Source organism: Ascaphus truei, unplaced genomic scaffold (assembly GCF_040206685.1).
Source record: "Ascaphus truei isolate aAscTru1 unplaced genomic scaffold, aAscTru1.hap1 HAP1_SCAFFOLD_1350, whole genome shotgun sequence".
Classification (NCBI taxonomy): Eukaryota; Metazoa; Chordata; class Amphibia; order Anura; family Ascaphidae; genus Ascaphus; species Ascaphus truei.
Window position 1 is genome coordinate 28,381 of NW_027454229.1, and position 63,848 is coordinate 92,228.

The 63,848-nt window shown below is 49.7% G+C and overlaps 1 protein-coding gene across 1 annotated transcript; it reads left to right on the forward strand.

The window, feature by feature from the left end:
• The first annotated feature begins 25,588 nt into the window (after positions 1-25,588).
• Positions 25,589-55,699, forward strand: DCST1 (DC-STAMP domain containing 1). The gene is made up of 16 exons (XM_075581477.1): positions 25,589-25,680; positions 27,610-27,735; positions 27,881-27,955; positions 32,095-32,223; positions 32,684-32,823; positions 33,994-34,186; positions 35,157-35,300; positions 35,550-35,671; positions 36,084-36,241; positions 37,093-37,192; positions 39,525-39,620; positions 39,737-39,863; positions 41,078-41,194; positions 43,167-43,309; positions 43,722-43,835; positions 54,976-55,699. Exons 1-16 carry the CDS (start codon positions 25,647-25,649, stop codon positions 55,222-55,224), a joined length of 2,067 nt encoding a protein of 688 aa, XP_075437592.1. The 5' UTR covers positions 25,589-25,646; the 3' UTR covers positions 55,225-55,699.
• The last annotated feature ends 8,149 nt before the right edge of the window (positions 55,700-63,848 follow it).

A 63,848-nucleotide genomic window follows, 5' to 3' on the forward strand; every position in this document is an offset into this window, starting at 1 on the left:
TTCCAAAGTACCGTAATGAAATCGCCAGTGTCAGGCAGTCCCGTAGGAAGCACCATTTTCTTTCCCCTGGAAATGCCGCAAGTCCGCCGCACGGCACCGCCTCGTTCTCATCCCCTAAAAAAAGCGAGGGGCCGAAATATGTACGTGGGTCCGATAGTCCGCGTATTTCTCTGATAATTCTCCTCCAAAAGTCCTATTACTGTGTCTGAATGGAACGGTAACAGCAGATTATAACGGTAACCCCAAGATAACGTGGGGTTATTCTGACATAACGTGCGGTAATGCCGGTTCTTATTAGCACTAGTACGGGCGCCCCATATAACTAGCTTGGTGGATACAGTGGTAACTCAGGGAAAATAGATTCCTGTCCTGTATTGGGTAACGTCTATTTGCCCTGATTTATCAGAGTTTAGTGAATCTAGGCCTACATCTGCGTTACCCCAAAGGCGGACGTCTGAAAAGGTTCCCCAGGAGCTGCTCCCCTCGGCACAGAAACATCATGCTAAGGGTTAACATCTGGGGTAGCTTGCTGCTGTTTCAGCCTCGCCCTCCGCAGTGTTAATGACTATGGACAAAGGAATTTCAAAGCTGGGCTGATTCATTCAGAACCCATTCAGTCTACATCTGTGTACAAAGGCGGACAGCCGAAGGGTGTCAGCCGGTTGCTGCTTAGTTACTGGGTTTGGTAAAGTCTCCTAACACAGCACATTGCAGGCCTATCCCACCTCTCCTAACACAGCACATTGCAGCCTAGCCCACCTAATCTAACACAGCACATTGCAGGCCTATCCCACCTCTCCTAACACAGCACATTGCAGGCCTATCCTACCTCTCCTAACACAGCACACTGCAGGCCTATCCTACCTCTCCTAAGGCTGCGTCCAGGGTGAATGGAGCCGGGCGGAGGCACGCTGAGGCTGAGGGAAAGCGGGTGCTTTCCCTGGCCTTAGACCGCACGCCGTCCGGGGGCGTGCCCGGGGGGGGGGGGGGCTGTGACAATACGGAGCTGGTTCGCCCTCATTGGGCGAACCGCTCACGTGACCGGCCCTGCGCTCCCTTGAGCGCTTGAATTTAAAATTTTGCTAAGACTTACGCTTCCGCGAGCCCCTGCTAAAGCCGCTCTCATTGCGGCTGCAGGGGCTCACATAAGCGCTGACCATGTCCGAGGCCTAACACAGCACATTACAGGCCTATCCTACCTCTCCTAACACAGCAAATTGCAGGCCTATCTTACCTCTCCTAACAGCACATTGCAGGCCTATCCTACCTCTCCTTACACAGCACATTGCAGGCCTGTCTTATCTCATCTAACACAGCACATTGCAGGCCTATCCTACCTCTCCTAACAGCACATTGCAGGCCTGTCCTACCTCTTCTAACACAGCACATTGCAGGCCTGTCTTACCTCTCCTAACAGCACATTGCAGGCCTATCCTACCACTCCTAATACAGCACATTGCAGGCCTATCCTACCACTCCTAATACAGCACATTGCAGGCCTATCCTACCTTTCCTAACAGAGCACATTGCCTATCCTACCTCTCCTAACACAGCACAATGCAGCCTGTCCTACCTATCCTAACACAGCACATTGCAGGCCTGTCTTACCTCTCCTAACACAGAACATTGCAGGCCTATCCTACCTCTCCTAACAGCACATTGCAGGCCTCTCCTAACTCTTCTAACACAACACATTGCAGGCATGTCTTACCTCTCCTAACATAGCACATTGCAGGCCTATCCTACCTTTCCTAACACAGCACATTGTGTATCCTACCTCTCCTAACACAGCACACTGCAGCCTATCCTACCTCTTCTAACACAGCACATTGCAGGCTTGTCTAACCTCTCCTAACAGCACATTGCAGGCCTATCCAACCACTCCTAACAGAGCACATTGCAGGCCTATCCTACCTTTCCTAACACAGCACATTGCCTGTCCTACCTCTCCTAACACAGCACACTGCAGGCCTATCCTACCTCTCCTAACACAGCACATTGCAGCCTGTCCTACCTCTAACACAGCACATTGTAGGCATATCTTACCTCTCCTAACACAGCAAATTGCAGGCCTATCTTACCTCTCCTAACAGCACATTGCAGGCCTATCCTACCTATCCTAACACAGCACATTGCAGCCTGTCCTACCCTCTTCTAACACAGCCATTGCAGTCCTATCCTACCTCTCCTAACACAGCACATTGCAGGCCTATCCTAACACAGCACATTGCAGGCATATCCTACCTCTAACACAGCACATTGCAGGCCTATCCTACCTCTCCTAACACAGCATGTTGCAGGTCTAACCTACCTCTCCTAAAAAAGGACATTGCAGGCCTATCCTACCTCTCCTAACACAGCACATTGCAGGCCTATCCTACTTCTCCTAACACAGCACATTGCAGGCCTATCCTACCTCTAATAACACAGCACATTGCAGGCCTATCCTATCTCATCTAACACAGCACATTGCAGGCCTGTCTTACCTCTCCTAACAGCACATTGCAGGCCTGTCTTACCTCTCCTAACAGCACATTGCAGGCCCATCCTACCTCTCCTAACACAGGACATTGCAGGCATATCCTCCTCTCCTAACACAGCACATTGCAGACCTATCCTACCTTTCCTAACACAGCACATTGCAGGCCTGCCCTACCTCTCCTAACACATCACACTGCAGGCCTGTCCTACCTATCCTAACAGCACATTGCAGGTCTATCCTACCTCTCCTAACACAGCACATTGCAGGCCTATCCTACCTCTCCTTACACAGCACATTGCAGCCTGTCCTACCTCTCCTAACACAGCACATTGCAGGCCTATCCTACCTCTTCTAACACAGCACATTGCAGGTGTGTCCTACCTCTCCTAACACAGCACATTGCAGGCCTATCCTACCTCTTCTAACACAGCACATTGCAGGTGTGCCCTACCTCTCCTAACACAGCACATTGCAGACCAATCCTACCTCTTCTAACAAAACAAACACACACAAGCGCACCACAGATTAGTAAAAGGTGTATCACAAAAAATTTATAAAATGTAATAAAGGTCACTGCACATTGCAGGCCTATCCTAACACAGCACATTGCAGGCCTATCCTACCTCCTAAAACAGCACATTGCAGGCCTATCCTACCTCTCCTAACACAGCACATTGCAGGCCTATCCTAGCTCTAATAACACAGCACATTGCAGGCCTATCCTATCTCATCTAACACAGCACATTGCAGGCCTGTCCTACCTCTCCTAACAGCACATTGCAGGCCTATCCTACCTCTCCTAACACAGGACATTGCAGGCCTATCATACCTTTCCTAACACAGCACATTGCAGGCCTGTCCTACCTCTCCTAACACAGCACATTGCAGTCTGTCCTACCTCTCCTAACACATCACACTGCAGGCCTATCTTACCTCTCCTAACACAGCACATTGCAGGCCTATCCTACCTGTTCTAACAAAACAAAAACACACAAGCGCACCACAGATTAGTAAAAGGTATATCAGAAAAATGTAATAAAATGTAATAAAGGTCACTGTGACCAAAAGACAAAAATCAATAAATAAAATGTACAAAACAAAAACACATAAAAATACACATATGAAGCATGTACTATGTATGGTAAATCACACCCTATAAATGCTAAACCAAAACATAACTTCAGTGAAGTAAACAACTAGATGAGTTAAAAATACATCCACAGAGGATGTATAATTACTCCTAGAAAGAACAAACCCAATTGAGGGGAACGAAACTAACCGCAAGAAGTGGCAGCAGGGGCTCAGTGTGGACGCAATACTGTCCGGACACACGAACACACGGCAGGATAACCTCTTCTAACACAGCACATTGCAGGCCTGTCCTACCCTCTTCTAACACAGCACATTGCAGGCCTATCCTACCTCTAACACAGCACATTGCAGGCCTATCTTACCTCTCCTAACACAGCATATTGCAGGTCTATCCTACCTCTCCTAACACAGCACATTGCAGGCCTGTCCTACCTCTCCTAATACAGCACATTGCAGGCCTATCCTACCTCTCCTAACACAGCACATTGCAGGCCTATCCTACCTCTTCTAACACAGCACATTGAAGGCCTATCCTATCTTATCCAACACAGCACATTGCTGGCCTATCCTACCTCTCCTAGCACAGCACATTGAAGCCTATCCTACCTCTCCTAACACAGCACATTGCTGGCCTATCCTCCTCTCCTAACACAGTACATTGCAGGCCTATCCTACCTCTTCTAACACAGCACATTGCAGGCCTATCCTACCTCTCATAGAACAGCACATTGCAGGCCTATCCTACCTCTAATAACACAGCACATTGCAGGCCTATCCTATCTCATCCAACACAGCACATTGCAGGCCTATCCTACCTCTCCTAGCACAGCACATTGAAGGCCTATCCTACCTCTCCTAACACAGCACATTGCTGGCCTATCCTCCTCTCCTAACACAGTACATTGCAGGCCTATCCTACCTCTTCTAACAAAGGACATTGCAGGCCTATCCTCCTCTCCTAACACAGTACATTGCAGGCCTATCCTACCTCTTCTAACACGGCACATTGCAGGCCTATCCTAACACAGCACATTGCAGGCCTATCCTACCTCTTCTAACACAGGACATTGCAGGCCTATCCTCCTCTCCTAACACAGTACATTGCAGGCCAATCCTACCTCTTCTAACATGGCACATTGCAGGCCTATCCTAACACAGCACATTGCAGGCCTATCCTACCTCTCCTAACACAGCACATTGCAGGCCTATCCTACCTCTCCAAACACAGCACATTGCAGCCTGTCCTACCTCTCCTAACTCAGCACATTGCAGGCCTATCCTACCTCTTCTAGCACAGCACATTGCAGACCTATCCTACCTCTCCTAACACAGCACACTGCAGGCCTATCCTACCTCTCCTAACACAGCACATTGCAGACCTATCCTACCTCTTCTAACAAAGCAAACCCACAGAAGCGCACCACAGATTAATAAAAGGTGTATCACAAAAATGTAATAAAGGTCACTATGACCAAAAGACAATAATCAATAAATAAAATGTACAAAACAAAAACACATAAAAATACACATATGAAGCATGTACTATGTATGGTAAATCACACCCTATAAATGCTAAACCAAAACATAACTTCAGTGAAGTAAACAACTAGATGAGTTAAAAATACATCCACTGAGGATGTATAATAACTCCTAGAAAGAACAAACCCAATTGAGGGGAACGAAACTAACCGCAAGAAGTGGCAGCAGGGGCTCAGTGTGGACGCAATACTGTCCGGACACACGAACACACGGCAGGATAACCTCTTCTAACACAGCACATTGCAGGCCTGTCCTACCCTCTTCTAACACAGCACATTGCAGGCCTATCCTACCTCTTCTAACACAGCACATTGCAGGCCTGTCCTACCTCTCCTAACACAGCACATTGCAGGCCTATCTTACCTCTCCTAACACAGGACATGGCAGGCCTGTCCTACCTCTCATAACACAGCACATTGCGGCCTGTCCTACCTCTCCGAATACAGCACATTGCAGCCTATCCTACCTCTCCTAACAAAGCACATTGCAGGCCTATCCTACCTCTCCGAACACAGCACATTGCAGGCCTGTCCTACCTCTCCTAACACAGCACATTGCAGGCCTGTCCTACCTCTCCTAGCACAGCACATTGCAGACCTATCCTACCTCTCCTAACACAGCACATTGCAGGCCTATCCTACCTCTTCTAACACAGCACATTGCAGGCCTATTCTACCTCTCATAGAACAGCACATTGCAGGCCTATCCTACCTCTAATAACACAGCACATTGCAGGCCTATCCTATCTCATCCAACACAGCACATTGCAGGCCTATCCTACCTCTCCTAGCACAGCACATTGAAGGCCTATCCTCCTCTCCTAACACAGTACATTGCAGGCCTATCCTACCTCTTCTAACACAGCACATTGCAGGCCTATCCTACCTCTCCTAACACAGGACATTGCAGGCCTATCCTCCTCTCCTAACACAGTACATTGCAGGCCTATCCTACCTCTTCTAACACGGCACATTGCAGGCCTATCCTAACACAGCACATTGCAGGCCTGTCCTACCTCTCCTAACACAGCACATTGCAGGCCTATCCTAGCTCTCCTAACACAGCACATTGCAGCCTGTCCTACCTCTCCTAACACAGCACATTGCAGGCCTGTCCTACCCTCTTCTAACACAGCACATTGTAGGCCTATCTTACCTCTCCTAACACAGCACATTGCAGCCTGTCCTACCTCTCCTAACACAGCACATTGCAGGCCTGTCCTACCTTCTCCTAACACAGCACATTGCAGGCCTATCCTACCTCTAACACAGCACATTGCAGGCCTATCTTACCTCTCCTAACACAGCATATTGCATGTCTATCCTCCTCTCCTAACACAGCACATTGCAGGCCTATCCTACCTCTTCTAACACAGCACATTGCTGGCCTATCCTACCTCTCCTAACACAGCACATTGCAGGCCTATCCTACCTCTTCTAACACAGCACATTGCAGGCCTATCCTACCTCTCATAGAACAGCACATTGCAGGCCTATCCTACCTCTAATAACACAGCACATTGCAGGCCTATCCTATCTCATCCAACACAGCACATTGCAGGCCTATCCTACCTCTCCTAGCACAGCACATTGAAGGCCTATCCTACCTCTCCTAACACAGCACATTGCTGGCCTATCCTCCTCTCCTAACACAGTACATTGCAGGCCTGTCCTACCTCTTCTAACACAGTACATTGCAGGCCTATCCTACCTCTTCTAACACGGCACATTGCAGGCCTATCATAACACAGCACATTGCAGGCCTATCCTACCTCTTCTAACACAGGACATTGCAGGCCTATCCTCCTCTCCTAACACAGTACATTGCAGGCCTATCCTACCTCTTCTAACACGGCACATTGCAGGCCTATCCTAACACAGCACATTGCAGGCCTATCCTACCTCTCCTAACACAGCACATTGCAGGCCTATCCTACCTCTCATAACACAGCACATTGCAGCCTGTCCTACCTCTCCTAACACAGCACATTGCAGGCCTATCCTACCTCTTCTAGCACAGCACATTGCAGACCTATCCTACCTCTCCTAACACAGCACACTATCCTACCTCTTCTAACACAGCACATTGCAGACCAATCCTACCTCTTCTAACAAAGCAAACCCACAGAAGCGCACCACAGATTAGTAAAAGGTGTATCACAAAAATGTAATAAAGGTCACTGTGACCAAAAGAAATAATCAATAAATAAAATGTACAAAACAAAAACACATAAAAATACACATATGAAGCATGTACTATGTATGGTAAATCACACCCTATAAATGCTAAACCAAAACATAACTTCAGTGAAGTAAACAACTAGATGAGTTAAAAATACATCCACTGAGGATGTATAATAACTCCTAGAAAGAACAAACCCAATTGAGGGGAACGAAACTAACCGCAAGAAGTGGCAGCAGGGGCTCAGTGTGGACGCAATACTGTCCGGACACACGAACACACGGCAGGATAACCTCTTCTAACACAGCACATTGCAGGCCTGTCCTACCCTCTTCTAACACAGCACATTGCAGGCCTATCCTACCTCTTCTGACACAGCACATTGCAGGCCTGTCCTACCTCTTCTAACACAGCACATTGCAGGCCTATCCTACCTCTCATAGAACAGCACATTGCAGGCCTATCCTACCTCTAATAACACAGCACATTGCAGGCCTATCCTATCTCATCCAACACAGCACATTGCATGCCTATCCTACCTCTCCTAGCACAGCACATTGAAGGCCTATCCTACCTCTCCTAACACAGCACATTGCTGGCCTATCCTCCTCTCCTAACACAGTACATTGCAGGCCTATCCTACCTCTTCTAACACGGCACATTGCAGGCCTATCCTAACACAGCACATTGCAGGCCTATCCTACCTCTCCTAACACAGCACATTGCAGGCCTATCCTACCTCTCCTAACTCAGCACATTGCAGCCTGTCCTACCTCTCCTAACACAGCACATTGCAGGCCTATCCTACCTCTTCTAGCACAGCACATTGCAGACCTATCCTACCTCTCCTAACAGCACATTGCAGGCCTATCCTACCTCTCCTAACACAGCACATTGCAGACCTATCCTACCTCTTCTAACAAAGCAAACCCACAGAAGCACACCACAGATTAGTAAAAGGTATATCAGAAAAATGTAATAAAATTTAATAAAGGTCACTGTGACCAAAAGACAAAAATCAATAAATAAAATGTACAAAACAAAAACACATAAAAATACACATATGAAGCATGTACTATGTATGGTAAATCACACCCTATAAATGCTAAACCAAAACATAACTTCAGTGAAGTAAACAACTAGATGAGTTAAAAATACATCCACTGAGGATGTATAATAACTCCTAGAAAGAACAAACCCAATTGAGGGGAACGAAACTAACCGCAAGAAGTGGCAGCAGGGGCTCAGTGTGGACGCAATACTGTCCGGACACACGAACACACGGCAGGATAACCTCTTCTAACACAGCACATTGCAGGCCTGTCCTACCCTCTTCTAACACAGCACATTGCAGGCCTATCCTACCTCTAACACAGCACATTGCAGGCCTATCTTACCTCTCCTAACACAGCATATTGCAGGTCTATCCTACCTCTCCTAACACAGCACATTGCAGGCCTGTCCTACCTCTCCTAATACAGCACATTGCAGGCCTATCCTACCTCTCCTAACACAGCACATTGCAGGCCTATCCTACCTCTTCTAACACAGCACATTGAAGGCCTATCCTATCTCATCCAACACAGCACATTGCTGGCCTATCCTACCTCTCCTAGCACAGCACATTGAAGCCTATCCTACCTCTCCTAACACAGCACATTGCTGGCCTATCCTCCTCTCCTAACACAGTACATTGCAGGCCTATCCTACCTCTTCTAACACAGCACATTGCAGGCCTATCCTACCTCTCATAGAACAGCACATTGCAGGCCTATCCTACCTCTAATAACACAGCACATTGCAGGCCTATCCTATCTCATCCAACACAGCACATTGCAGGCCTATCCTACCTCTCCTAGCACAGCACATTGAAGGCCTATCCTACCTCTCCTAACACAGCACATTGCTGGCCTATCCTCCTCTCCTAACACAGTACATTGCAGGCCTATCCTACCTCTTCTAACACGGCACATTGCAGGCCTATCCTAACACAGCACATTGCAGGCCTATCCTACCTCTTCTAACACAGGACATTGCAGGCCTATCCTCCTCTCCTAACACAGTACATTGCAGGCCAATCCTACCTCTTCTAACATGGCACATTGCAGGCCTATCCTAACACAGCACATTGCAGGCCTATCCTACCTCTCCTAACACAGCACATTGCAGGCCTATCCTACCTCTCCAAACACAGCACATTGCAGCCTGTCCTACCTCTCCTAACTCAGCACATTGCAGGCCTATCCTACCTCTTCTAGCACAGCACATTGCAGACCTATCCTACCTCTCCTAACACAGCACACTGCAGGCCTATCCTACCTCTCCTAACACAGCACATTGCAGACCTATCCTACCTCTTCTAACAAAGCAAACCCACAGAAGCGCACCACAGATTAATAAAAGGTGTATCACAAAAATGTAATAAAGGTCACTATGACCAAAAGACAATAATCAATAAATAAAATGTACAAAACAAAAACACATAAAAATACACATATGAAGCATGTACTATGTATGGTAAATCACACCCTATAAATGCTAAACCAAAACATAACTTCAGTGAAGTAAACAACTAGATGAGTTAAAAATACATCCACTGAGGATGTATAATAACTCCTAGAAAGAACAAACCCAATTGAGGGGAACGAAACTAACCGCAAGAAGTGGCAGCAGGGGCTCAGTGTGGACGCAATACTGTCCGGACACACGAACACACGGCAGGATAACCTCTTCTAACACAGCACATTGCAGGCCTGTCCTACCCTCTTCTAACACAGCACATTGCAGGCCTATCCTACCTCTTCTAACACAGCACATTGCAGGCCTGTCCTACCTCTCCTAACACAGCACATTGCAGGCCTATCTTACCTCTCCTAACACAGGACATGGCAGGCCTGTCCTACCTCTCATAACACAGCACATTGCGGCCTGTCCTACCTCTCCGAATACAGCACATTGCAGCCTATCCTACCTCTCCTAACAAAGCACATTGCAGGCCTATCCTACCTCTCCGAACACAGCACATTGCAGGCCTGTCCTACCTCTCCTAACACAGCACATTGCAGGCCTGTCCTACCTCTCCTAGCACAGCACATTGCAGACCTATCCTACCTCTCCTAACACAGCACATTGCAGGCCTATCCTACCTCTTCTAACACAGCACATTGCAGGCCTATTCTACCTCTCATAGAACAGCACATTGCAGGCCTATCCTACCTCTAATAACACAGCACATTGCAGGCCTATCCTATCTCATCCAACACAGCACATTGCAGGCCTATCCTACCTCTCCTAGCACAGCACATTGAAGGCCTATCCTCCTCTCCTAACACAGTACATTGCAGGCCTATCCTACCTCTTCTAACACAGCACATTGCAGGCCTATCCTACCTCTCCTAACACAGGACATTGCAGGCCTATCCTCCTCTCCTAACACAGTACATTGCAGGCCTATCCTACCTCTTCTAACACGGCACATTGCAGGCCTATCCTAACACAGCACATTGCAGGCCTGTCCTACCTCTCCTAACACAGCACATTGCAGGCCTATCCCAGCTCTCCTAACACAGCACATTGCAGCCTGTCCTACCTCTCCTAACACAGCACATTGCAGGCCTGTCCTACCCTCTTCTAACACAGCACATTGTAGGCCTATCCTACCTCTCCTAACACAGCACATTGCAGCCTGTCCTACCTCTCCTAACACAGCACATTGCAGGCCTGTCCTACCTTCTTCTAACACAGCACATTGCAGGCCTATCCTACCTCTAACACAGCACATTGCAGGCCTATCTTACCTCTCCTAACACAGCATATTGCATGTCTATCCTCCTCTCCTAACACAGCACATTGCAGGCCTATCCTACCTCTTCTAACACAGCACATTGCTGGCCTATCCTACCTCTCCTAACACAGCACATTGCAGGCCTATCCTACCTCTTCTAACACAGCACATTGCAGGCCTATCCTACCTCTCATAGAACAGCACATTGCAGGCCTATCCTACCTCTAATAACACAGCACATTGCAGGCCTATCCTATCTCATCCAACACAGCACATTGCAGGCCTATCCTACCTCTCCTAGCACAGCACATTGAAGGCCTATCCTACCTCTCCTAACACAGCACATTGCTGGCCTATCCTCCTCTCCTAACACAGTACATTGCAGGCCTGTCCTACCTCTTCTAACACAGTACATTGCAGGCCTATCCTACCTCTTCTAACACGGCACATTGCAGGCCTATCATAACACAGCACATTGCAGGCCTATCCTACCTCTTCTAACACAGGACATTGCAGGCCTATCCTCCTCTCCTAACACAGTACATTGCAGGCCTATCCTACCTCTTCTAACACGGCACATTGCAGGCCTATCCTAACACAGCACATTGCAGGCCTATCCTACCTCTCCTAACACAGCACATTGCAGGCCTATCCTACCTCTCATAACACAGCACATTGCAGCCTGTCCTACCTCTCCTAACACAGCACATTGCAGGCCTATCCTACCTCTTCTAGCACAGCACATTGCAGACCTATCCTACCTCTCCTAACACAGCACACTATCCTACCTCTTCTAACACAGCACATTGCAGACCAATCCTACCTCTTCTAACAAAGCAAACCCACAGAAGCGCACCACAGATTAGTAAAAGGTGTATCACAAAAATGTAATAAAGGTCACTGTGACCAAAAGAAATAATCAATAAATAAAATGTACAAAACAAAAACACATAAAAATACACATATGAAGCATGTACTATGTATGGTAAATCACACCCTATAAATGCTAAACCAAAACATAACTTCAGTGAAGTAAACAACTAGATGAGTTAAAAATACATCCACTGAGGATGTATAATAACTCCTAGAAAGAACAAACCCAATTGAGGGGAACGAAACTAACCGCAAGAAGTGGCAGCAGGGGCTCAGTGTGGACGCAATACTGTCCGGACACACGAACACACGGCAGGATAACCTCTTCTAACACAGCACATTGCAGGCCTGTCCTACCCTCTTCTAACACAGCACATTGCAGGCCTATCCTACCTCTTCTGACACAGCACATTGCAGGCCTGTCCTACCTCTTCTAACACAGCACATTGCAGGCCTATCCTACCTCTCATAGAACAGCACATTGCAGGCCTATCCTACCTCTAATAACACAGCACATTGCAGGCCTATCCTATCTCATCCAACACAGCACATTGCATGCCTATCCTACCTCTCCTAGCACAGCACATTGAAGGCCTATCCTACCTCTCCTAACACAGCACATTGCTGGCCTATCCTCCTCTCCTAACACAGTACATTGCAGGCCTATCCTACCTCTTCTAACACGGCACATTGCAGGCCTATCCTAACACAGCACATTGCAGGCCTATCCTACCTCTCCTAACACAGCACATTGCAGGCCTATCCTACCTCTCCTAACTCAGCACATTGCAGCCTGTCCTACCTCTCCTAACACAGCACATTGCAGGCCTATCCTACCTCTTCTAGCACAGCACATTGCAGACCTATCCTACCTCTCCTAACAGCACATTGCAGGCCTATCCTACCTCTCCTAACACAGCACATTGCAGACCTATCCTACCTCTTCTAACAAAGCAAACCCACAGAAGCACACCACAGATTAGTAAAAGGTATATCAGAAAAATGTAATAAAATTTAATAAAGGTCACTGTGACCAAAAGACAAAAATCAATAAATAAAATGTACAAAACAAAAACACATAAAAATACACATATGAAGCATGTACTATGTATGGTAAATCACACCCTATAAATGCTAAACCAAAACATAACTTCAGTGAAGTAAACAACTAGATGAGTTAAAAATACATCCACTGAGGATGTATAATAACTCCTAGAAAGAACAAACCCAATTGAGGGGAACGAAACTAACCGCAAGAAGTGGCAGCAGGGGCTCAGTGTGGACGCAATACTGTCCGGACACACGAACACACGGCAGGATAACCTCTTCTAACACAGCACATTGCAGGCCTGTCCTACCCTCTTCTAACACAGCACATTGCAGGCCTATCCTACCTCTAACACAGCACATTGCAGGCCTATCTTACCTCTCCTAACACAGCATATTGCAGGTCTATCCTACCTCTCCTAACACAGCACATTGCAGGCCTGTCCTACCTCTCCTAATACAGCACATTGCAGGCCTATCCTACCTCTCCTAACACAGCACATTGCAGGCCTATCCTACCTCTTCTAACACAGCACATTGAAGGCCTATCCTATCTCATCCAACACAGCACATTGCTGGCCTATCCTACCTCTCCTAGCACAGCACATTGAAGCCTATCCTACCTCTCCTAACACAGCACATTGCTGGCCTATCCTCCTCTCCTAACACAGTACATTGCAGGCCTATCCTACCTCTTCTAACACAGCACATTGCAGGCCTATCCTACCTCTCATAGAACAGCACATTGCAGGCCTATCCTACCTCTAATAACACAGCACATTGCAGGCCTATCCTATCTCATCCAACACAGCACATTGCAGGCCTATCCTACCTCTCCTAGCACAGCACATTGAAGGCCTATCCTACCTCTCCTAACACAGCACATTGCTGGCCTATCCTCCTCTCCTAACACAGTACATTGCAGGCCTATCCTACCTCTTCTAACAAAGGACATTGCAGGCCTATCCTCCTCTCCTAACACAGTACATTGCAGGCCTATCCTACCTCTTCTAACACGGCACATTGCAGGCCTATCCTAACACAGCACATTGCAGGCCTATCCTACCTCTTCTAACACAGGACATTGCAGGCCTATCCTCCTCTCCTAACACAGTACATTGCAGGCCTATCCTACCTCTTCTAACATGGCACATTGCAGGCCTATCCTAACACAGCACATTGCAGGCCTATCCTACCTCTCCTAACACAGCACATTGCAGGCCTATCCTACCTCTCCAAACACAGCACATTGCAGCCTGTCCTACCTCTCCTAACTCAGCACATTGCAGGCCTATCCTACCTCTTCTAGCACAGCACATTGCAGACCTATCCTACCTCTCCTAACACAGCACACTGCAGGCCTATCCTACCTCTCCTAACACAGCACATTGCAGACCTATCCTACCTCTTCTAACAAAGCAAACCCACAGAAGCGCACCACAGATTAATAAAAGGTGTATCACAAAAATGTAATAAAGGTCACTATGACCAAAAGACAATAATCAATAAATAAAATGTACAAAACAAAAACACATAAAAATACACATATGAAGCATGTACTATGTATGGTAAATCACACCCTATAAATGCTAAACCAAAACATAACTTCAGTGAAGTAAACAACTAGATGAGTTAAAAATACATCCACTGAGGATGTATAATAACTCCTAGAAAGAACAAACCCAATTGAGGGGAACGAAACTAACCGCAAGAAGTGGCAGCAGGGGCTCAGTGTGGACGCAATACTGTCCGGACACACGAACACACGGCAGGATAACCTCTTCTAACACAGCACATTGCAGGCCTGTCCTACCCTCTTCTAACACAGCACATTGCAGGCCTATCCTACCTCTTCTAACACAGCACATTGCAGGCCTGTCCTACCTCTCCTAACACAGCACATTGCAGGCCTATCTTACCTCTCCTAACACAGGACATGGCAGGCCTGTCCTACCTCTCATAACACAGCACATTGCGGCCTGTCCTACCTCTCCGAACACAGCACATTGCTGCCTATCCTACCTCTCCTAACAAAGCACATTGCAGGCCTATCCTACCTCTCCGAACACAGCACATTGCAGGCCTGTCCTACCTCTCCTAACACAGCACATTGCAGGCCTGTCCTACCTCTCCTAGCACAGCACATTGCAGACCTATCCTACCTCTCCTAACACAGCACATTGCAGGCCTATCCTACCTCTTCTAACACAGCACATTGCAGGCCTATTCTACCTCTCATAGAACAGCACATTGCAGGCCTATCCTACCTCTAATAACACAGCACATTGCAGGCCTATCCTATCTCATCCAACACAGCACATTGCAGGCCTATCCTACCTCTCCTAGCACAGCACATTGAAGGCCTATCCTACCTCTCCTAACACAGTACATTGCAGGCCTATCCTACCTCTTCTAACACAGCACATTGCAGGCCTATCCTACCTCTCCTAACACAGGACATTGCAGGCCTATCCTCCTCTCCTAACACAGTACATTGCAGGCCTATCCTACCTCTTCTAACACGGCACATTGCAGGCCTATCCTAACACAGCACATTGCAGGCCTGTCCTACCTCTCCTAACACAGCACATTGCAGGCCTATCCTACCTCTCCTAACACAGCACATTGCAGCCTGTCCTACCTCTCCTAACACAGCACATTGCAGGCCTGTCCTACCCTCTTCTAACACAGCACATTGTAGGCCTATCCTACCTCTCCTAACACAGCACATTGCAGCCTGTCCTACCTCTCCTAACACAGCACATTGCAGGCCTGTCCTACCTTCTTCTAACACAGCACATTGCAGGCCTATCCTACCTCTAACACAGCACATTGCAGGCCTATCTTACCTCTCCTAACACAGCATATTGCATGTCTATCCTCCTCTCCTAACACAGCACATTGCAGGCCTATCCTACCTCTTCTAACACAGCACATTGCTGGCCTATCCTACCTCTCCTAACACAGCACATTGCAGGCCTATCCTACCTCTTCTAACACAGCACATTGCAGGCCTATCCTACCTCTCATAGAACAGCACATTGCAGGCCTATCCTACCTCTAATAACACAGCACATTGCAGGCCTATCCTATCTCATCCAACACAGCACATTGCAGGCCTATCCTACCTCTCCTAGCACAGCACATTGAAGGCCTATCCTACCTCTTCTAGCACAGCACATTGCAGACCTATCCTACCTCTCCTAACACAACACACTATCCTACCTCTTCTAACACAGCACATTGCAGACCAATCCTACCTCTTCTAACAAAGCAAACCCACAGAAGCGCACCACAGATTAGTAAAAGGTGTATCACAAAAATGTGATAAAGGTCACTGTGACCAAAAGAAATAATCAATAAATAAAATGTACAAAACAAAAACACATAAAAATACACATATGAAGCATGTACTATGTATGGTAAATCACACCCTATAAATGCTAAACCAAAACATAACTTCAGTGAAGTAAACAACTAGATGAGTTAAAAATACATCCACTGAGGATGTATAATTACTCCTAGAAAGAACAAACCCAATTGAGGGGAACGAAACTACCCGCAAGAAGTGGCAGCAGGGGCTCAGTGTGGACGCAATACTGTCCGGACACACGAACACACGGCAGGATAACCTCTTCTAACACAGCACATTGCAGGCCTGTCCTACCCTCTTCTAAAACAGCACATTGCAGGCCTATCCTACCTCTTCTGACACAGCACATTGCAGGCCTGTCCTACCTCTTCTAACACAGCACATTGCAGGCCTATCCTACCTCTCATAGAACAGCACATTGCAGGCCTATCCTACCTCTAATAACACAGCACATTGCAGGCTTATCCTATCTCATCCAACACAGCACATTGCAGGCCTATCCTACCTCTCCTAGCACAGCACATTGAAGGCCTATCCTACCTCTCCTAACACAGCACATTGCTGGCCTATCCTCCTCTCCTAACACAGTACATTGCAGGCCTATCCTACCTCTTCTAACACGGCACATTGCAGGCCTATCCTAACACAGCACATTGCAGGCCTATCCTACCTCTCCTAACACAGCACATTGCAGGCCTATCCTACCTCTCCTAACTCAGCACATTGCAGCCTGTCCTACCTCTCCTAACACAGCACATTGCAGGCCTATCCTACCTCTTCTAGCACAGCACATTGCAGACCTATCCTACCTCTCCTAACAGCACATTGCAGGCCTATCCTACCTCTCCTAACACAGCACATTGCAGACCTATCCTACCTCTTCTAACAAAGCAAACCCACAGAAGCACACCACAGATTAGTAAAAGGTGTATCACAAAAATTTAATAAAATTTAATAAAGGTCACTGTGACCAAAAGACAATAATCAATAAATAAAATGTACAAAACAAAAACACATAAAAATACACATATGAAGCATGTACTATGTATGGTAAATCACACCCTATAAATGCTAAACCAAAACATAACTTCAGTGAAGTAAACAACTAGATGAGTTAAAATACATCCACTGAGGATGTATAATAACTCCTAGAAAGAACAAACCCAATTGAGGGGAACGAAACTAACCGCAAGAAGTGGCAGCAGGGGCTCAGTGTGGACGCAATACTGTCCGGACACACGAACACACGGCAGGATAACCTCTTCTAACACAGCACATTGCAGGCCTGTCCTACCCTCTTCTAACACAGCACATTGCAGGCCTATCCTACCTCTTCTAACACAGCACATTGCAGGCTGTCCTACCTCTCCTAACACAGCACATTGCAGGCCTATCTTACCTCTCCTAACACAGGACATGGCAGGCCTGTCCTACCTCTCCTAACACAGCACATTGCAGCCTGTCCTACCTCTCGGAACACAGCACATTGCAGCCTATCCTACCTCTCCTAACACAGCACATTGCAGTCTGTCCTACCTCTCCTAACACATCACACTGCAGGCCTGTCCTACCTATCCGAACAGCACATTGCAGGTCTATCCTACCTCTCCTAACACAGCAAATTGCAGGCCTATCCTACCTCTCCTAACACAGCACATTGCAGGTGTGTCCTACCTCTCCTAACACAGCACATTGCAGGCCTATCCTACCTCTCCTAACACAGCACATTGCAGGCCTATCCTACCTCTCCTAACACAACACATTGCCGGCCTCTCCTACCTCTCCAAACACAGCACATTGCAGACCAATCCTACCTCTTCTAACAAAACAAACACACACAAGCGCACCACAGATTAGTAAAAGGTGTATCACAAAAATTTAATAAAGGTCACTGAGACCAAAAGACAATAATCAATAAATAAAATGTACAAAACAAAAACACATAGAAATACACATATGAAGCATGTACTATGTATGGTAAATCACACCCTATAAATGCTAAACCAAAACATAACTTCAGTGAAGTAAACAACTAGATGAGTTAAAAATACATCCACTGAGGATGTATAATTACTCCTAGAAAGAACAAACCCAATTGAGGGGAACGAAACTAACCGCAAGAAGTGGCAGCAGGTGCTCAGTGTGGACGCAATACTGTCCGGACACACGAACACACGAACACACGGCAGGATAACCTCTTCTAACACAGCACATTGCAGGCCTGTCCTACCCTCTTCTAACACAGCACATTGCAGGCCTATCCTACCTCTAACACAGCACATTGCAGGCCTATCCTACCTCTAACACAGCACATTGCAGGCCTATCTTACCTCTCCTAACACAGCAAATTGCAGGCCTATCTTACCTCTCCTAACAGCACATTGCAGGCCTATCCTACCTCTCCTAACACAGCACATTGCAGGCCTGTCCTACCTCTCCTAACACAGCACATTGCAGGCCTCTCCTACCTCTCATAGAACAGCACATTGCAGGCCTATCCTACCTCTAATAACACAGCACATTGCAGGCCTAGCCTACCTCTCCTAACACAGCACATTGCAGGCCTCTCCTACCTCTCCAAACACAGCACATTGCAGACCAATCCTACCTCTTCTAACAAAACAAACACACACAAGCGCACCACAGATTAGTAAAAGGTGTATCACAAAAATTTAATAAAGGTCACTGAGACCAAAAGACAATAATCAATAAATAAAATGTACAAAACAAAAACACATAAAAATACACATATGAAGCATGTACTATGTATGGTAAATCACACCCTATAAATGCTAAACCAAAACATAACTTCAGTGAAGTAAACAACTAGATGAGTTAAAAATACATCCACTGAGGATGTATAATTACTCCTAGAAAGAACAAACCCAATTGAGGGGAACGAAACTAACCGCAAGAAGTGGCAGCAGGTGCTCAGTGTGGACGCAATACTGTCCGGACACACGAACACACGGCAGGATAACCTCTTCTAACACAGCACATTGCAGGCCTGTCCTACCCTCTTCTAACACAGCACATTGCAGGCCTATCCTACCTCTAACACAGCACATTGCAGGCCTATCCTACCTCTAACACAGCACATTGCAGGCCTATCTTACCTCTCCTAACACAGCAAATTGCAGGCCTATCTTACCTCTCCTAACAGCACATTGCAGGCCTATCCTACCTCTCCTAACACAGCACATTGCAGGCCTGTCCTACCTCTCCTAACACAGCACATTGCAGGCCTCTCCTACCTCTCATAGAACAGCACATTGCAGGCCTATCCTACCTCTAATAACACAGCACATTGCAGGCCTAGCCTACCTCTCCTAACACAGCACATTGCAGGCCTGTCCTACCTCTCCTAACACAGCACATTGCAGGCCTATCCTACCTGCCCTAACACAGCACATTGCAGGAATATCCTACCTCTTCTAACATAGCACATTGCAGGCCTAGCCTACCTCTAATAACACAGCACATTGCAGCCTATCCTATCTCATCCAACACAGCACATTGCAGGCCTATCCTACCTCTCCTAGCACAGCACATTGAAGGCCTATCCTACCTCTAATTACACAGCACATTGCAGGCCTATCCTATCTCATCTAACACAGCTCATTGCAGGCCTATCCTACCTCTCCTAACACAGGACATTGCAGGCCTATCCTCCTCTCCTAACACAGCACATCGCAGGCCTATCCTACCTCTTCTAACACAGCACATTGCAGGCCTATCCTAACACAGCACATTGCAGGCCTATCCTACCTCTCCTGACATAGCACATTGCAGGCCTATCCTACCTCTCCTAACACAGCACATTGTAGGCCTCTCCTACCTCTCCTAGCACAGCACATTGAAGGCCTATCCTACCTCTCCTAACACAGCACATTGCAGCCTGTCCTACCTCTCCTAGCACAGCACATTGCAGGCCTATCCTACCTCTTCTAACACAGCACATTGCAGACCTATCCTACCTCTTCTAACACAGCACATTGCAGGCCTATCCTACCTCTTCTAACACAGCACATTGCAGGCCTCTCCTCCCTCTCCTAACACAGCACATTGCAGACCAATCCTACCTCTTCTAACAAAACAAACACACACAAGCGCACCACAGATTAGTAAAAGGTGTATCACAAAAATGTAATACAATTTAATAAAGGTCACTGTGACCAAAAGACAATAATCAATAAATAAAATCTAAAAAACAAAAACACATAAAAATACACATATAAAGCATGTACAGCACAATGTATGGTAAATCACACCCTATAAATGCTAAACCAAAACATAACTTCAGTGAAGTAAACAACTAGATGAGTTAAAAATACATCCACTGAGGATGTCTAATTACTCCTAGAAAGAACAAACCCAATTGAGGGGAACGAAACTAACCGCAAGAAGTGGCAGCAGGGGCTCAATGTGGACGCTATACTGTCCAGACACACGAACACACGGCAGGATAACCTCTTCTAACACAGCACATGGCAGGCCTGTCCTACCTCTAACACAGCACATTGTAGGCCTGTCCTACCTCTCCTAACACAGCACATTGCAGGCCTATCCTACCTCTCCTAACACAGGACATGGCAGGTCTGTCCTACCTCTCCTAACACAGCACATTGCAGCCTGTCCTACCTCTCCGAACACAGCACATTGCAGCCTATCCTACCTCTCCTAACACAGCACATTGCAGTCTGTCCTACCTCTCCAAACACAGCACATTGCAGCCTGTCCTACCTCTTCGAACACAGCACATTGCAGCCTATCCTACCTCTCCTAACACAGCACATTGCAGGCCTATCCTACCTCTCCGAACACAGTATATTGCAGGCCTGTCCTACCTCTCCTAACACAGCACATTGCAGGCCTATCCTACCTCTCCTAACACAGCACACTGCAGGCCTATCCTACCTCTCCGAACACAGTATATTGCAGGCCTATTCTACCTCCAGCACATTGCAGGCCTATCCTCTGAGGAATGATGTGAGTGAGTCCAGTGGTTTAACTCATCCCCTTTTGAGAGCACACAGAGTCCTTTATTTTCTTCAACTTTAATGGGGGACTCAAAAACAAATATAAAGGGTACTTGCAGATGGTAATGTGTGGTGAGGGAGTGCTTCTCTATGTGAAGGTGCTCTGTTATGGGGGGACGGTAAAAAAGGATGGCCTTGCAGGGGTGTAATGGAGGAAGCATGAACTCACTATGCCAGCTAGTTAGATCTAAAGCACATGTCCCTGTGGCTGGCAGGAAGGGTCTAAGGACCAAAGTAACTGTCAGGAAGACGGGAGTAGGATGGAACCACTCTTCTATCTATGAGGATTGGAAGGTTGTCAGGGCAACCAACTAGAACTGTGTGAAGGGCAAATGTAGCAATACTGTTGCTTAAAGCCAGGGCCATGGTAAAGCAGACCCGCTGAGCCACGCTGAGCCGATGCACTTACCCCCTGCATCTGTAATCAGTGCGGCTTTAGGAGCCGCTTCCGCATGCGTGCGGAGGCTCAGAAAATTTCAGGAGACAGGCAGGTTTACATTTCCGCGCTGAGGGAAGCGGAGGAGCGGTCACGTGACCGCAAACATCCAATGGAAGCGAGGGACTAGCCCCGCCTCCCACCACGCCTCCACTCCGCCTCCGCCACGCCTTCGCCCCATCCCCAAAGTGCGCTCACTGCCTCGCCTGCCAGGACGCAAAAAAAAGCACCAGCTTGAGCAGACGAGGCAGAGCAGGAGCGCAGCTCAGCACGGCCCGAGGCACCATGCCCGAGGCCTAACACATGCAGCTAGCTGCTGGAACGGGAGAATTACAGGCAGCTAAACAAGGGTATCCTGAAACTAGGGTCACGTTTGAGGTATGAATAGCTTCAGTTAGCTTTAACTCATGTCTTCCCTCTTCCAAAGCATCACAAGTCCTCAATGTCTTTCTTAACTTTATTGCAGAAGTAGAAAACAACAGGAACTTGTAGGTGTAGTGTAGGCAGAGAGTGCTTCTCTATGTGGAATGCTTCTATGAGGTGGACTATGGTAAGAGAGAAAGGCCTTACCAGGGGTGGATGCAGACAGGACTGTACTCACTGTGATCTAGGGTAGAAAAGGAAGTGAGGAGTAAGGGTCACACTAAAAGTGAAGTGAGACTGCTCTAACTGTCAGCAAGGACAGGGAGGTAGGAATAGCCCACTCTCAGCTAGTAGAATAGGAGCTGCAGGCAACCTTCACAGGCTGTGTAAACAACATGTAACAATAATGTTGCCATTTCACATGCTGCAAGCTGCTGGGACAGGGAAATAACAGGCAGCCAAACTAGGGAGAAATGGATCCCATAGCTGTAAAGGGGAACAGAGGAATATGGAATCTAGTTCCAGGACAAAGGGAGACTTGAATAGTCAAAACTGCAAAGGGAGACAGAAAATGTGCAATCCTGTTCCAGGTGTAAGGACAACTGTCCCGCGCATCCTTCCGAGCACCACCGCGCACACGCGGGGTGCCAACGGACCGCATTCCTTACCAAAGGCGCGCAGCATGCACGCGCGCCAAAATGGCGTCATCCGACATCGCGGACCCAGGCTCCGCCCCCGGATCGTGCCGTGCACTGACTGCGCACGGAGCTCGCACGTGACACGTACGCTTGCCCCCAAGCTTCGTGTCAAGATCAATAGCTGCCAAACAGCTGCACCTGCTCATAGATGCATTCATTAGCTGCAACACAAGTGAAAAACAAACTTATCAATAGTGGCGCTCAGATTATCAGTGTGTAACAACCAATTGGTGCAATAGTGATCAACAGTGATACAAAATACAAACACATTCGATGGATGCTGCTGTGACCCAGTGTGGGATTGCTCTCTCAATCCCGTGTGAAATGGATGAAGAGTTGCTCGTCGGGAAGCGCAAACATGTGGAAACAGAAAAAATATCCTGATGGTGCAATATTGTTGTAATACAGTGAATACGTTTGTTCTAGAATCGATGTGCAGAATACTCACAAATGTGAGAAGAGATATGTACACATAATGGTATATTTTGGATGATGATCCGCCAGTTGTGGTGTAGATGGGTAGATTCTTAGTGTGAATAAACACTCCGGTAACCTTAGTATTAGACAAAAGAGCCAGACATAGCGCAGACTGTATGCGAATTTTATAAAAGGTAAGTAAAATGTAATGCCGACTCCTGATGAAACCAAGGACGGTGAAACGCGTAGAGTGACACTGATCTACCAACCCCACGGCAAACCGGAACCTCTGAAGTTGGATGACGTAATTTCCGGTTTCGCTGACACGCATCCGTGAGACGCATGCCATCACACAGGGGAAGCAGAGAGACTTCTGATCCTGTTGCCGAGATCCTATTTGTGAGATCTAAACGCTTGATATTATCTTGTACCATGTAAGTGCATTACATTTTACTTACCTTTTATAAAATTCGCATACAGTCTGCGCAATGTCTGGCTCTTTTGTCTAATACTAAGGTTACCGGATTGTTTATCCACACTAAGAATCTACCCATCTACACCACAATTGGCGGATCATCATCCAAAATATACCATTATGTGTACATATCTCTTCTCACATTTGTGAGTATTCTGCACATCGATTCTAGAACAAACGTATTCACTGTATTACAACAATATTGCACCATCAGGATATTTTTTCTATTTCCACATGTTTGCGCTTCCCGACGAGCAACTCTTCATCCATTAGCTGCAACACAGCTGCACCTGTTCTTGGAAACCTTAGACCTATCACGGCCGCCACGGGGGCCGCGCCCCCACTCCACCCCCTTAGGGGCTGGCTGATCCTGCCTATATATGCTCACCAATGTCACAGGAACATTGGCTGAGCATAGATTCTTGTTACCTGTGTTCACCCTTGCTGTTCCTGCCTTGTTCCTGTCCTGTTGCTTTGTTCCAGTTTGATCTTCTGTGTACCGAACCGGCTTGATTTGACTACTCCAACCTCTGGCTCCTGATCTTGGCTACCTCTGACTCCTCGCTCCTCTCGCTCTAATCCTGACCTCGGCATTGCACCTCGACCACTCTCCACTCTCCAACCCTGACCTCGGCAAAAGTGCCTTCTACGCTCCGGATATCTCCTACGTTGAACTCTGCAAGTATAAAGACTACTCTGATCTCTACATCCCTGACGGTCATGGCAAACCTACACTCCGGACGTGGCCCCCGTGCCTGTGGCTGGTGTTTGTTACTACTCCCATCTCAGTACCGGGGTCTCGTCCTGTTTGTGCTGAGCACAACGTGACACCAGGACAGCGTTGCTGAGTCGCAATAACTCAGTTTGGTGCTGTCCTCTGGAAGGGATATGCTATGAAACCGTCACCGCCTGCGGCACCAATGCCGGATCTTGTATACGCTTCTGGCGTCTGACGTCACCTGTAGTTGGACCTCCAGGTGGAGCAGCAATCACCCCTGGAAGCTGGAAAGACTCTATGCGGCTGATGGGCTCTCCCAGGACTGCAGGATTGGACAGTTCCCCTTGTTCTGATTGCAGGCAGTTCCGGGGGGGCTCCCTTCACGCGGTGTGCTATGAAGAACTGGTCAGGTAACCCCATGTATTATCATAACTCTGTGCCCAGGACATACATGAAATCGAGAGCTAACTCTCAATGTATTACTTCCTGGTAAGCTAACCGAGAGATATTGGTGCACACCAATAAAGAACAAAATACTTCTATTCGGCGGTGCTCCTGGGGTATCATGGTATCCCTGTCTGCACTCCACGCTCAGCAATCAGATAAGAAGCAGGGCACAACGGATTTAATGGGCCAATGTAACTTTGGCCCATTAAATAGTTTTTTTTCAGATATCCGTTGTGCCCTGCTTCTGATCTGATAACTTCCTGGTAACACATTTTATAAATAAATAAAACATGTATTTATATCTCTATTCCCCCTCTGCGGCGGGCTGTGCTGGGTCACTGCTGAGTTACGCCCTCATTTCTGGGTGGGATAGAGCAGGTCCCCCAGGTGCGGGATGTGTGTGCTGTCAGAACCCTTGGTGATGTCACGGGGATGTCACAGTGAAGGGCCAGGTGATATCTGTGTGGGGTTCCGATTCTTTCACGCCCGGCACACACCGGGACACATGGCGGGTTAGAGGGTCTGCGTCCTGTAGGAAAAATTCCCCCTGAATATGGACTTGGCTGCTTTCTTCAGGAAGGGGGGGCAGGAGAAGGGAGGGACGGAGGAGGAGGAAGAGGAGGAGGAAGAGGAGGATGAAATTGAAGAGGAAGGGAAGGAAGAAATTAAAGAGAAGGAGACTATGCTTAAACCCAAAGCAAAAAAGCCCAATTCAAGTAAGTCATTTAAACCTCTTCGCTGCCAACAGACCTGCAGCGCTTTGGTAAATATAATAACATGTAATATAACACGCAGAGTTAATATAATTAAATATAACATGTAGAGCAATATAATAACATGTAATATAACACGCAGAGTTAATATAATTAAATATAACATGCAGAGCAATATAATAACATGTAATATAACACGCAGAGTTAATATAATTAAATATAACATGCAGAGCAATATAATAACATGTACTATAACACGCAGAGCTATATAATAACAGGTAATATAACATGCAGAGCAATATAATAACGTGTAATATAACACGCAGAGCGATATAATAACATGTTTTATAACACGCAGAGCTATATAATAACATGTAATATAACATGCAGATCAACATAATAACATGTACTATCTATAACACCCAGAGCGATATAATAACATGTAATATAACACGCAGGGAGATATACTAACATTTAATATAACACGCACCGATATAATGACGTGTAAAATAACTCGCAGAGCGATATAATAACATGTCCTATAACATGCAGAGCAATGTAATATAACAAGCAGGGCGATATAATAACATGTACTATAACACGCAGAGCGATATAATAACATGTACTATAACACGTAGATAATACAGGTACTGTATATAGCTAAATAATACCGGTACTGTATATAGCTAAATAATACAGGCACTGTATATAGCTAAATAATACAGGCACTGTATATAGCTAAATAATACAGGCACTGTATATAGCTAAATAATACAGGTACTGTATATAGCTAAATAATACCGGTACTGTATATAGCTAAATAATACAGGTACTGTATATAGCTAAATAATACAGGCACTGTATATAGCTAAATAATACCGGCACTGTATATAGCTAAATAATACCGGTACTGTATATAGCTAAATAATACAGGTACTGTATATAGCTAAATAATACAGGTACTGTATATAGCTAAATAATACAGGCACTGTATATAGCTAAATAATACCGGCACTGTATATAGCTAAATAATACCGGTACTGTATATAGCTAAATAATACAGGTACTGTATATAGCTGAATAATACAGGTACTGTATATAGCTAAATAATACAGGTACTGTATATAGCTAAATAATACAGGTACTGTATATAGCTGAATAATACCAGTACACTATATAGCTAAATAATACAGGTACTGTATATAGCTAAATAATACAGGTACTGTATATAGCTAAATAATACAGGTACTGTATATAGCTGAATAATACCGGTACTGTATATAGCTAAATAATACAGGTACTGTATATAGCTAAATAATACAGGTACTGTATATAGCTAAATAATACAGGTACTGTATATAGCTGAATAATACCGGTACTGTATATAGCTAAATAATACAGGTACTGTATATAGCTAAATAATACAGGTACTGTATATAGCTAAATAATACAGGTACTGTATATAGCTAAATAATACAGGTACTGTATATAGCTAAATAATACAGGTACTATATATAGCTAAATAATACCGGCACTGTATATAGCTAAATAATACAGGTACTATATATAGTTAAATAATACAGGTACTATATATAGCTAAATAATACAGGTACTGTATATAGCTAAATAATACAGGTACTGTATATAGCTAAATAATACAGGTACTGTATATAACTAAATAATACAGGTACTGTATATAGCTAAATAATACAGGTACTGTATATAGCTAAATAATACAGGTACTATATATAGCTAAATAATACAGGTACTGTATATAACTAAATAATACAGGTACTGTATATAGCTAAATAATACAGGTGAGCTATGGGGCTGTTCAGCTGGCGTTGACCTGGCCAGTCAGGCTGAGGGTTCCTTTCTGGGGGTCAGTTGGGGTCAGTGTTGTTTGCTGACCTCTACCTGTGTCCCCCACAGCCTTGAAACGTTTCGCGATCTACGCGCTGCCTACCTTCTGCTTCCACTTTCTTTTCGGCACCACCAAAGATTTCCCCGTCACCAAGTTCTTCCTTGGAGTCGGATTCGGAGGGTTCATTGGCATCGGTGAGACTGCATCATAGAGGGAAGAGAATATGGGGGTGTGGTGGGGATTCAGGATTTGTAGGGTTTCAGGGACAGAATTGGGGTACCCAGTATTGTTTGATATTAGGGATTGCCCCCTCACTTCAGTCATGTGTCTTATCCCCAGGAATTTACTATTTGTTGGTTGACCCAATGAGTCTGTATGAAGACCAGAAGATAAATCTCTTATATGGGACCACAGGTAAGTGCCAAATACACTGCCCGCTGGTGTTACTCTGGGTTTAAGGGCAGATATATGCTTTCTACACCTCCCCACCCCGTAACGCCTATTGCACCATATAACTCCTCCTATTACTCATATAACCGCTCCCTATATCTCCTCCTATTACTCCATATAATATCTCCATATAACTGCTCCCTATAACTCCTCCTATTACCCCATATAACTGCTCTCTATAACTCCTCATATTGCCCATATAACGCCTCATATTACCCCATATAACAGCTTCCTATAACTTGTATTACTCCTTATAACAGCTCCCTATATCTCCTCCTATTGCCCCATATAACCGCTCTCTATAACTTCTCTTATACTCCATATAATGGTGCCTTATAACGAGTCCTTATAACTACTCCTATAATCCCATATAACCCCTCCTATTATTCCTTATAACGGCTCCCTGTTACACTCCTCCTTTAACCTCATATTATCGCTCCCTATAACTCCTCCTATAACCCCTTATAACTGCTTCCTATAATTTTTATTGCCCCTTATAACTTGTCACTATAACTCCTCCTATTACTCCAGATAAGCTCTCCCTAAAACTCCTCCTATTACCCCATATAACCCTGGGCCAGATCTCAACGTTCTCTTTACATCCTGTTTTCTCGTCACTCTGCTCATTGGCAAGTCTTTGTACAAGGAGTGAGAGCAAGATTTGCTGATTATGGGCAGGTAATAGTGGTCAGGTTGTCTTCTTCTCAGCTCCACTCATGTCCTCCTCTCAGCTTCCCTCATTTCCTCCTCCCGCCATGTTCTCCTCTCGGTTCCCCGTCATGTCCTCTGCTCTCAGCTTCCCTCATGTCCTCCTCTCAGCTTACCTCACGTCCTCCTCCCTTCATGTCCTCCTCTCAGTTCCCCGTCATGCCCTGTCCTCTAAGCTCCCCTCATGCCCTCCTCTCAGCTTACCTCATGTCCTCTTCTCGGCTCCAATCATGTCCTCCTCTCAGTTCCCTCATGTCCTCCTCTAGGTTCCCTCATGTCCTCCTCTCAGTTCCCTCATTAGTGGTCAGTTTGTCTTCTTCTTAGCTCCACTCATGCCCTCCTCTCAGCTTACCTCGTTTCCTGCTCCCGCCATGTCCTCCTCTCGTTTCCCCATCATGTCATCTCATCTTTCTTCATGACCTCCTCTTGGACGCGCAGTTGTGTCAGTCTCCTACTTGGAGCTGTTTTAATGTAGTGCCTTAAGTCTCCTGGTTTTATCTATGCAGACGGCATTAGCTTGATAAATATAACAACAGGCAGTGAGTCTGCTTTCCTGCTATACACATTACATGATATATACACAATCTGAGCCTCTTTGCTGAGAAACTCTATGTCAATGGCACTGCGAGTTCCAGCCTAACTATACTGAGGGTATTGTGGATTGATTGTGTTTGTATCAGCGTCACTTCTCAAACATATGCACTTAACACATAGGTGTTCGCTGCTATATATATCATTGCAGGATTGCTGAGTCTGTGACCGGTTAAAGGCTCACTGGGCAGTGAGTCTGCTTTCCTGCTATACACAATATACGTTATATACACAATCTGAGCCTCTTTGCTGAGAAACTCTATGTCAATGGCACTGCGAGTTCCAGCCTAACTATACTGAGGGTATTATGGATTGATTGTGTTTGTATCAGCGTCACTTCTCAAGCATATGCACTTAACACATAGGTGTTCGCTGCTATATATATCATTGCAGGATTGCTGAGTCTGTGACCAGTTAAAGGCTCACTGAGTAGGATACGGTTACCTACAGTCTGCATATATACTCCAGAGGGGTTAACACCCTGACTTGCAGCATCCACTGTCCTGTCAAACCCAGGAATATTACATTTGGGTTTGTACAATCATACATTCATCTGACATGGTTGCACGTTATTGAATATTTAATTCATTTTTTAAAAACATTTAGTACATTACGTTTGGTAATATATGTTTTAAGTAAATTTATTAAAAGTTAGATTTTATAATATGTAGGTGTGCAGTTAGTGAATTCTTTAGGGGACTCATTCATTTGGTGTTCCCCTTCCCCCTCTTTTTGCCTCCTCTTGGTAACTTCATGTGTTCCTCTCGGCTCTCGTCATGTCCTAATCTCGGTTCCTTCATGTCCTCCTCTCATCTCTCTTCATGTCCTTCTCTCAGCTCTCTTCATGTCCTCCTCTTGGCTCCTGTTATGTCCCCCTCTCAGCTCTCTTCGTGTCCTCCTCTCGCCTCCCCTCCTGTCCTCCTCTCGGTTCCCTGATGAAGGTGCATTTTTGTTGGTTTGTTCGGCTCCCCCCCCTTGCTTACTACGCTGTTTCATTGATTAGGTTTTCTGCTTGTAGCAACCATACTTTGTTGTATTTTTTCCGTCCAGTCCCCACCACTCAGGTACATCCCAATTTGTTCTGTCCTGATCCCTCTTTTTCCTCTCGGTTCCCCTAATGTCCTCCTCTCGGTTCCCCTCATGTTCCCCTCTCAGCTTACCTCACGTCCTCCTCCCTTCATGTCCTCCTCTCAGTTCCCCATCATGTAATGTCCTCTAAGCTCCCCTCATGTCCTCCTCTCGGCTCCAATCATGTCCTCCTCTCAGTTCCCTCATGTCCTCCTCTCGGCTCTTGTCATGTCCTCCTCTTGGTTCCCGTCATGTCCTCCTCTTGGTTCCCCTCATGTCCTCCTCTCGGTTCCCTCATATCCTCCTCTCAGTTCCTTCATGTCCTCCTCTCTGTTCCCCATATGTCCTCCTCTTGGTTCCCCTCATGTCCTCCTCTCGGTTCCCCACATGTCCTCCTCTCGGTTCCCCACATGTCCTCCTCTCGGTTCCCCTCATGTCCTCCTCTTGGCTCCCCACATGTCCTCCTCTCGGTTCCCCTCATGTCCTCCTCTCGGTTCCCCTCATGTCCTCCTCTCGGTTCCCCACATGTCCTCCTCTCGGTTCCCTACATGTCCTCCTCTCGGTTCCCCACATGTCCTCCTCTCAGTTCCCCACATGTCCTCGTCTCGGTTTCCCACATGTCCTCCTCTCGGTTCCCCACATGTCCTCCTCTCAGCTTCCCTCATGTCCTCCTCTCAGCTTCCCTCATGTCCTCCTCTCAGCTTCCCTCATGTCCTCCTCTCAGCTTCCCTCATGTCCTCCTCTCAGCTTCCCTCATGTCCTCCTCTCGGTTCCCCACATGTCCTCCTCTCGGTTCCCCACATATCCTCCTCTCAGCTTCCCTCATGTCCTCCTCTCGGTTCCCCACATGCCCTCCTCTCGGTTCCCCACATGTCCTCCTCTCGGTTACCCACATGTCCTCCTCTCGGTTCCCCACATGTCCTCCACTCGGTTCCCCACGTGTCCTACTCTCGGTTCCCCACGTGTCCTCCTCTCGGTTCCCCACGTATCCTTCTCTCAGCTTCCCTCATGTCCTCCTCTCGGTTCCCCTCATGTCCTCCTCTCGGTTCCCCTCATGCCCTCCTCTCGATTCCCCACATGTCCTCCTCTCGGTTCCCCACATTTCCTCCTCTCGGTTCCCCACATGTCCTCCTCTCGGTTCCCCACGTGTCCTCCTCTCGGTTTCCCACGTGTCCTACTCTCGGTTCCCCACGTGTCCTCCTCTCGGTTCCCCACGTGTCCTCCTCTCGGTTCCCCACGTGTCCTCCTCTCGGTTCCCCACGTGTCCTCCTCTCGGTTCCCCACGTGTCCTCCTCTCGGTTCCCCACGTGTCCTCCTCTCGGTTCCCCACGTGTCCTCCTCTCGGTTCCCCACGTTTCCTCCTCTCGGTTCCCCACGTGTCCTCCTCTCAGCTTCCCTCATGTCCTCCTCTCAGCTTCCCTCAAGTCCTCCTGTCAGCTTCACTCATGTCCTCCTCTCAGCTTCCCTCAAGTCCTCCTCTCAGCTTCCCTCATGTCCTCCTCTCAGCTTCCCTCATGTCCTCCTCTCAGCTTCCCTCATGTCCTCCTCTCAGCTTCCCTCAAGTCCTCCTCTCAGCTTCCCTCATGTCCTCCTCTCAGCTTCCCTCATGTCCTCCTCTCAGCTTCCCTCATGTCCTCCTATCAGCTTCCCTCAAGTCCTCCTCTCAGCTTCCCTCATGTCCTCCTCTCAGCTTCCCTCAAGTCCTCCTCTCAGCTTCCCTCATGTCCTCCTATCAGGCTCCTTCGCCCTGGGCTGGGGCCTTTCCACTTACTTCCGTTGCACTACGCTGATCATCGCCCCTAATGTTTTGGGGAAAGAAGGCCGTGCGTACCTGGTCATTTTTGTCATAGGCACAATATATACAGGTATGTACCCTAATATTCTCTTACATGACCCTTAGACTCTTGGAGGAGGGATACATGCCCTACTGTAGGAAGGATTGTACTATAGCTGAACATTAGTACAAAGATCTTCCCCATGTATTTGATAAAGGTTAAGACTAGGTTTTCTACTAAAAAACTAAAGTGGGCAGGTATTTTTATAAATAAATCCCTTCATTGCTTTTTTCACAATATGCAGCTTTGTAAATTACTGATCCCTGAAAAAATTAGGATCCGGTGTCCGGAATTTAGTTTTTTTTTAAATCAAATTTATATTTAGGATTTTAAATGTAACGAGGGAAGAAGTCTGCACCATAGATATAAGGTACTTAGCAAACCCCTTGTACGAGGTTTGGTGTGACCACCAACGCATTGTGATTGGGTTAAGAACATTGATGTCCTAATGTCATGTGTTTGCCGTAAGCACGCTTCCTCTCTGTGCCAGGCCCAGTGATGAACCTGCAGCATAATCTGGACCAGATCGTGAAGTCCATTGGCTGCACAGTGGAACTGCAGATCAACCACACACAGTTGATCTGGAAAATAATGACCAACCCTCTGAAGAAGATCGTGGAAGATCTCGTGGTGAGAAGATTCTCCCTGAGGCCACAGACTCAATTTCTTCTCTTTCCTGTTTTCTTTTTTTTTCTACTAATTTATTTTATTGTATGACTTTTTATCCATCTATTTTATTTGAATATTTTATGGATGTATTTTTATTACTTTACGTACTTATTTAATACAAAATCCTCTTGTTTCTCCTAATCTCACCCATCAGAGGCTCAAATCCACAAAAGGTGCTAAACTTTAGCACGCCTTAACTCCCATTGATAGGAGTGCTAATGCTTAGCACCGTTTTGTGAACCTGGGCCAGAGTTTTCTGAAAATGAATGCAATATATTTTTGCGGGGCTAGCTGGCTCCTGGAAGTGGTTGCCATTGCGGAGTGTTCTTCACTGCAGCATTGGAATCTCTGCGCCGCCCTGGGAAACAACATGTATTCTGTATAAGGGTAGCAGGGGTTGTATTGTATGTCTTTATTTATATGGCGCCAAAGGTGTACTCGGCGCTTCACAAAGAATACATTACGGGGAATTATAATAATACAATAAGTGCAGCAAAAATCAGACAATAGGAAAGGAAATCCCTGCCCCAAAGAGCTTACGATCTAAGTGACATGATGGGAGAGTTACAGAGACAACAGACGAGGGAATAAGTGCTGTAGATGGCAGTGCTTGGTCACAATGGGTGGTAGGAGTGACTGTGGGTGTGGGACAATAGCCATGAGTGCAGGCTGTTGGGATGTCTGATTTGTGAGGCGAGTTTTAAGGTTAGTCAGTATTAAAGTAGATACTGTAGGTTAGCACCATTAGCAGGGGAAGAGGTGGCAAGGAGGCATGGCTGAGAGCAGGTGTGTACATGGCTAAGTTTTTAGGTAAATATACCTAGTAACATTTGTCTGATAAGTAACTATACCTAGTAACCTAGTCAGTGTAACTAGTAACATGTGATAGGTAATGTATACCTAGTAACCTAGTCAGGAGAATTAGTAACATGTGATAGGTAATGTATACCTTGTAACCTAGTCAGTGTAACTAGTAACATGTGATAGGTAATGTATACCTTGTAACCTAGTCAGGGGAATTAGTAACATGTGATAGGTAATGTATACCTAGTAACCTAGTCAGTTTAACTAGTAACATGGTGGCAGTATTTGGAATAACAAGTCAGTGATACTAGAGTCATTTATTTAAAGACAGGAGGAAAGGAGATGAAATCCGATTCACAAAATATCATGTCAGAATTCGAGGAGATGGACTCCGAGGTGAAGAGCACAGAAGGATATAACCAGAAGATCGAGAAGGAGCAGAAGGAAGAGGTGAAGGCCAACAACAAGACATTGTCTACGCAGAGAATTGTGGATCTGAAGACCAAGCTGCGATGTCAGTGTGAGTAACTGCGCAGAGCGTCCTCACCTCACCGGAAGTTACATTTTTTATTTTATTTCAGGAGGGATATAGATTTAAAATAATATTCAAGGGGTTCTTAAAAATGGCGGGCGCTGTGAATTTTCTAACCACAATGTGCGGGGACTATTTTTGGGTGGGGCAGCTGTACATAAGAAATCAGAAACATACATGCACACATTATTATCATGTATAAACCCAGGGGGGCCACAGCCCCCCTCCCCAACTTTCAGCCGCCATGACAGCGTGGGATTTCCGTGGAGCAAGTTAGTGTCTCACGTGCTTCTGCACCTGCAAAGAGGTCCCTGTTATAAGTAGGGGCAAGTTAGCGGGGTTCGGAAATCCAGCCAACCTGAAACTTGGAGGTTTGAATCGAGCTTCAGGAACAAATGCTTAAATCCGTCCCAAAAACCAGAGAGACGCTCGTTCTCCGATGCGCGGTTTACTTTTTCCAATAGACTTTTCCGTTGCCTAGTGAAAAAACTCGCAAGCATTAGAGAACAAGTTCAAAATTTTCAAAGAAAATGGATTATTTGCTTGTTTTTGTTTTTCAGAATTTTTGTAAAAATTAAAAAAAAAAAAAAAAAACAAGTTCCAGCAAAACCTGAAATAAAACCCCAAGGAAAGCGCTGAACCCGAGTTATACATCTCCTGTCCTCCGACATGAATATGAAACACTAATACCCCTGTCTAAAAGGCTAGAATAGGTGCGGAAAGGTTGAGCGCTTTCTTTTATTGCAACACCACTAAATGTGGCTACTGTATGTAAGGGGCAGGAGGACACTTTTTGGGAAGTGGCTTTCCTGCGTTTGAGAAGATTTTAGTCCTATTTATTTGAACTGAGCTTAAATTTTCCAGCGCTAGGAAGCCGTTTCTAGCTTGACTAGGAAGGGTTGTAGACTCGGCCTGCATAAGCCCTGCACAGTAGCTGAATCTTGCTCTGTTCTGACAGATATCATTGAGACGGGTATTGACAGGTGCCACGACTGGTTTGATAAGAAGCATGCTGAGTGTATGAGGGTTCTCTGGCTGCCAGTGTTCAATCACATCCTCTGCCTGCCCATGAAGTTCAAATTTCTCTGCAACATCCTATACTGTGAGTACCTGAGCAACATAGCGGGGTCTGGCATCAAACAGGGGAGGCTACCAACAGGACAGGTGTACAAAATATCCCTGCTTCTGCACTGGTGGCTCAATCAGTGGCTCAGTCATTTTGACTAGGCCACCTGTGCTGAAGCAGGGTTATCCCTAATACCTGGACTGTTGGTGGTCCTTGAGGACAGGAGTTCCCCCCCCCCACCCCCCACACAGATAACCAGGATCAGCAGATGTTTTTCTGTCCTAGTGATAAACCCTTGGTGCAAAAAAAAGCTGCCCGTGGAAGGCAATTTTGGCCAAACCTACGACAAGGTCAATGGAACCATGAATAATATGGACAACGGCTTCTCCACTGGAATGTCTGTAAAGGTCAGTGGCCACACCGCTCATTCCGTGGGAGCCTGTCCTGTCTCTGGGGGTTCCGCACATGCTGTGGCTGCACTAACCAATGCCCCGGCAGTTGCGTGTCGGACCTGTGCGGGTTTTATGTTGCTGTTCTACAGACATCGAGATCATTTTCTGAAGTGTGAAAGTTTGAGTGTACACAAGGGACTCTCTCTTTCTTGACACCTCTCTTCCATTTCTCTCTCCCGTCTTTCTCGTACCGCCATTTCTCCTGCCCTTTCTCTTCCGCTCCCGTGTTTTATTTTCGCCCTTTCCCCTATATCAGCTCTCTCTTTCTCGCTAATAACGATGACCCCCCACGTACTCGTCTCACCCTCTTCTCTCTCTCTCTCTCTGCATCCTCACCTTCGCCTCTTCACCGTCCCCCCGAGCGCAGAGAGACGATCAGGAGATGTTTGTGGGGATGAATATCTCCGAGCTCCTAATCACAGAGGAGGTCTTGGAGAATATTAGCAAGCGGAAGGTGATAATGATGAAGGTCGTCTCTTTTATCAAAGTCATCCTCTCCTGCACTTTTGTGTATCTCTTCATCTCGTGAGTATCAATCATGACCCCCTTTAAATCAGTTTCTTCTGTAATAATAGTGCAGGCCCCCATAACACTAAGGGGCCTATGCTATAAGCCTCGATAAGCCACTTATCAAGCACTTATCGGCCAAAATGCCTACTGCTCTTCAGTAAGCCTCGATAATTGGGCGATAAAATCATGAATCTACAAATTTTTCAGCCGTTAAAAAAAAATCGCCGGGTGACCGGCGATAAGCCACTTATCGGCAGGTTCTGAAACTTGTGCAATTCTAGTAGTCTTGATTAGTTTATCCAGGCTAATCGCGACTCTAGTATGTTGAGTTTCTCCCATAAGGGGTCCGGGCGATTCTGGGTCTCCTGTAATGGGGGTCCGGGCGACTCTGGGTCCCCTGTAATGGGGGTCCGGGCGACTCTGGGTCCCCTGTAATGGGGGTCCGGGGCGATTCTGGGTCCCCTGTAATGGGGGTCCGGGCGATTCTGGGTCCCCTATAATGGGGGTGCGGGCGATTCTGGGTCCCCTGTAATGGGGGTCTGGGCGATTCTGGGTCCCTATAATGGGGGTCTGGGCGATTCTGGGTACCCTATAATGGGGGTGCGGGCGATTCTGGGTCCCCTATAATGGGGTTGCGGGCGATTCTGGGTCCCCTATAATGGGGGTGCGGGCGATTCTGGGTCCCCTATAATGGAGGTGCGGGCGATTCTGGGTCCCCTATAATCGGGGTGCGGGCGATTCTGGGTCCCCTGTAATGGGGGTCCGGGCGATTCTGGGTCTCCTGTAATGGGGGTCCGGGCGACTCTGGGTCCCCTGTAATGGGGGGTCCGGGCTGGGGGATTTACATTGTGTCTCTCCCTGAGCAGGGCTTATAATTATTGCAACAAGTACAACACCAACATCCGCTTCGATAACGTGTATGTCACCACGTACTTCAAGCAGATCGACGCTCGCAGGAAGAAGCGGGTGAGTTCTCCGAAAACCCGCGGCGTGTCATTTCCCCTCTTCTTGTTTATGGTGAACGAGATTATTAATAGCAAGCGTTCCAAGGATTCGGGTTTGTTAGTGTCTGCATTTTCCCTTTTTTTTCTTTTTCTCTCTACTGTAAACACATTATTAAGAGACCTGTGAGGTTTGGGAAGCTCTGTACACGTGAAGAAGAGACCTGTGAGGTTTGGGAAGCTCTGTACATGTGAAGAAGAGACCTGTGAGGTTAGGAAAGCTCTATACATGTGAAGAGACCTGTGAGGTTAGGAAAGCTCTGTATATGTGAAGAAGAGACCTGTGAGGTTTGGAAAGCTCTGTACATGTGAAGAAGAGACCTGTGAGGTTTGGGAAGCTCTGTACATGTGAAGAAGAGACCCGTGAGGTTAGGAAAGCTCTGTATATGTGAAGAAGAGACCTGTGAGGTTTGGAAAGCTCTGTACATGTGAAGAAGAGACCTGTGAGGTATGGGAAGCTCTGTACATGTGAAGAAGAGACCCGTGAGGTTAGGAAAGCTCTGTATATGTGAAGAAGATACCTGTGAGGTTGGGAAAGCTCTGTACATGCTCTGTCCTGGGACCCCTTCTCTTTTCTCTCTACACACTCTTTCTAGGTGACCTAATCACATCTTTTGGGTTTAAATATCACCTCTATGCTGACGACACACAAATTTACCTTTCAACCCCTGACCTTACACCTGCTATACAGGCCAAAGTTTCTGAATGTCTCTCTGCTATATCATCCTGGATGGCCCTCCGCCGACTTAAACTCAACATGGCAAAAACAGAGCTCTTTATACTTCCTCCCAAACCTGGCCCTACTACCTCCTTCCACATTACTGTTGGAAATACGATCATTCACCCAGTAGCCCAAGCACGCTGCCTAGGGGTCACACTTGATTCCTCTCATTCTCTCATATTCAAAACGTTTCTAAAACTTGTCGCTTTTTCCTCCGCAATATCACAAAGATACGCCCGTTCCTCTGTTACTCGACTGCTAAAACTCTGACTCAGACCCTCATTCTCTCCCGTCTCGATTACTGTAACCTCCTGCTGTCCGGCCTTCCTGCCTCTCACCTGTCTCCCCTACAATCTATCCTAAACGCTGCTGCCAGAATCACTCTACTCTTTCCTAAATCTGTCTCCGCGTCTCCCCTGCTGAAATCCCTCTCCTGGCTTCCGATTAAATCACGTATCTCACACTCAATTCTCCTCCTCACGTTTAAAGCTTTACATTCTTCTGCCCCTCCTTACATCTCAGCCCTAATTTCTCGCTATGCACCATCACGACTCTTGCGTTCTTCTCAAGGATGTCTTCTTTCTACCCCCTTTGTATCTAAAGCTCTCTCCCGCCTTAAACCTTTCTCACTTTCTGCCCCACACCTCTGGAATGCCCTTCCCCTCAATACCCGACTACCCCCCTCGCTATCCACCTTTAAGACCCACCTTAAGACACATCTGCTTAAAGAAGCATATGAGTAGCACTGGATAATCATGGACACATGACACAAAGCTTGGCCCCCTGCAGACGGACTTACTAGTATTCCCTCCTACTGTCTCTGTACGTTCTCCCTACCTACCAATTAGATTGTAAGCTCCTCGGAGCAGGGACTCCTTCCTTAATGTTACTTTTACAGTATGTCTGAAGCACTTATTCCCATGACCTGTTATTTATATTATCTGTTATTTATATGACATGTATTACTACTGTGAAGCGCTATGTACATTTATGGCGCTATATAAATAAAGACATACAATACAATACAAAGAAGAGACCTGTGAGGTTGGGAAAGCTCTGTACATGTGAAGAAGAGACCTGTAAGGGTAGGAAAGTTCTGTACATGTGAAGAAGAGACCTGTGAGGTTTGGAAAGTTCTGTACATGTAAAGAAGAGACCTATGAGGTTAGGAAAGCTCTGTACATGTGAAGGAGAGACCTGTGAGGTTAGGAAAGCTCTGTACATGTGAAGAAGAGACCTGTGAGGTTTGGAAAGCTCTGAACACATGAAGAAGAGACCTGTGAGGTGTGGAAAGATCTGTACATATGAAGAAGAGACCTGTGAGGTTGGGAAAGCTCTGTACATGTGAAGAAGAGACCTGTGAGGTTGGGAAAGCTCTGTACATGTGAAGAAGAGACCTGTGAGGTTAGGAAAGCTCTGTACATGTGAAGAAGAGACCTGTGAGGTTAGGAAAGCTCTGTACATGTGAAGAAGAGACCTGTGAGGTTCGGAAAGCTCTGTACACTATTATATTCTCTATAAGGAACACAAGGGAAGCTGCCCGGTAACTATCCACAACTTCTCATTTTTCCCACAGAAAAAGAGTCACTTACTGCCGCTGCGGAAGGGGGAATACATCAACTTCGTGTTCCCCTTCAAACTGCGCATCCAGGGGCCTGAGATCAAGCCCGTGGTGAGTAGCCGCGCCTCTGGCTGCTGGAACGTGATGGGATGTAGCACTGGGCAGTGGAGGGAATGAAGCACGTGGTCCTCTCCTGCATTACCGTTTGTCATCTCCCCCGTACCCAGATGCTGCAGCTGCTCCAGTGTATACCCATCCTCACCGCACTGATTGTGGTCATCATCATCGATCTGATCCTCTACCACATGTTCCAGATTGTCCGCAAGCATGCCTACATCTCCTATGTGTTCTCCAGTGAGTAGCGGGAGGAGGGGGAGCGGGGAGGAGTGGAGCGGGTTGGGGAGAGGGGAGGAGGTTGGGGAGGGGGTAGGAGAGGGGAGCAGGTTGGGGAGGGGGCTGGGGAAGGCACCATACACAGGACCCCCAGGATGGAATTTTGCTACTTATGTTCACAAACAGACTTCCAAAAAATGTTCAAATGGGAATAGATGTGGGGTTTTTACCATTTCCAAAACATGTTACTTTAGCGTGATGAGAATAGTGACGGGACTAGTGACGGGACTAGTGACGGGACTAGTGACGGGACTAGTGACGGGACTAGTGACGGGAATAGTGACGGGAATAGTGATGGGACTAGTGACGGGACTAGTGACGGGAATAGTGACGGGACTAGTGACGGGAATAGTGACGGGAATAGTGACGGGACTAGTGACGGGAATAGTGACGGGAATAGTGACGGGACTAGTGACGGGACTAGTGACGGGACTAGTGACGGGACTAGTGACGGGACTAGTGACGGGACTAGTGACGGGACTAGTGACGGGACTAGTGACGGGAATAGTGACGGGACTAGTGACGGGACTAGTGACGGGACTAGTGACGGGACTAGTGACGGGACTAGTGACGGGACTAGTGACGGGACTAGTGACGGGACTAGTGACGGGACTAGTGACGGGACTAGTGATGGGACTAGTGACGGGACTAGTGACGGGACTAGTGACGGGAATAGTGACGGGACTAGTGACGGGACTAGTGACGGGACTAGTGACGGGACTAGTGACGGGAATAGTGACGGGACTAGTGACGGGACTAGTGACGGGACTAGTGACGGGACTAGTGACGGGACTAGTGACGGGACTAGTGACGGGACTAGTGACGGGACTAGTGACGGGAATAGTAACGGGACTAGTGATGGGACTAGTGACGGGACTAGTGACGGGACTAGTGACGGGAATAGTGACGGGACTAGTGACGGGACTAGTGATGGGAATAGGGAACAGCACCACTACTTTTAATTGACATACTTGGCGTTGCACTTCCCATGTGTAAATGATGGGCTTTGTTAGAAAGCCTTTCTCCCCTTCTGTACTTATGGCTTAAATAATGTATACAGATGTGTAGCGCTGCGTGCTCATTACACGAAGACGTTACACCGTGTGCTTCTCCGAGCCCCGGTTACTGCCGGGAGGGACCGGTACGTCTCTCCAGACCTCGCATTCTCGCTCTAGGTCGGCACAAGCTGAATATTCTGGTTGGCGGTAACACCCTTTTGGCCAGGATTCTTCGCAGCACCATCGGTGCTCTCAATACGAGCTCCAACATGATCCTGCCAAGCAACAACACCAGTATGTACACTCCCATGTACCCATGTATGTACACTCCCATGCACCCATGTATGTACACTCCCATGCACCCATGCATGTACACTCCCATGTATGTACACTCCCATGCACCCATGTATGTACACTCCCATGTACACTCCCATGCATGTACACTCCCATGCATGTACACTCCCATGCATGTACACTCCCATGTATGTACAGCAAGTACAGTATGTACACCCCATGTATGTACAGCAAGTACAGTATGTACTCCCCATGTATGTACAATTAGAACAGTATGTACTCTTTCATGTATGTACACTCCCATGTATGTACAGTATGTACACCACATGTATGTACAGTAAGAACAGTATGTACTCTCCCATGTATGTACAGTAAGTACACTGCCATGTATCTACAGTAAGTACAGTATGCACTCCCCATGTATTTAGAGTAAGTACAGTATGTACACCCCAGGTATGTACAGTTAGTACACACCCATGTATATACAGTAAGTACAGTATATACACTCCCATGTATGTACACTATGTACTCCCCCATGTATGTACAGTAAGTACACTCCCATGTATGTACAGTATATACACTCCCATGTATGTACAGTATGTACTCCCCCATGTATGTACAGTTAGTACACACCCATGTATGTACAGTATATACAGTAAGTACAGTATATACACTCCCATGTATGTGCAGTATGTACACCCCCATGTATGTACAGTTAGTACACACTCATGTATATACAGTAAGTACAGTATATACACTCCCATGTATGTACAGTATTTACTCCCCCATGTATGTACAGTAAGTACACTCCCATGTATATACAGTAAGTACAGTATGTACTCCCCATGTATATAGAGTAAGTACAGTATGTACACCCCCATGTATGTCGTTAGTACACACCAATGTATATACAGCAAGTACAGTATATACACTCCCATGTATGTACAGTAAGTACAGTATGTACTCCCCATGTATAAAGTACACTATGCACACCCCCATGTATGTAACAGTTAGTACACACCCATGTATGTACAGTAAGTACACTCCCATGTATGTACAGTAAGTACACTCCCATGTATGTACAGTAAGTACACCCCATGTGTATACAGCAAGTACAGTATGTACACTCCCATGTATGTACAGTAAGTACACTCCCATGTATGTACAGTATGTACACCCCTTGTATGTACAGTACACTCCCATGTATGTACACTCCCATGTATGTACAGTATGTACACTCCCATGTATGCACAGTACTCCTCCCACTGGCTAACACTGCATTAGGGGGGAGCCCGAGGGTTCTGGGAAAGGCTGCAGTTGAGCTGCTCATTGGGTAACAGTTCTCCCACTTCATAAAAAAATGCCATGCGTGGTTGAAACGTATCCCAGCTTCACATTGTAAAGCCGGTATAACCAGTCTCACACAGCATGGGGCCCGAAAGGTAGAAAGGGCTGTCTGTGAGTAGGTTACTGGCTCTGCACTTCTTTAACCCAACCTGTGTAATGCAGCAGGCAGAAGCTTATAGGGTCCCATGTTAAAAAAGTGCTGATTTGCATGTCATTACCCAGAATCCCTGGCTGCAGTGGAAGCACTGTGTGCTAAGAGATAACTGGGAAGGGCAGGGTTGCAGACCTGTCTGATACATGTGAATGGGCTCACACCGCGGGATTCTTATTTGCATTAAAAAAAAAATCAGAATTTCAAACCAGCCAATCAAAACGCTCCTCTAAGTCGCTCTCTCTCTGCTTTTATTCGGAGATAAGCTGCTCTGATTGGCTAACACAGTTTGCATACATGGAAAGTCGCTCTTTAGAATGTTCCATCCACATTCCATGGGGAGATCAGTGGAAACATTGTGTCTCTCTGTTTCTGTACACTCCGGAATCAGAACGTCCTGCCCCGCAGAGCTTACAATTCGTTGCTCCAGGGAGCGCTGAGATTTGCTGAGCGCTGGCTCTGTCTCTCCCTTAGTTTGCCTCCCGGATCCCGTCCGTATGTCGCTGCAAGATTACGTGTTGACCTGCCTGCCCATGGCGGGATACATAGTGTTGAGCGTCGTGCAGGTGTATATGTATCGGCTGCGCAGGGCTATAGCTGCGTACTTCTTCCCAAAGGTAAGAGCCCGTGTCACATGATCTCGCCACAGACGCCCGGGCAGCAGCTCATAACGCAATTGGTAGTGGTCAAAGTGGGGTGGTATTAGGGCAAGGGCGGGGCAACTCCAGTCCTCAAGGGCCACGAACAGGTCAGGTTTTCAGGATATTCCTGCTGCAGCACAGGTGGCTCAATCAGTGGCTCAGTCAAAGACTGCACCACCTGCGCTGAAGCAGAGCTATCCTGAAAACCTGACCTGGTTTGATGAAGGGAGCTGCCCGCCCTTGTGCTAGGGAGTATAAGTGCCACTACTTTTTTATAAGCCACCTCGACCACTGGGTATGGGACGTTTAATACCTGGGGGCCGGGCGCCTTTTAAATCTCCGTCCCCCTCTCTCGCTGCTCCCCACGGGGCTCGCCTTGTTCCCATAGAGAGAGAAGCGTCGCGTTCTGTTCCTTTACAACCAGTACCTCCGGAAGAGGGCGGCGTACGTGGACATCAAACGCAAGATGATCATGCGCAAGGCTCGGGCTAACAGGTTAATGGTAAGTGAGCCCGTCCTGCCACGCGGAGCGGCTCCCACCGACCACTTCCTCCACATCCATCCTGCGTGCTTTAATGGCACATGTACCCCTCGCCTGAAGAGCTTGCCATCTCTTTTTGGTTCCTGATTTGCTCTTGGTGGATTCATGTTTCTCAGCCCATTGATCCCATATGAGTGAATTGCAAGAGGCGAATAGTACCATGGTGTATGGTGTCCATATAGGCGATCCCATTATAGCACTAGTTATATTATTCAATCCAATGATCCAGTATCAATAAGTCATTATTTCCTAGAAAACACTTTAGAAACTCAGAACACCCCTAACCGTCACCTTCACAGCACACACCCCTAACCGTCACCGTCACAGCACACACCCCTAACCGTCACCTTCACAGCCCACCCCTAACCGTCACCTTCACAGCACACACCCCTAACCGTTACCTTCACAGAACACCCCTAAGCGTCACCTTCACAGCACACCCCTAACCGTTACCTTCACAGAACACCCCTAACCGTCACCTTCACAGAACACCCCTAACTGTCACCTTCACAGCACACACCCCTAACCGTCACCTTCACAGAACACCCCTAACCGTCACCTTCACAGAACAGCCCTAACCGTCACCTTCACAGCACACACCCCTAACCGTCACCTTCACAGCACACACCCCTAACCGTCACCTTCACAGCACACACCCCTAACCGTCACCTTCACAGAACACCCCTAACCGTCACCTTCACAGAACACCCCTAACCGTCACCTTCACAGCCCACCCCTAACCGTCACCTTCACAGAACACCCCTAACCGTCACCTTTACAGAACACCCTTAACTGTCACCTTCACAGAACACCCCTAACCGTCACCTTCACAGCACACCCCTAACCGTCACCTTCACAGAACACCCCTAACTGTTACTTTCACAGAACACCCGTCACCTTCACAGAACACCCCTAACCGTCACCTTCACAGAACAGCCCTAACCGTCACCTTCACAGCACACACCCCTAACAGTCACCTTCACAGAACACCCCTAACCGTAACCTTCACAGCACACACCCCTAACCGTCACCTTCACAGAACACCCCTAACCATCACCTTCACAGCGCACACCCCTAACTGTCACCTTCACAGCACACACCCCTAACCGTCACCTTCACAGAACACCCCTAACCGTCACCTTCACAGAACACCCCTAACCATCACCTTCAAAGCACACACCCCTAACCGTCACCTTCACAGCACACACCCCTAACCGTCACCTTCACAGCACACACCCCTAACCGTCACCTTCACAGAACACCCCTAACCGTCACCTTCACAGAACACCCCTAACCGTTACCTTCACAGCACACACCCCTAACCGTCACCTTCACAGAACACCCCTAACCGTCACCTTCACAGCGCACACCCCTAACTGTCACCTTCACAGCACACACCCCTAACAGTCACCTTCACAGAACACCCCTAACCGTCACCTTCACAGAACACCCCTAACCGTTACCTTCACAGCACACAACCGTAACCGTCACCTTCACAGCACACACCCCTAACCGTCACCTTCACAGCACACACCCCTAACCGTCACAGAACACCCCTAACCGTCACCTTCACAGCACACACCCCTAACAGTCACCTTCACAGAACACCCCTAACCGTCACCTTCACAGCACACACCCCTAACCGTCACCTTCACAGCACACCCCCCCAACCGTCACCTTCACAGCACACACCCCTAACCGTCACCTTCACAGCACACACCCCTAACCGTCACCTTCACAGAACACCCCTAACCGTCACCTTCACAGAACACCCCTAATCGTCACCTTCACAGAACACCCTTAACTGTCACCTTCACAGAACACCCCTAACCATCACCTTCACAGAACACCCTTAACTGTCACCTTCACAGAACACCCCTAACCGTCACCTTCACAGAACACCCTTAACCGTCACCTTCACAGAACAGCCCTATCCGTCACCTTCACAGAACACCCCTAACCATCACCTTCACAGAACACCCCTAACCGTCACCTTCACAGCACACACCCCTAACCGTCACAGAACACCCCTAACCGTCACCTTCACAGCACACACCCCTAACCGTCACCTTCACAGAACACCCCTAACCGTCACCATCACAGAACACCCCTAACCGTCACCTTCACAGCACACACCCCTAACCGTCACAGAACACCCCTAACCGTCACCTTCACAGCACACACCCCTAACCGTCACCTTCACAGCCCACCCCTAACCATCACCTTCACAGCACACACCCCTAACCGTCACCTTCACAGAACACCCCTAACCGTCACCTTCACAGCACACACCCCTAACTGTCACTTTCACAGAACACCCCTAACCGTCACCTTCACAGAACACCCCTAACCGTCACCTTCACAGCACACACCCCTAACCGTCACCTTCACAGAACACCCCTAACCGTCACCTTCACAGCACACACCCCTAACCGTCACAGAACACCCCTAACCGTCACCTTCACAGAACACCCCTAACCGTCACCTTCACAGAACACCCTTAACTGTCACCTTCACAGAACACCCCTAACCGTCACCTTCACAGAACACCCTTAACCGTCACCTTCACAGAACAGCCCTATCCGTCACCTTCACAGAACACCCCTAACCATCACCTTCACAGAACACCCCTAACCGTCACCTTCACAGCACACACCCCTAACCGTCACAGAACACCCCTAACCGTCACCTTCACAGCACACACCCCTAACCGTCACCTTCACAGAACACCCCTAACCGTCACCATCACAGAACACCCCTAACCGTCACCTTCACAGCACACACCCCTAACCGTCACAGAACACCCCTAACCGTCACCTTCACAGCACACACCCCTAACCGTCACCTTCACAGCCCACCCCTAACCATCACCTTCACAGCACACACCCCTAACCGTCACCTTCACAGAACACCCCTAACCGTCACCTTCACAGCACACACCCCTAACTGTCACTTTCACAGAACACCCCTAACCGTCACCTTCACAGAACACCCCTAACCGTCACCTTCACAGCACACACCCCTAACCGTCACCTTCACAGAACACCCCTAACTGTCACCTTCACAGCACACACCCCTAACCGTCACAGAACACCCCTAACCGTCACCTTCACAGAACACCCCTAACCGTCACCTTCACAGCACACACCCCTAACCGTCACCTTCACAGCACACACCCCTAACCGTTACCTTCACAGAACACCCCTAAACGTCACCTTCACAGCACACCCCTAACCGTTACCTTCACAGAACACCCCTAACCGTCACCTTCACAGAACACCCCTAACTGTTACTTTCACAGAACACCCGTCACCTTCACAGAACACCCCTAACCGTCACCTTCACAGAACAGCCCTAACCGTCACCTTCACAGCACACACCCCTAACAGTCACCTTCACAGAACACCCCTAACCGTAACCTTCACAGCACACACCCCTAACCGTCACCTTCACAGAACACCCCTAACCATCACCTTCACAGCGCACACCCCTAACTGTCACCTTCACAGCACACACCCCTAACCGTCACCTTCACAGAACACCCCTAACCGTCACCTTCACAGAACACCCCTAACCATCACCTTCACAGCACACACCCCTAACCGTCACCTTCACAGCACACACCCCTAACCGTCACCTTCACAGCACACACCCCTAACCGTCACCTTCACAGAACACCCCTAACCGTCACCTTCACAGAACACCCCTAACCGTTACCTTCACAGCACACACCCCTAACCGTCACCTTCACAGAACACCCCTAACCGTCACCTTCACAGCGCACACCCCTAACTGTCACCTTCACAGCACACACCCCTAACAGTCACCTTCACAGAACACCCCTAACCGTCACCTTCACAGAACACCCCTAACCGTTACCTTCACAGCACACACCCCTAACCGTCACCTTCACAGCACACACCCCTAACCGTCACAGAACACACCTAACCGTCACCTTCACAGCACACACCCCTAACAGTCACCTTCACAGAACACCCCTAACCGTCACCTTCACAGCACACACCCCTAACCGTCACCTTCACAGCACACACCCCCAACCGTCACCTTCACAGCACACACCCCTAACCGTCACCTTCACAGCACACACCCCTAACCGTCACCTTCACAGAACACCCCTAACCGTCACCTTCACAGAACACCCCTAACCGTCACCTTCACAGAACACCCTTAACTGTCACCTTCACAGAACACCCCTAACCATCACCTTCACAGAACACCCTTAACTGTCACCTTCACAGAACACCCCTAACCATCACCTTCACAGAACACCCTTAACCGTCACCTTCACAGAACAGCCCTATCCGTCACCTTCACAGAACACCCCTAACCATCACCTTCACAGAACACCCCTAACCGTCACCTTCACAGCACACACCCCTAACCGTCACAGAACACCCCTAACCGTCACCTTCACAGCACACACCCCTAACCGTCACCTTCACAGAACACCCCTAACCGTCACCGTCACAGAACACCCCTAACCGTCACCTTCACAGCACACACCCCTAACCGTCACAGAACACCCCTAACCGTCACCTTCACAGCACACACCCCTAACCGTCACCTTCACAGAACACCCCTAACCGTCACCGTCACAGAACACCCCTAACCGTCACCTTCACAGCACACACCCCTAACCGTCACAGAACACCCCTAACCGTCACCTTCACAGCACACACCCCTAACCGTCACCTTCACAGCCCACCCCTAACCGTCACCTTCACAGCACACACCCCTAACCGTCACCTTCACAGAACACCCCTAACCGTCACCTTCACAGCACACACCCCTAACTGTCACTTTCACAGAACACCCCTAACCGTCACCTTCACAGAACACCCCTAACCGTCACCTTCACAGCACACACCCCTAACCGTCACCTTCACAGAACACCCCTAACCGTCACCTTCACAGCACACACCCCTAACCGTCACAGAACACCCCTAACCGTCACCTTCACAGAACACCCCTAACCGTCACCTTCACAGCACACACCCCTAACCGTCACCTTCACAGCACACACCCCTAACCGTTACCTTCACAGAACACCCCTAAACGTCACCTTCACAGCACACCCCTAACCGTTACCTTCACAGAACACCCCTAACCGTCACCTTCACAGAACACCCCTAACCGTCACCTTCACAGCACACACCCCTAACCGTCACCTTCACAGAACACCCCTAACCGTCACCTTCACAGAACAGCCCTAACCGTCACCTTCACAGCACACACCCCTAACCGTCACCTTCACAGCACACACCCCTAACAGTCACCTTCACAGAACACCCCTAACCGTCACCTTCACAGCACACACCCCTAACCGTCACCTTCACAGCACACACCCCTAACCGTCACCTTCACAGCACACACCCCTAACCGTCACCTTCACAGAACACCCCTAACCGTCACCTTCACAGAACACCCCTAACCGTCACCTTCACAGCCTACCCCTAACCGTCACCTTCACAGAACACCCCTAACCGTCACCTTTACAGAACACCCTTAACTGTCACCTTCACAGAACACCCCTAACCGTCACCTTCACAGCACACCCCTAACCGTCACCTTCACAGAACACCCCTAACTGTTACTTTCACAGAACACCCGTCACCTTCACAGAACACCCCTAACCGTCACCTTCACAGAACAGCCCTAAACGTCACCTTCACAGCACACACCCCTAACCGTCACCTTCACAGAACACCCCTAACCATCACCTTCACAGCGCACACCCCTAACCGTCACCTTCACAGAACACCCCTAACCGTAACCTTCACAGCACACACACCTAACCGTCACCTTCACAGAACACCCCTAACCATCACCTTCACAGCGCACACCCCTAACCGTCACCTTCACAGCGCACACCCCTAACCGTCACCTTCACAGAACACCCCTAACCGTCACCTTCACAGCACACACCCCTAACCGTCACCTTCACAGAACACCCCTAACCATCACCTTCACAGCGCACACCCCTAACTGTCACCTTCACAGCACACACCCCTAACCGTCACCTTCACAGAACACCCCTAACCGTTACCTTCACAGCACACACCCCTAACCGTCACCTTCACAGCACACACCCCTAATCGTCACCTTCACAGCACACACCCCTAACCGTCACCTTCACAGAACACCCCTAACCGTCACCTTCACAGAACACCCCTAACCGTTACCTTCACAGCACACACCCCTAACCGTCACCTTCACAGAACACCCCTAACCATCACCTTCACAGCGCACACCCCTAACTGTCACCTTCACAGCACACACCCCTAACCGTCACCTTCACAGAACACCCCTAACCGTTACCTTCACAGCACACACCCCTAACCGTCACCTTCACAGCACACACCCCTAACCGTCACCTTCACAGCACACACCCCTAACAGTCACCTTCACAGATCACCCCTAACCGTCACCTTCAAAGCACACACCCCTAACCGTCACCTTCACAGCACACACCCCTAACCGTCACCTTCACAGAACACCCCTAACCGTCACCTTCACAGCCCACCCCTAACCGTCACCTTCACAGAACACCCCTAACCGTCACCTTTACACAACACCCTTAACTGTCACCTTCACAGAACACCCCTAACCGTCACCTTCACAGCACACACCCCTAACTGTTACTTTCACAGAACACCCGTCACCTTCCCAGAACACCCCTAACCGTCACCTTCACAGAACAGCCCTATCCGTCACCTTCACAGAACACCCCTAACCGTCACCTTCACAGAACACCCCTAACTGTCACCTTCACAGAACACCCCTAACCGTCACCTTCACAGCACACAACCCTAACCGTCACCTTCACAGAACACCCCTAACCGTCACCTTCACAGAACAGCCCTAACCGTCACCTTCACAGCACACCCCTAACCATCACCTTCACAGCACACACCCCTAACCGTCACAGAACACCCCTAACCATCACCTTCACAGCACACCCCTAACCGTCACCTTCACAGAACACCCCTAACCGTCACCTTCACAGCACACCCCCCTAACCGTCACCTTCACAGCACACCCCTAACCGTCACCTTCACAGAACACCCCTAACCGTCACCTTCACAGCACACCCCCCTAACCGTCACCTTCACAGAACACCCCTAACCGTCACCTTCACAGAACACCCCTAACCGTCACCTTCACAGAACACCCCTAACTGTCACCTTCACAGCACACCCCTAACTGTCACCTTCACTGAACACCCGTCACCTTCACAGAACACCCCTAACCGTCATCTTCACAGCACACCCCTAACTGTCACCTTATAAGGCTCACACTTTACACGGCGCTGTACTATAAGGCTAACTCTGTACACAGCGCTGCACTATGAGGCTCACACTGTACACAGCGCTATACTATAAGGCTCACACTGTACACAGCGCTATACTATAAGGCTCACACTGTACACAGCGCTATACTATAAGGCTCACACTGTACACAGCGCTATACTAGAAGGCTCACACTGTACACAGCGCTATACTATAAGGCTCACACTGTACACAGCGCTATACTATAAGGCTCACACTGTACACAGCGCTATACTATAAGGCTCACACTGTACACGGCGCTATACTATAAGGCTCACACTGTACACAGCGCTATACTAGAAGGCTCACACTGTACACGGCGCTATACTATAAGGCTCACACTGTACACAGCGCTGCACTATAAGGCTCACACTGTACACAGCGCTATACTATAAGGCTCACACTGTACACGGCGCTATACTATAAGGCTCACACTGTACACAGCGCTATACTATAAGGCTCACACTGTACACAGCGCTATACTATAAGGCTCACACTGTACACGGCGCTGCACTATAAGGCTCACACTGTACACGGCGCTATACTATAAGGCTCACACTGTACACGGCGCTGCACTATAAGGCTCACACTGTACACGGCGCTATACTATAAGGCTCACACTGTACACAGCGCTATACTATAAGGCTCACACTGTACACGGCGCTGCACTATAAGGCTCACACTGTACACAGCGCTATACTATAAGGCTCACACTGTACACGGCGCTGCACTATAAGGCTCACACTGTACACAGCGCTGCACTATAAGGCTCACACTGTACACGGCGCTATACTATAAGGCTCACACTGTACACGGCGCTGCACTATAAGGCTCACACTGTACACGGCGCTATACTATAAGGCTCACACTGTACACAGCGCTATAATATAAGGCTCACACTGTACACAGCGCTATACTATAAGGCTCACACTGTACACGGCGCTATACTATAAGGCTCACACTGTACACGGCGCTATACTATAAGGCTCACACTGTACACAGCGCTGCACTATAAGGCTCACACTGTACACGGCGCTATACTATAAGGCTCACACTGTACACGGCGCTATACTATAAGGCTCACACTGTACACGGCGCTGCACTATAAGGCTCACACTGTACACAGCGCTATACTATAAGGCTCACACTGTACACAGCGCTATACTATAAGGCTCACACTGTACACGGCGCTGCACTATAAGGATCACACTGTACACGGCGCTATACTATAAGGCTCACACTGTACACGGCGCTGCACTATAAGGCTCACACTGTACACAGCGCTGCACTATAAGGCTCACACTGTACACGGCGCTATACTATAAGGCTCACACTGTACACGGCGCTATACTATAAGGCTCACACTGTACACGGCGCTATACTATAAGGCTCACACTGTACACAGCGCTATACTATAAGGCTCACACTGTACACGGCGCTATACTATAAGGCTCACACTGTACACGGCGCTATACTATAAGGCTCACACTGTACACAGCGCTGCACTATAAGGCTCACACTGTACACAGCGCTATACTATAAGGCTCACACTGTACACAGCGCTGCACTATAAGGCTCACACTGTACACAGCGCTATACTATAAGGCTCACACTGTACACGGCGCTATACTATAAGGCTCACACTGTACACAGCGCTGCACTATAAGGCTCACACTGTACACGGCGCTATACTATAAGGCTCACACTGTACACGGCGCTATACTATAAGGCTCACACTGTACACGGCGCTGCACTATAAGGCTCACACTGTACACAGCGCTATACTATAAGGCTCACACTGTACACGGCGCTATACTATAAGGCTCACACTGTACACAGCGCTATACTATAAGGCTCACACTGTACACAGCGCTATACTATAAGGCTCACACTGTACACAGCGCTATACTATAAGGCTCACACTGTACACGGCGCTATACTATAAGGCTCACACTGTACACAGCGCTATACTATAAGGCTCACACTGTACACAGCGCTATACTATAAGGCTCACACTGTACACGGCGCTATACTATAAGGCTCACACTGTACACAGCGCTATACTATAAGGCTCACACTGTACACAGCGCTGCACTATAAGGCTCACACTGTACACGGCGCTATACTATAAGGCTCACACTGTACACGGCGCTGCACTATAAGGCTCACACTGTACACGGCGCTGCACTATAAGGCTCACACTGTACACAGCGCTATACTATAAGGCTCACACTGTACACGGCGCTGCACTATAAGGCTCACACTGTACACAGCGCTATACTATAAGGCTCACACTGTACACGGCGCTGCACTATAAGGCTCACACTGTACACAGCGCTATACTATAAGGCTCACACTGTACACAGCGCTATACTATAAGGCTCACACTGTACACGGCGCTGCACTATAAGGCTCACACTGTACACAGCGCTATACTATAAGGCTCACACTGTACACGGCGCTGCACTATAAGGCTCACACTGTACACGGCGCTATACTATAAGGCTCACACTGTACACAGCGCTGCACTATAAGGCTCACACTGTACACAGCGCTATACTATAAGGCTCACACTGTACACGGCGCTGCACTATAAGGCTCACACTGTACACGGCGCTGCACTATAAGGCTCACACTGTACACAGCGCTATACTATAAGGCTCACACTGTACACAGCGCTATACTATAAGGCTCACACTGTACACGGCGCTGCACTATAAGGCTCACACTGTACACAGCGCTATACTATAAGGCTCACACTGTACACGGCGCTGCACTATAAGGCTCACACTGTACACGGCGCTATACTATAAGGCTCACACTGTACACGGCGCTGCACTATAAGGCTCACACTGTACACAGCGCTATACTATAAGGCTCACACTGTACACAGCGCTATACTATAAGGCTCACACTGTACACAGCGCTGCACTATAAGGCTCACACTGTACACAGCGCTGCACTATAAGGCTCACACTGTACACAGCGCTATACTATAAGGCTCACACTGTACACAGCGCTGCACTATAAGGCTCACACTGTACACAGCGCTGCACTATAAGGCTCACACTGTACACAGCGCTATACTATAAGGCTCACACTGTACACGGCGCTATACTATAAGGCTCACACTGTACACAGCGCTATACTATAAGGCTCACACTGTACACGGCGCTGCACTATAAGGCTCACACTGTACACGGCGCTATACTATAAGGCTCACACTGTACACGGCGCTATACTATAAGGCTCACACTGTACACAGCGCTGCACTATAAGGCTCACACTGTACACAGCGCTGCACTATAAGGCTCACACTGTACACAGCGCTATACTATAAGGCTCACACTGTACACGGCGCTGCACTATAAGGCTCACACTGTACACAGCGCTATACTATAAGGCTCACACTGTACACGGCGCTGCACTATAAGGCTCACACTGTACACGGCGCTGCACTATAAGGCTCACACTGTACACAGCGCTATACTATAAGGCTCACACTGTACACAGCGCTATACTATAAGGCTCACACTGTACACAGCGCTATACTATAAGGCTCAGACTGTACACGGCGCTGTACAGTTAATTTTGCAGACACGAGACCCTTCCTCGGTGTAATCATTTTGGTGTCTAAGGCGCAGGAAGATAAAGTGACTGATCCAGGATCAGAAGGACTCCCACTTCAGAGGCTGTGTTGTCACCACTCCATAGTGACTGCCGTGGTTTAGAGACTGCCTTGTCTGCTGCAGGTCCGGGGAATGATGGGCGGCGTGTACCGTCACTGCACATGGATGCGCAAACTCCTCCGGCGACGCTGCATGGTGTGTAACGAGAGCGAGACGCGGGAGTCCCACGTGTGTCAGACGCCGGACTGTGGCACCGTGTATTGCCGGCAGTGCTGGAGAGACATGAAGCGATACTGCTTCGCCTGCATGCCGTACGATGACTTCATCTCCGCGGACAGCGACAGCGACTATGATGATGATGATGATGACTAACAGCTCATGTCCCCAGCTCATATCCCCAGGCCGTGTCCCCAGCTCATATCCCCAGGCCGTGTCCCCAGCTCATATCCCCAGGCCGTGTCCCCAGCTCATATCCCCAGGCCGTGTCCCCAGCTCATATCCCCAGGCCGTGTCCCGAGCTCATATCCCCAGGCCGTGTCCCCAGCTCATATCCCCAGGCCGTGTCCCCAGCTCATATCCCCAGGCTGTGTCCCCAGGCCGTGTCCCCAGCTCATATCCCTTCCCCAGGCCGTGTCCCCAGCTCATATCCCCAGGCCGTGTCTCCAGGCCGTGTCCCCAGCTCATATCCCTTCCCCAGGCCGTGTCCCCAGCTCATATCCCCAGGCCGTGTCCCCAGCTCATATCCCCAGGCCGTGTCCCCAGCTCATATCCCCAGGCCGTGTCCCCAGCTCATATCCCTTCCCCAGGCCGTGTCACCAGCTCATATCCCTTCCCCAGGCCGTGTCCCCAGCTCATATCCCTTCCCCAGGCCGTGTCCCCAGCTCATATCCCTTCCCCAGGCCGTGTCCCCAGCTCATATCCGCAGGCCGTGTCCCCAGCTCATGTCCGCAGGCCGTGTCCCCAGCTCATATCCGCAGGCCGTGTCCCCAGCTCATATCCGCAGGCCGTGTCCCCAGGCCGTGTCCCCAGCTCATATCCGCAGGCCGTGTCCCCAGCTCATATCCGCAGGCCGTGTCCCCAGCTCATATCCCCAGGCCGTGTCCCCAGCTCATATCCCCAGGCTGTGTCCCCAGCTCATATCCGCAGGCCGTGTCCCCAGCTCATATCCCCAGGCCGTGTCCCCAGCTCATATCCCTTCCCCAGGCCGTGTCCCCAGCTCATATCCCCAGGCCGTGTCCCCAGCTCATATCCCTTCCCCAGGCCGTGTCCCCAGCTCATATCCCTTCCCCAGGCCGTGTCCCCAGCGCATGTCCGCAGGCCGTGTCCCCAGCTCATATCCGCAGGCCGTGTCCCCAGCTCATGTCCCCAGGCCGTGTCCCCAGCTCATGTCCCCAGGCCGTGTCCCCAGCTCATGCCCGCAGGCCGTGTCCACAGCTCATGTCCGCAGGCCGTGTCCCCAGCTCATGCCCGCAGGCCGTGTCCCCAGCTCATGTCCGCAGGCCGTGTCCCCAGTTCATGCCCGCAGGCCGTGTCCCCGGCTCATGCCCGCAGGCCGTGTCCCCAGCTCATGCCCGCAGGCCGTGTCCCCAGCTCATGCCCGCAGGCCGTGTCCCCAGCTCATGTCCGCAGGCCGTGTCCCCAGTTCATGTCCGCAGGCCGTGTCCCCAGTCATGTCCGCAGGCCGTGTCCCCAGCTCATGCCCGCAGGCCGTGTCCCCAGCTCATGCCCGCAGGCCGTGTCCCCAGCTCATGCCCGCAGGCCGTGTCCCCAGCTCATGCCCGCAGGCCGTGTCCCCAGCTCATGCCCGCAGGCCGTGTCCCCAGGCCGTGGTTCATGTTTACATTCTGAGTGCAATAAATGGGAAAGATATAAGTCGTGTGTTTCCAGATGTGCAGAACAGACAGAGGTGGCTACAGAGCAAAGTTACTGTATACAGTATAGAGCAATAGGAGGCATTATAGGGAGGGGATATATCTCATCCCCTCTCATCTCTTTTCCTCCCTCTCATCTCTCACTTCTCCGCTCCTTCTCTCCCCCCTCTCTTCCCTCCCTCTCCATCTGTTACCCCTTCTCTTCCACTACCTCACTCTCGCCTCTCCCCCTTTCCCCCTTTCTCTCTCTTCCGCTCCTCTCTCTTCCTTCGTTCCCCCTCTCTCTTCCCTCTTTACCCCTCTCTTCCCTCTTTACCCCTCTCTTCCCCCCTCTTTACCCCCTCTCTTCCCTCTCCCCCACTCTTCCCTCTCTTCCCCCTCCCTCTTCCCCCCTCTCTTCCCTCTTTCCCCTCTCCCCCCACTCTTCCCTCTTCTTTCTCCCCTCTCACTCCCCCAATCTCTTGTCACACTTCCCCCTCTCTCGTCCCTCTTCCTCCTAGTTTCTCTACCCCATCTATTCTTCTCCCCTCCTCTCTCCCCCCCCTTATCCCCTCCTCTATTCCCCTTCTCTTACCCCCCCTTCTCTTCTCTTCCCCTTCTTCTCTTACCCCCCCTTCTCCCCTCTTCCCCTTCTCTCTTACCCCCCTTCTCCCCTCTTCTCTTCCCCTTCTCTCTTACCCCCCCTTCTCCCCTCCTCTCTTAACCCCCTTCTCCCCTCCTCTCTCTCCCCTTCTCTCTTCCCCCTTCTCCCCTCCTCTCTTCCCTCCCCATTCTTTCACTCCTCATAACCTCCCTCTCCTCCCCCTCTTCTCTCTTTCCATTACCTCTTCTCTCGCCGCCTCTGACCTCTCTTCCCCATCATTCACCCCTTCTCCCTCCCCTATCTCTCCCCCTTCTCTCTTTCTCTTTTCCCACCCCCTGCTCCCTCTTTTCTCTTCCCTCCTCTTCTCTCTCCCCGTCCCTTCTCTCTTTCCCCCTCTTCTCCAATCTCCCACCTTTCTTCTCTGCTTCCCCCCCCCCTTCTCCTATTCCCCCTTTCTCCTCTCTTCTCCCACCCTCTTTTCCCCCTCCTCTTCTCTCTTCTTCCCCCTCTTCTCTCTTTCCCCGACCTATTCTCTCTCCCCATCTGCCCTCTTTCCCCCAACTTCTTCTGCCCCTCTCTCCCCTCTTTCCCCCCCACTTCTCTCTTCCTCCTTCTCTCTTAGGCTGAGTCCATAGAAAGACAGGCCGCGCTGAGCCCCTGCATCCTCAATGAGGATGCCTTGAGAGGGGGCTCCACATACGAGCGTCCACAGGCGTGCTGAGGAGTTGGATTTTTCAGCTGGCAGCCAAGCTGTTTTTCAGCGCGCTGTCGGCTGAAAACATCCAATCAGCGCGGAGCAGCGTCAACGTCACGTGCCGTAATGTCGGCGCCGTGACGTTGACGTCAGTGCGTCGTGGGCGATTGGACCAGCGACGTCACTGCCCCGCCTCCCCCAGTCTCCCCCCGCCTCCGATCGCTCCCGCTGGCTCGCCTGCATGGGCATGAAATTGCGCAGATTTCAGCAGGCGAGCCTCAGCGTCAGCGCGGCTCCGAACTCCTCACCCCTCTATGGCCCCAGCCTTACCCCTCTTCTCCCCTCCTCTCTCCCCCCTCTCTCCCTCTTCTCTATCCCCCTCCTCTCTTTCCCCTTCTCTCTTACCCACCCTTCTTCCCTTCTCTCTCACCCCCTCTTCCCATCCCCTCCTCTCTTACCCTCCCTCTTCTCCCCATCTTCTCTCGCCCCCTCTGACGCCATCTATCTCCCCCTTCCCTCCTCTTCTATCTCCCCACCCCTTATCTCCCCAAACTGTCACCTTCACAGAACACCCCTAACTGTCACCTTCACAGAACACCCCTAACTGTCACCTTCACAGAACACCCCTAACTGTCACCTTCACAGCACACACCCCTGTCACCTTCACAGAACACCCCTATCACCTTCACAGCACACACCCCTAACTGTCACCTTCACAGAACACCCCTAACCGTCACCTTCACAGAACACCCCTGTCACCTTCACAGAACACCCCTAACTCACCTTCACAGAACACCCCTAACTGTCACCTTCACAGCACACACCCCTAACCGTCACCTTCACAGAACACCCCTAACCGTCACCTTCACAGAACACCCCTAACCGTCACCTTCACAGAACACCCCTAACTGTCACCTACACAGCACACACCCCTAACCATCACCTTCACAGCACACACCCCTAACTGTCACCGTCATAGAACACCCCTAACTGTCACCTTCACAGAACACCCCTGTCACCTTCACAGAACACCCCTGTCACTTTCACAGAACACCCGTAACTGTCACTTTCACAGAACACCCCTAACTGTCACCTTCACAGAACACCCCTGTCACCTTCACAGAACACCCCTAACTGTCACCTTCACAGCACACCCCTAACTAACACTTTCACAGAACACCCCTGTCACTTTCACAGCACACCCCTAACTGTCACCTTCACAGCACACCCCTAACTGTCCCCTTCACAGAACACCCCTAACTGTCACTTTCACAGAACACCCCTAACTGTCACTTTCACAGAACACCCCTGTCACTTTCACAGCACACCCCTAACTGTCACCTTCACAGCACACCCCTAACTGTCCCCTTCACAGAACACCCCTAACTGTCACCTTCACAGAACACCCCTAACTGTCACTTTCACAGAACACCCCTAACTGTCACTTTCACAGAACACCCCTAACTGTCACCTTCACAGCACACCCCTAACTGTCACCGTCACAGAACACCCCTAACTCACTTTCACAGAACACCCTTAACTGTCACTTTCACAGAACACCCGTCACTTTCACAGCACACCCCTAACTGTCACCTTCACAGAACACCCCTGTCATTTTCACAGAACACCCCTGTCACTTTCACAGAACACCCCTGTCACTTTCACAGCACACCCCTAACTGTCACCTTCACAGAACACCCCTAACTGTCACTTTCACAGAACACCCCTAACTGTCACTTTCACATAACACCCCTAACTGTCACCTTCACAGCACACCCCTAACTGTCACCTTCACAGACACCCCTAACTGTCACTTTCACAGCACACCCCTAACTGTCACCTTCACAGCACACCCTTAACTGTCACCTTCACAGACACCTCTAACTGTCACTTTCATAGCACACCCCTAACTGTCACCTTCACAGAACACCCCTAACTGTCACTTTCACAGAACACCCCTGTCACTTTCACAGCACACCCCTAACAGTCACTTTCACAGCACACCCCTAACAGTCACCTTCACAGACACCCCTAACTGTCACCTTCACAGAACACCCCTAACTGTCACCTTCACAGCACACCCCTAACTGTCACCTTCACAGACACCCCTAACTGTCACTTTCACAGCACACCCCTAACTGTCACCTTCACAGCACACCCCTAACTGTCACCTTCACAGACACCCCTAACTGTCACTTTCACAGCACACCCCTAACAGTCACCTTCACAGACACCCCTAACTGTCACCTTCACAGAACACCCCTAACTGTCACTTTCACAGAACACCCCTGTCACTTTCACAGCACACCCCTAACAGTCACCTTCACAGACACCCCTAACTGTCACCTTCACAGAACACCCCTAACTGTCACTTTCACAGCACACCCCTAACTGTCACCTTCACAGAACACCCCTAACTGTCACTTTCACAGCACACCCCTAACAGTCACCTTCACAGACACCCCTAACTGTCACCTTCACAGAACACCCCTAACTGTCACTTTCACAGCACACCCCTAACTGTCACTTTCACAGAACACCCCTAACTGTCACTTTCACAGAACACCCCTAACTGTCACCTTCACAGCACACCCCTAACTGTCACCTTCACAGACACCCCTAACTGTCACTTTCACAGCACACCCCTAACTGTCACCTTCACAGAACACCCCTAACTGTCACCTTCACAGAACACCCCTAATTGTCACCTTCAAAGAACACCCCTAACTGTCACCTTCACAGCACACACCCCTGTCACCTTCACAGAACACCCCTGTCACCTTCACAGCACACACCCCTAACTGTCACCTTCACAGAACACCCCTGTCACCTTCACAGAACACCCTAACTCACCTTCACAGAACACCCCTAACTGTCATCTTCACAGCACACACCCCTAACTGTCACCTTCACAGAACACCCCTAACCGTCACCTTATAAGGCTCACACTGTCTCCCCCCCCCTTTTCTCTTCTCTCTTCTCCCCCCTCTTCTCCCGACCCTCCTCTTCTCTTTTTCCCTGACCTCTTCTCTCTTTCCCCGCTGTCCTCTCTTTCCCACTCCTTCTGCCCTTCTCTCCCCGCTTTCCTCACTCTCTTCCGTCTTTCTCCCCTCTATTCCCTTACCCCCTCTTCCCTCTTTCTCTCTTCCCCCCTCTTTCCTTTCCCTCCCCCACTCTCTTCCCTCTTTCCTACTACCTCCCTCTTCCACCCTCTCTTCCCTCTACCCACCCCTTTGTCCTCTTCTCTCTTTCCCCGACCTCTACTCTCATCCCATCTGTCCTCTCTTCCCCCCTCCTTCTCCCCTCTCTCCATCCCTCTCCCTGCCAGTCGCTCTCTCCCCTCTTCTCCCCGTCAGTCCCTCTCCCACCCACAACTCGTCAGTCCATTTCGTCTCTCTCCCCTTCTCCCCCTATCAGTCCATCGCCCCTCCTCCCCGTCAGTCTCTCTCCCCTTCTCCCCTGTCAGTCCCCTCTCCCCTTCCCCCTGTCAGTCTCACTCCCCTTCCCCCTGTCAGTCCCCTCTCCCCTTCCCCCTGTCAGTCCTCTCTCCTACCCCTGTCAGTCTCATCTCTCCCCCGCCTGCCAGCTCCTCTCCCCCCCCCTGCCAGCTCCTCTCCCCCCCCCTGCCAGCTCCACTCTCCCCCCCTGCCAGCTCCTCTCTCCCCCCACTGCCAGCTCCTCTCTCCCCCCACTGCCAGCTCCTCTCCCCCCTGCCAGCTCCTCTCCCCCTCACTGCCAGCTCCTCTCCCCCGCCCTGCCAGCTCCACTCTCCCCGCCCTGCCAGCTCCACTCTCCCCCCCTGCCAGCTCCACTCTCCCCCCCTGCCAGCTCCACTCTCCCCCCCCTGCCAGCTCCACTCTCCCCCCCCTGCCAGCTCCACTCTCCCCCCCCTGCCAGCTCCACTCTCCCCCCCCTGCCAGCTCCACTCTCCCCCCCCTGCCAACTCCACTCTCCCCCCCCCCCCCTGCCAACTCCACTCTCCCCCCCTGCCAGCTCCACTCTCCCCCCCTGCCAGCTCCACTCTCCCCCCCCTGCCAGCTCCACTCTCCCCCCCCCCTGCCAGCTCCACTCTCCCCCCCCTGCCAGCTCCACTCTCCCCCCCGCCAGCTCCACTCCCCCCCCCGCCAGCTCCACTCCCCCCCGCCAGCTCCACTCTCCTCACCCCTGCCAGCTCCACTCTCCCCTCCCGCCAGCTCCTCTCTCCTCCCCCCCCACCAGTCCCCTCTCTCCCCCCCCACCAGTCCCTTCTCTCCCCCCACCAGTCCCCTCTCTCCGCCCCCCCCACCAGTCCCCTCTCTCCTCCTCCTGTCAGGCCCCTCTCTCTCCTCCCACTGTCAGTCCTTCTCCCCGGTCACATACACTCCTCTCTCCCCCCCCCCCCCCGTCAGTCCCCTCTCTCCCCACCAGTCCCTTCTCTCCTCCCCCCCACCCAGTCCCTCTACCCTCCTCTCTCCTACTCCTGTCAGTCTCATCTCTCCCCCCCCCCTGCCAGCTCCTCTCCCCCCCCCTGCCAGCTCCTCTCCCCACCCCCTGCCAGCTCCTCTCCCCCCCCTACCAGCTCCACTCTCCCCCCCTGCCAGCTCCTCTCTCCCCCCACTGCCAGCTCCTCTCCCCCTCCCTGCCAGCTCCTCTCCCCCTCCCTGCCAGCTCCTCTCCCCCCCTGCCAGCTCCTCTCCCCCCCTGCCAGCTCCTCTCCCCCCCCCTGCCAGCTCCTCTCCCCACCCCCTGCCAGCTCCTCCCCCCCCCTACCAGCTCCACTCTCCCCCCCTGCCAGCTCCTCTCTCCCCCCACTGCCAGCTCCTCTCCCCCTCCCTGCCAGCTCCTCTCCCCCCTGCCAGCTCCTCTCCCCCCCTGCCAGCTCCTCTCCCCCCCTGCCAGCTCCTCTCCCCCCCTGCCAGCTCCTCCCCCCTCACTGCCAGCTGCTCTCCCCCCGCCCTGCCAGCTCCACTCTCCCCCCCGCCAGCTTCACTCTCCCCCCCTGCCAGATCCACTCTCCCCCCCGCCGCCAGCTCCACTCCCCCCCCCCCCCGCCAGCTCCACTCTCCCCCCCCCCCCCGCCAGCTCCACTCCCCCCCCTTCCCTGCCAGCTCCACTCCCCCCCCTGCCAGCTCCACTCCCCCCCTGCCAGCTCCACTCCCCCCCCCTTCTAGCTCCACTCCCCCCCCCCTGCCAGCTCCACTCCCCCCCCCTGCCAGCTCCACTCCCCCCCTGCCAGCTCCACTCTCCGCCCCCGTCAGTCTCCTCTTTCCCTCCCGTCAGTCACTTCTCTCCTCCCCTCCGTCAGTCTCCCCTCTCATCCCCCTGTCATTCCTCCTCCCCCTGTCATTCCCCCTCCCCCTGTCATTCCCACTCCCCCTGTCATTCCCCCTCTCCCTGTCATTCCCTCCCCCCTCCTACCCCTGTCAGTCCCCCTCCCCCTGTCAGTCCCCCTCCCCTCCTCCCCCTGTCAGTCCCCCTCCCCTGCTCCCTCTGTCAGTCCCCCTCCCCTCCTCTCCCTTTCATTCCCCCTCCCCTCCTCCCCCTGTCATTCCCCCTCCCCTCCTCCCCCTGTCATTCCCCCTCCCCTCCTCCCCCTGTCATTCCCCCTCCCCTCCTCCCCCTGTCAGTCCCCCTCCCCTCCTCCCCTGTCATTCCCCCTCCTCCCCCTGTCATTCCCCCTCCTCCCCCTGTCATTCCCCCTCCTCCCCTGTCATTCCCCCTCCTCCCCATCAGTCCCCCTCCTCCCCCTGTCATTCCCCCTCCTCCCCCTGTCAGTCCCCCTCCCCTCCTCCCCCTGTCAGTCCCCCTCCCCTCCTCCCCCTCCCCTCCTCCCCCTGTCAGTCCCCCTCCCCTCCTCCCCCTGTCAGTC

What these genes read in the sequence shown, in the direction of transcription:
- DCST1 (XM_075581477.1), top strand. Translation starts at nt 25,647, where the DNA reads ATGCTTAAACCCAAAGCAAAAAAGCCCAATTCAA. An exon ending in CATAGGCACAATATATACAG is followed by an intron (nt 32,224 to 32,683) that starts GTATGTACCCTA and finishes TCTCTGTGCCAG; the next exon opens with GCCCAGTGATGAACCTGCAG. An exon ending in CTGCGTACTTCTTCCCAAAG is followed by an intron (nt 43,310 to 43,721) that starts GTAAGAGCCCGT and finishes TTGTTCCCATAG; the next exon opens with AGAGAGAAGCGTCGCGTTCT.